Here is a 67,478-nt window from a genome sequence, read left to right on the forward strand (position 1 = left end):
CTGGCTGTTTGTTTTGAATAAATAGCTTTAATTGCGTTTATAAATCTCTGTCCAAATCCCATATGTTCTAACTGTGATAATATAAACTCCCAGTTAACTCTATCAAATGCCTTCTGGGCGTCTATAAAAACTAGTGCAACCTGTTTGCGTGGGTGTTCTTCATAATATTCCAATATATTTAGCATGATTCTCATATTGTCTCGTAATTGTCGTGATGGTAAAAATCCATTTTGGTCCATATGTATAAATTCGTTCAGAAAGCCTTTTAATCTATTTGCTAAAATTGTAGTGAAAATTTTATAATCCGAATTCAGAAGGGATATTTGTCTATAATTTTTTATATCTATCAGGGGGGAGTCTTCTTTAGGGATTAAACTGATGTTGGCCTCCCTCCAAGAATGGGGGATTTCTGCTTTCCCAAGGACTTCATTAAATAGGTCTTTCATATGTTCTCCCATAACCTCAAACATTGTTTTATATAGCTCCACTGGCAGTCCATCTGTACCAGGTGTTTATGTGAAGCCACTGGGTGAGATCATCCATGGTTTTGGGGTGGAGTTCCATCAGTACGCTGATGATACTCAGCTGTACATCTCCACCCCAGGCCATCCCAATGATGCCCTTGAAGTGATGTCCCGGTGCCTGGAGGCCATGTGGGTCTGGATGGGGAGAAATAGACTCCAACTCAACCCTTCCAAGACCGAGTGGCTGTGGCTTCCGGAGTCCCGATATAGCCAGCTGGTGCCATCGCTGGCTATTTGGGGCGAGTTACTGGCCCCCACGGAGAGGGCTTACAACTTGGGCATCCTCCTGGACACACGGCTGTCTTTAGAAGAGCATATGACAGCAGTGGCTAGGGGGGCTTTTTATCAGGTTCGCCTGATTCGCCAGTTGTGTCCCTTTCTGGATCGGGACTCCTTACACACGGTCACTCAGGCACTTGTCACTTCTCGCCTGGACTACTGTAATGCTCTCTACATGGGGCTCCCCTTGAGGCTCCAACTGGTGCAGAATGCGGCCGCGCGGGGGATTATGGGAGCAATGGGGGGCTCCCATGTGACCTCTCCTGTGCGAGCTGCATTGGCTCCCAGTGGTCTTCCAGGTGCGCTTCAAGGTGTTGGTTACCACCTTTAAAGCGCTCCATGGCTTAGGGCCTGGGTACTTACAGGACCGCCTTCTGCCACCGATAGCCTCCCACCGGCCAGTACACTCCCAGAGAGGGACTCCTCAGGGTGCCGTCGGCCAGGCAATGTCGGCTGGCGACCCCCAGGGGGAGAGCCTTCTCTGTGGCAGCACCTGTCCTCTGGAATGACCTGCCCCCGGAGATACGTAGGATCCCAGATCTCCCTGCTTTTCACCATGCCCTTAAAATTTTTTTATTTCATCAAACTGGACTGGCTAGACCCCCCCCCAGATATTTTTAATTATTAATTGATTTTAGTTGGGGTGTTTTAAATTTTATATTGGGCCAAAACTTGTTTAATTCTTTTAAAATTAATCTTAAATTTTGCATGTGATGTTTTTATTCTTGGCTGTTCACCACCCTGAGTCCAGTAGAAGGGCGGTATAAAAATTGAATAAAATAAATAAATAAATAAAATGTGATGTAACCTAACTTTGTAACATGAAAAGGAAAAAATGGGCATAAAGGTGAAGCAGGAATATTGTGGAATCTATAGGCAAGTGGCAGCCCAACAAATTTTTTAACAACTGGTAGGCTGTCTTTGGCAATGCTTTCTGTCAATGCCTTCTTTGCCCAGGAAATCCCCAGCACAGAAAGAGGTAGTTCTGGAAAGCACATTTTCAAAGTCTTTCCTCTGAAATAAATTAAATAACGTAATTGCAATTCTAACACTGTATGGTCCAATGTATGGCCCTTTGCGAGTAAAATGCTTGCCAGTTTACCTGTTGGAATAACCATCATGATTAATGGTGTTCAACCTTCTGCAAGTTTTTAAAATTTACTCTTATTTCTGGATGTTCTGAAAAGTTCTAGCATCCAGGTTTTACATTGGTTGTTCTGAAGCATCACAACAAAATGCTGATTTTTCTGTCTTCCATGCTGTTGATATAATCCATTTGACTATTAATAGCTCAGAATTTCAGAAAGCTATTAATTCAGAAAGAGAGAATTATGGAAAAATCAAGCATGTTTAAAAACTCAAGCTTTTTCACTAGGGCTACTGAGGAGGAATTATAGTACATACATATATTATACATATACACATACCTACACACACACATATATATTAAAGATATCTAAATTATCAAAAGTTGTATTATGATTCTCAAATTAAAATATGAAAAATTGCACCCAACTATGAAAGTAGCAACTTAGCACACACAGTATCATTTTAATCAGTGACTGAAAAAAATCTATCAACGTGAATTCTTTGAATATAAACCACAGGAAGTTTTGAAGCATAAGCAGAGTGTGTGGGCATTCCATAAGCTCATCATATTTCAAAATGCTTAGTAAGTAGAATTGCAATTGAATAAAACCCCCAAAATTTAAATTAGTCCCCCCCCCGATTGCTCAGTTTGATTTAAAATATAATGCAATGCAATGCCACACAATACAATACAAATCCATCTCCTCCCTCAGATGTGGAGTTCAAACACATTTTGGTGAGCATGTGGTTAGTGATCCTGACTTGGAATTAGTATTTTCATGTATTTATCCAACTCACAGTAAAACAGGTAGTTTTATATAGATGTACACAGGAACTAAAGTATTCATACGATTTTGGGGTAGATTACATAGAAATACTATCTAATAATTAGGGAGAATTAGAAGTCAGTTCCAACATGGTGGGTTTTTTTTTTCTTTTTCTTTCTTGGTGCCCTCAAGTCAGCAAGTTGATTCTTGGTAACTTCTTAGAATCTTCCTTGCAGATTTCTTGGCAAAATTTCTAAGAAGTGGTTTGCCATTGTCTCCTTCCTAGGGTTGAGAGAGAAGGACTGGCCCCAGGTTATTTGGCTGGCTTTGTACTTCAGGTTAGACTAGAACTCCGTTTCCCATTTCTAACCTGCTGTCTTAATTCCGCCATCAAACTGGCTCTAATATGGTGTTAGCTAGTTCATAAAGAATAATACTTAATATTGTATGCAAGTTGGTAAACTAATCTATCGGCAATACAAATAAGTTGCATCAAAATTGGTAAACACAGAATCAAAAGTGGCCTCAATAGTGTTTCTTAAGATTTAATTTCGACAGTAGTTAAATAGGTCTGGGTAGGATCATCAATAGCTTGATTACAGCAATGAAAGCTGGTTAGTCCCACAAACCAAGGCTTATTTCAGTAATAAAAGAAAAGAAAATCCTGCTTTGTGAACGTAGCCTGTTTGAGGGTTGATCCAATGGGGAGATGTTAGGAAAATAGAAGGACTTTCCTGCCTCAGTCCATAAGACCAAGCAGACTTGCCTCGGTCTTATGCAAAGTTTAACTCTATGGAAAGGAGGAAAAAAAGGAGTTAAATTGTAGTAATTTAACCAAGTGGAAATCTACTCAAGTGTTTAGGATCTATGCAAAATGGAATCTGTCCAACTGCTACACCTTTAAAAAGAAAGTAGGTGGAGCTGTGACTACTATGGCCTTGGAAGCCGTTTATCTTGAAAATGCTACTTATGCACTGTCTGTTTGGTACCGGGGAAGCAGAGGGCAAGGAAATCTGTTTAGACTGGGAGACACATTGAAACCTGTTGGCACATTGAAACCTGTCTCGAGGCCTCATAGAAAAAGGCTTCAGGTGCCATCCAATGTTAAGATCAAGCTGCCAACTTGAAACCTGTACGGGTGTAGATATTTTTCCTGTATATGAAATTTGTAGAATTTGATATTTTTGTCTGTAAATGTTTTCCCAGGAAACTGTGTTCTAGCAATAGCCCCAAATGGTAATATCATCAGTATCAATACAGTCAAGCAAAGCAAGCTTATAGAGCTGGGTATGAACATTTAGAGCAGTGATTCTCAACCTTCCTAATGCCGTGACCCTTTAATACAGTTCCTCATGTTGTGGTGACCCCCAACCATAAAATTATTCCTAAGACCTTCGAAAATATGTGTTTTCTGATGGTCTTAGGCAACCCCTGTGAAAGGGTCATTCAACTCCCAAAGGGGCTGTGACCCACAGGTTGAGAACCACTGATTTAGAGTGAGACTCTGAAGAGATAGGGAGGAGGGTGATGTAATCCCATAGCACTAGTAAGAGACTCTTCTGTGAAGTGCCTACACATGGTTTCAGATTTCAAAGATGTAAGGATGAGTTTCCAGATTGATAAAGATTCAGAAAACACACACACGTATATACATGCACACACACATACTAGCAATATATTCCTAGAGTGAAGAGACCTGCCAGTTAACAGAAAAGCAAAAAAAAGTCCAGTCGACAAGAGTTCTCCTAACTCCATTCCTTTCTTCTGAATAAACCTTGCTAGTCTCCGAGAATCATGGCTGAAAAAGGCATTACTTTTAATTTTAGCTGGAAGTCAAGCAGCCTTACACAAAATTGCTTGTCCTTTTAATGGTGACTGCTGCATCTTGAGCTTGTTAGGTCTATATATTTTTCAACCCTTAAATAGAATTGTGGCAACTTCTTTAACTTCTAAATGGCTGCCAGATGCTTTATTCTGATGAACCTTTTCCCTAAAAACTATCAAGTGTTTAACTTAATATCAAGTCTTAACAACCACTACATTTCTTTGCACAATTTTATTTTCAATTGCCTTCTTCCCCCACCCCCCAACATTTTAATACTGCAACTATTTGGTACTTGTCAACATTTATCCATCCACACATACACACACATTTATTTATGGAAGATGGGACTACTTCAGCAGATTTTTTTTTTAAACCAAAGAAGAGTCTTTATTTGGAAGAATCTCTACTGTGAGTCATTTGGAAGTGAACATATGATTCCAAAGTTGTGACATTGCATTTCACAATCTCAGAACACTGGTCAAGGTTCTTCTTAATTCTATAGAATTTCTCCACATATTCGGATCGACTCAACAGCTCCACAAAATCTTCATCGTGGGTTATCACAAGCAGCTGAAAGTTACGTTGCTGAGATCTACTTTTGATTATCCTTCAAAGAAAAAACAAATGTTGCATATGTAATGTCAAAGCTGATATAATCCAGAACGCACACTTAATTAATTTTTCTATTCGATTTTATATTTAGGTGAGAGAGAAGCTCCGAGAAAACTGCACCTCAGATCGCGATGAGGCCATTAGTAGATCAAGGAGAACAGAGAGAGTTACTTGGAAGAGGTCAGTATTTGGCTTGTCCGGATCCCACTAGAAGTGATGTCAGACAAGTAAAAATGTACAACAGGATCTATCCAGTTCTGAGGAACAATATTAGCTAAACACTATTTAAATGTGCTTTGTGTTAGATAACTAAAATATTTCTATTTATTAAAAGCTTTACCCATACCCCTTTATTTCTTTAGCCATAAAATTATTTCCCTTGCTTTTATATTACTAATTTTTAGGGCTGAGTTCCAATTCTAAATATAGGAACCTGCTGGTTTTAAGAAACAAGAATATTAAATTCTATATCATGTTGATGTCTTTGGATCAATAAACTCCCTTTTTATGACCCTGTAATCCCTTAATTTGAGGGTAGCGTCAATTTTCTACTAAATAAACAGTGAGTGGCATGCAACCCATGCCTTAGAAAGAATACTTCTGCTTTTCATACTGAGGTAGAGGATAGCATCATAGCTTCCAATTTGGAACAAAAAAGTGATAGATAAATATAGAATAGATTCGCTTGAAACTGAATCTATTGCTGCTAAAATTTTACATGCAGACAATTACCTGAATTACTTAGCTGTTGATTATGCATGGAAAGTTTCCACAGGCTTAAACGTATGCCTGAGGAAAGATGACTGATGAAGACTGTTTATTATGTGTATAAAGATTGTCCTTGACTTACGACTGTAATTGAGCCCAGATATCGTAACTTTGAAATTGGATCATAAATCCCATTTTTAGGGTTCATCATAACTTTGAATGGGTGCTAAGTGACTGGTTGAGTCGAGGACTCCCTGTAATTTCTAGTTCCACATAAGAAAATCTTCTTAAACTTCTTAGTAAAATCTGTGGATACTTACTCCACCAAAGCATGTGCAAGAGATTCAATATTTTCTCGGTCAAGATTGGTGGTAGGCTCATCCAATGCAAGAATACCACAATTGAGACAGAAAGATTCAGCCAGAGCAAGACGAATAATGAGAGAGGCAAGAACCTAAAATTAAAATAAATATCTTTGATATTGATAAATGGACTAGAGTATGCAAATGTATTTAAAACCAATGCATTACTATCATTAATACTCCCTTACTATGTGAAAAAAGGGCCTGTTCAAAATGCTAAGGGTGCTGTTAAAGATCCCCAGTTTTCTTAAATACCATAAATATCATTTCCAAGTTTTATTATGAAAATAATAATAATAATAATAATAATAATAATAATAATAATAATAATAATAATATATCACCCTTCTCCTGAAGGACTCGGGGTGGTGTACAGCCAAGATTAAAACATAAATATACAATATCATAGTTAAAATTAATTAAAATTTAATTAATTAAAATTAATTAAAATCATTAAATAGTTTTGGCCGAATTTTAAAACCCAATATTAAAACCCAATTTAAAATCATTCAGTTAGACAGCCCCGCCTGTCGGAACAGTAGGGTCTTGAGAGCACAGCGAAAAACCCGGAGGTCAGAGATGTTACGAATATCCGGGGGCAATTCATTCCAAAGGGCAGGAGCTCCGACAGAGAAGGCTCTCCTCCTGGGTATCGCCAGCCGACATAACTTGGTCGACAGTACCCTGAGGAGTCCCTCTCTGTGGGAGCGAACTGGTCGGTGGGAGGCTGTTGGTGGCAGAAGGCAGTCCCATAGATATCCTGGTCCTATGCCATGGAGCACTTTAAAGGTGGTGACCAACACCTTGAATTGCACTCGGAAGACCACTGGGAGCCAGTGCAGCTCGCGCGGGAGAGGTGTTACATGGGCGTAACGAGGTGCGCCCATAACCACCCGCGCGGCCGCATTCTGGACCAGTTGGAGCCTCCGAGTGCTCTTCAAGGGGAACCCCATGTAGAGAGCATTACAGTAGTCCAGACGGGAGGTGACGAGGGTGTGAGTGACCATGCGCGAAGTGTCCCGATCCAGAAAGGGACGCATCTGGCGGATCAGGCGAACCTGATAAAAAGCCCCCCTGGCTACGGCCGTCATATGCTCTTCTAAAGACAGCCATGAGTCCAGGAGGACACCCAGATTGCGAGCCCTCTCTGTGGGGGGCAAAGATTCACCCCCAATAGTCAGCGATGGCACCAGCTGACTATACCGGGACGCCTGGAGCCACAGCCACTCAGTCTTGGAAGGGTTGAGCTTGAGCCTATTTCTCCCCATCCAGACCCGCACGGCCTCCAGGCAGCGGGACATCAAGGGCATCATTGGGGTGGTTTGGGGTGGAGATGTACAGCTGGGTGTCAACAGCGTACTGGTGGACTCTCACCCAAAACCATGGATGATCTCACCCAGCGGCTTCACATAAATGTTGAACAGAAGGGGCGAGAGGACCGACCCCTGTGGCAGCCCCCAAGCGAGGCGCCTCGAGGTCGACCTCTGCCCCCCTGCCAACACAAACTGTGAGCGGTCGGAGAGGTAGGAGGAGAACCACCGTAACACGGTGCCTCCAATTCCTAACCCACTCAACCGCTGCAGCATGATACCATGGTCGATGGTATCAAAAGCCGCTGAGAGATCTAATAGGACCAGGACAGAGGAGCAATCCCTGTCCCGAGCCCTCCAGAGATCATCAACCAACGCAACCAATGCCGTTTCTGTGCTGTACCCCCGCCTGAAGCCTGAAACCCGACTGGTACGGGTCCAGCTTCCTCCAGGTACCGGGGTAGCTGTCGTGCAACCACACTCTTGACAACCTTCGTCAAAAAAAGTATTAGCATTTTGTAGCATACATTAATTTGATGCAAGTCATTAGCCATGATTAAACTTCTTAGCCCTCAGATAAAGAAAACCCCAATTAATCTTATTTTTCTAAGGCTGAAAGTATCCCTAATAACTTGTATATCTTTACAGCACAGTAGCACTGAAACAACACCAAGCTTATCTTGACTGATCACAATTTTTCCATGGGCTGATCCTCTGATCTCTTGGGAGGAAAATTTGGATCTACTAGACCACTTGATATATGGGGAAAAAACCATAGTCTGTATATAAAAAGATCCTTTAGAGGTGACTACCATCTGGGGTAATCTGATATTAGTCACCAGCACTTCCTATGCAAGCAGTTTATGTTTTAAATTTATAATATTAAAAGGTCTACACACTTGAATTGGCTGAGTCACTTTCTCCTTCCATGAACAGAAAAAGAGAGTAGGGTATTTTGTAATTATTATCCTTACAATTTTCTTAGTAAATTCCCTTCGGTTTCAAGAATTACTATGAAAATATTCATATACTTCTGGAAGGTATGATTCTGTGTGTGAAAGCTTAAATGAGAGCAACAGCATGTTCTACTTCAAATGAACATGCTGTTGCTACGTTAAACTAGAGAAATCTGATTAATATATTTGATTACAAATGAAAGACAATCATGACTCATTACTATGGTTACTTTCTGAATTCAAGACTGAGTGAAAGTATATGAAAAGTTTCTAAAATTTTAATTTTTATTACAATAGGTAGCAATAGGTCCATGGCTTGGGAACAGGTTATCTGAGGGACCGTCTCTTGCAGGTCACATCTACCCGACCCATCAGAGTGGGGAGTCAGGGAATGTTGCGGGTCCCATCCCTGAGGGAGATACACCTGGTGGGACCCAGAAGAAGGGCCTTCTCCGTGGTGGCTCCCTCTCTCTGGAACATCATTCCCCCAGAGATTGGAAGGGCCCCCACTCTAATACTTCGGAATATTCCAGAAGGTGCTGAAGACCTGGTTCTGCCAGTGGGCCTGGGGAACCTAGAGCGGGATGGGGCCCATTAAATGGCTTGTGTGATGTGCTGTCGCTGGGGTGGGGTGTGGGAGGTGATTTTGTTATATTGTACTATATTAATTTATTTGATTCTTTTTGCTAAATTTTATTATTTTAAATGTGATCTTATAGTATGTAAGCCGCTTTGAGTTGCCATGGGCAAATAGGCGGCAATATAAATTCAATAAATAATAATAATCTACAGTGTATATATCTTATTTTATGCACCAAAAATAATTGAAAATGACTAGGTAAAAAATGCACCCAGAACATCATCAAGTGCTTGCTGGCAACCATATCCTATGGTACACAATGATCACATCTTTTTCACCAGTTAAAAAAAACCTGAGAACTTCCCATCTAACAGTCTTCCTCCCCTGCACTTTTCTCAACACAACTGATGCAACATACGCTTCACTATGCTTTGTCATTGAAAGATGCAATGGGGACGGGTCTCCCCCTCAAGAAAACATTCCCCCCACCAATTAAAATACAAAACAATTTTGCTTAACTGCAGTTGACAGATTCCATGTATAATTAGATATGCAAAGAATGAATTAGAAAGGAACATTTAAAAAGAGAGTGATGAGTTTCTTCCCTACAGCAGGGGTGGCTAATCTGCAGCCTATCCAGCTTGTGTTTATGCATCTTTGCATCTCTGCATGATTTGTGTGTGTGTGTGTGTGTGTGTGTGTGTGTGCGCTTTTTAAACCTTAAGTAAGCCCTATTTAGATGCATTAAGCCTTACCTATTTTGGTTTTTTAAAAAAGCCCATTCTTACAAGGATTGCTACACAATGACGAAGAGTTTCACTGAAATATTTCTGTGACAGAACCACCATCACCTCTCATATTAAGATGGTGATACTAATAATAAGCATTGAATGCAACCTGCTTTCCTTCACAAGTGATTTTCAGTCCCAAACTGGTTGGCCAAATTTGAACAGCCATCTTCCATTTAAATAAGCTAAGAAGAAAGGAAACTGTGTCTCAAAGGTGCTTTTTCAAAAGGCAAGTGGACTATGGGTTTTTTCCCTTGAGGAAAAAAAATGTTTCACTTCTCATCCAAGAAGCTTCATCAGTTCTTGTTGAATCGGGGGGGGGGGAGGGTGGAGGGTGGGAAAGATCTGATCATCCTCCCTTCATCCATCCAGAACTGATGAAGCTTTTTGGATGAGAAGCAAAATGTCTTTTTCTTCAAGGAAAAAAAACATAGTCCACTTGCCTTTTGAAAAAGCACCTTTGAGACAACTATGACCTGGATGTCTGAGAATATCCATAGACAATGCAAACTGTACTGCTCCAAGTAACCACTTTACTCTTTCCAATGCTCATGTGAAAAAACAGGCTAAAAAAATATATTCAGTGTAACTACAGTTTCTCACATTAGAATGTTTTGGAAGCAAACATGATCTGAAGCTGGGAATTAAAGCTATTCTAAAACAAATAATTCTCGGTACCGAAGAATATAAACTGCAGTTTGATGGAGACTTTACACAAAATGACAGTGTGAGTCTTATTTCAATTAAACACAGACAGGATCGTCTGAATGCAGTACCTTGATCTGCTCTGTACAGTTTAACTGGTTTAATATATACTGTATGTTTTCCATAAATCTTTCCCTGGGGGGGAAAATATGAATTTATTCATTCCATTGTGCTTCGCTAATTGTGCGGTCACAATTTCTGAGTTCACTTTTTCAACAATACTCTAGATCAGGAGTGTCAAACTGGTGGCCCGCGGGCCAGATGCATCACGTGCAGGCTACGTCCATCCCACCTCCACGAAGGGAAAAAAACCATCACAATATGTCACGTGATGGCTACGTGATGTGGCAAGTTTAACACCTGTGCTCTAGATCTTATTCCTGGTATAAATGTCTACAAATCAATGAACTGGCATGAAAACAATACTACATACCTTTTGGCCAGCACTGCACCTGCCCCTCATATCTAAAGCAGTGTCTCCTTTTGTCATGACTACCCTGTAATTGTAACTCCTCCTTTTGTCAGAAGCAGAGATATTCTCATCAGCATCAGACCGAATTTCTATATAGTCAATATCTTTAGGGGGAAAAAACAATTTTATGCAGTTAGTTGCCAAAGCAACTTTCTTTTCCTTAAAGCATTCTAATCATTATCTACAGAATAAATCCACTCTATTACCACATAAGCATAAGTCATTTGTCCACAATATAGTCAAATTAGTTCAGATTTTTGTCAAAAGCTTTTCCAGATCTTGTTTGGATACTTATTATGGATTTCGATTTTGCATCCGTTAGCCAAGGAGAATGGATTTTCCTTACAACCCACTCTCCAATGCACTGCTCACAAATTCTTTTTTCAGAAATATAAATGCTAAAGGTATTACTTTTTAAAAGTTAAAAGAAATTTCAAAATGCAGAATTCTGGTAACTCAGCAATTGAATATAGAATATATTCAATATAGAAGTCTGTTAAGAGGAAGATGATGCTATAACAAGGCAAGTAATAGGAAAGAATTCATGTAAATGTATTAATTAAGATGACTCAACTGGAAATGGCATATTGCTTATTATGAAACATTATATAACCTCTCTAGGAATGAATGTATAAATCTATTTTTATCTTAAAGAAAGATGATCTCAGAATTTTATCTCCAATACTCCCCACCCCCAATAAAATCTACTGCAAATATATACTCTATATATACACACACATACATATATATATATTTATACCTTGTCCCCTGTATGTGCTTCGCCACAGGTCACGAATTATCTTGTTAATTTCTTTCATTTTCATGCTATGAAATGTCATTATTGCTCTAAGAGATGGAAAAGAGTAAACAGACTTTAAAAATTTAAGTTCCTTTGCTTTCACTATACTCTGATCATGCACTGCTGTGCTTTGAAATTCAAGGAAGATGCCAGAGCTATGTAAAAAGTTCTACTACAAGCATGATAAAAAGACTATTGCATGGAAACTACACTACTAAAAAACCATATATTGAACCTTGTATGATACCTTCAGGTGTTCTCAAAAGATGCTATAATAAATGTCACAGCAATTTTCAAATAATTGACACCACAATCTAACAGAAAACGGATCCATGATTTTCATGGATCCAAGTACATTATACAAAGTCTGGGATTATGGTAGGCATTCATTGTTTAATAATGATCAGAAATAAGGCCATTAGTAGAAACAAATTAAAAGCATACTGCGTCCGCTTAAAATAATCTTTAAAAGAACTTCTTGATTTTAAAGTAACAAATTTAATCAGGAAGTATTTAAAGGATAGTATTTATTACAGTAATAGTAATGTGAGCTTCAAAATATTTTTCCGCCTTACAGAAGCAGAAACATATATAGTTATTACGGCATATTTGGAATATAAAAATATTGACCAGTTATGCCAAATAAACATGTAATTAATACAGCACAATTCATATATAGCAAGACCTCCAAATCTCTCTGATTTATGCCCATGCAGCATTAACTTGGTGTCATTCCTCCTTTGAGTGGTCACCAAATGAACTGATGTAAGTTGTGGACTACTTGCACTCATTAAGATGTTCAACATTATTTCCTAAAATAATTTTTTTTACTGCCTCGAAAAAAGAGACCTTAATCAACATGGCAGGGGAATAAATTCTCTTTTGACATATTATAAAGTAATACTAATTTTCAGAACTTTTGAACAGATGGAGAAAAAAAGATTTCTTTTTTTCAGAAAAAAAATTGTCCCAAATGTTGTTTTATTAAATATATAATTTTGACTTTTAAAAGTTTTAAAATAAAACAATACAAGTTTTGAAAGAGAAAAAAAAGAAAGGAAAGAAAAATAATAGAACAGAAAAATGAAAAGAAAAAATAATAAACAAGCAGTTTCCAACCTAATAGCAGTTATAAATGCATTTATATTTTATTCTTTCTCTCTGTAAGGTTAGACCATAATTTCCCTCATTCCATAATCTACCCTTTCTAATAATCAAAGTTATAAATTACATAAAGGATGTTATTCCTTTTTTTTTTAAAGCAAAAAGTCCATAAAGGGTTTCCAGTCACTAATAGTTATTGTCCTTTCTTCAATCAAACAAATCAATTTTGTCTTCTCTGCTTACTCTGTCATCTTCACCAGCCATTTCTCAATTGTGGGAATTTCAGGGTCTTTCCATTTTTTCTTTGCATATAATAATCTCGCAGCAGTTATATATAAAACCAATATTCCATAACTCTTTTTACATTTTCTATTTAATAGCTCCAGCAAGAATAATTCTAGTTTTGATTGGATATTAATGTTTCTTTGTATCCCCTGTATGTATTTGAAGCAAAATTTTCTGGGTTTTTTTGCAGTTCACCAGGTATGATAAAAAGACACTTCATGCGTTCCATATTTTCCACAGAAATCTGAACTATTTTATACTAAATAAAATAAATCATTTTTCTGGAGTCATATACAAATGTACATCATTGTATAAAAGTTCTCTTTTAAATCAAATGTAAATTTCAATCCTTTCAGCCAAATATTTCCCTCTTGTTCTATCAATATATTAGGTCCAAAGTTCTTAGCTCATTTGATCATACACTCTCATTTGTTTTTCTGTTTCAAGTTTTAACAAGCTTGTTTTAGCAATTACATGTTAATCATTTGTACATAGCTCAATTTCAAATTCTGTCCCGTACTGTTTAATTCAAAATGCCCTGTTATCTACTTTAAATCTTCCTCTTAAATGTGCATATGAAAACCATTGAAACTAAATGCCTCTGAAGTCAACTGATCTCTTGATTTCATCTTATATTCTTCATGCTCTTGTAACAACTCTCAACAGCATAACCATCTCTCTTGCTGTTTCTTATCTATAAAATGCTGAGACCCTTAAAGTATTTTGGGCATTCTGAATTTATATCTATTCTGTAGTCTCAATGTGGCATTTCTAATATAGTGATCTTTAAAAACTACATAAACCTTAATTTTATTGTACCACAGAATGTCATGCCATCCAAATCTCAGGTTGTGCTCTTCTAGTGCTAGAATTCTCTTATTTCTCAAAAGCACCCATTCCTTCATCCAAACCAGCGGTGAAATCCACTTACCTTTGCTACCAGTGCTGCAATGGGAGCGCCCGGGAGTGCACGCTGAGGCGCCTCTTCTGAGCATGCGCAAAACCTTCTGCGCATCTGCAGATGGTAAAAAAACAGGACGTAATGACATCCTGGCAGGTGGGCAGAGCCTCCCGCCGCCAGCGCTACCGGTTCAGTGAGCCGGATAGAACCAGGCGGATTTCACCGCTGATCCAAACCAAGCAGCAGAATGTAAAATACAGGCAGCCCTCCTCCTCCTCATTCCTTTGCATCTTGGAGGTCTTTATATTTATATTTAACCCTTGACTTTTTGCCTTGCCATAAAAATCTACGTCTTTCTTCCATTGCTTAAAAGGCATATTACTTGTCAAAATACATATTGTTTGAAACAAAAACTATATTTTAGGCAGTACATTCATTTTTATCACTGAAATATTCCCCAACAATGACAACTGTAATTTCTCCCATCTTAGAATATCTTTAATATCATTCCATGTCAACATAATTGTTCTGAAATAATATATAATTCATATTAGTCATAGTAATACTCAGCACTTCACTTTTTTCTCAACCTTAAAAACACTTTTTCAATCAATTGTTTTGGCTCTTCCATCCCCATATTTTTTGTTAACTTCACAAAAAAAAAAAAAAAAAGCTAAACAAATCCCAATTCTGGAAAAACTAAAATACATGTATCTGACATAATCTTCATTTCAAGCCAATTACTAATTTAGATTCAGATTTAGATATACTGTAGTACAAATAAGTTGTTTTACTCATAGTATTATGTTTGAAAACTAAACATAATTATTTTTTTCAATTTAAAAGTATAATTCAAAAAAGAATTTACTACTTGGATTTACTTTGAAATAGTTTAAAAACTTTTTTTGGGACGCCTGTCCATGTGTACATATGTATGTGTACGCATACATTTTTATGCCTTGTGAGGCCTACAGAAAAGAAGATCCACAGACATTTGAGATTTAAAAAAATCAGAAACATAGAAGGCCACATTCAAATCTGGCATAGAATTCTTTAATGAAAGCAGCACTGCCATGATAGAGTTTTGCACTTGAGGATTAAACTGTCCTGCTGGTGCTCTCTCTCCATTTTTAAACTATAAGAAAATATTTCATTTGTGAACAGTGTTTTAAAAATATTACAATGTTAGAAGGAAAAAAATAGTGGGGACATTTCCCACCTTGAATTTTTAAGTTTACTTTCCTGAGCCTTCATATCTTGGTTACTCTACAACTGACTTCCTACCATTAATTATTGTAATTACCTTTGTACTTATACTGTATATATATCTTATTTTTCTTAATTGTTTATACTTTTCCTGTCAAATCTTATATTTATGGTCACTTCATGCATCTGATTATATGGAATTACACTGCTATGTTACACTAACAATAAGCCAAAATGTTAATAATGCAAATCTTATTCCTATATAGCTACTAATCCTTCTCAGTAAGAAAACCTTTTGTATCATTCCATTATACTTATGATTGCGTGCTTAGGTTATATAGTTACCTCTATGCTATACTTTTGTAATTATAATAATAGCAAAGGCACAAATAGAAAATAGATAATGGAAAATATAATTTGGTAGATGGTGTAATGAAGCCCAAAAGTGTTCCAAGAACTCTTGGTTTCATTGTTCTCATTACTTATATTTAGTCATGCTTCCGTTGTAACACAGGATTTTATAGCAGCTTTTTGCCTGATAATATCAAATTGACTCATGGTTATTTTTTACTAGTGAACGAAGTGGCATATTTTGGATGTATCAGATAAACATACAGAAAGAGAAGCATATTTACTTATCATGTTTAATCTTATCATGTTTTTAAAAATATAACAATAAAAAAGCTTTCCTTTTTTAGAGAATGAAAAAGAGAAGTTATTAGTTTACTTTTTGATTTCATAAATTGCTTCTTTTTATTTAGGCCAGCTTCCCCAATGTAGGTAAATTATTCCAATTGGGTAAAAGTGTTTTTATAAATCCATTACTCATCATAAGAGTGACGTCTAAATTAACTTAAAGATTGCCATGTGTATTAAAATATATTTGAAAATAACTAACAGTATTCCTGTTAAGATGAAAAACGATGAAATTACCAATGGTAATTTGGTGAAATGACATAAAAATCGTTCATTTAAAAAAAAAAAAAATACCCACAGTCTCTGAGTTACCACCATCTGTTTAGCAACCAAAGTTATGACAGTGCTTAAGGAAGGAACTTACAATTAGTCCTTGAAGTTTGAGAAGACTTTCTGATAAGCAGTTTTGGATAACAGAGGAAAAGGTTGGGAACCATTGACTTAGGCTGACAAAAGCCACAATGCAGGGAACCCTCAATTTATGACCACAGCTAAGCCCAAAATTTCTGTTGTGAAGCAACATAGTTATTAAGTGAGTTTTGCCCCATTTTATGACCTTTCTTGCTACAGTTGTTAAGTGAATCACCACAGATGTTAAATTAGTAACACAGTTGTTAAGTGAATTTGGCTTCCCCACTGACTTTCCTTGTCAGAAGATCCCAAAAGATGATCTCATGACCCCGGGATACTGCAACCATCATAAAGACATGCCAGTTGCCAAGTGCCCAAATTTTGATCATGTGACCATGGGGGTGCTGTAATGGTCATAAATACAAAAAACAGTCACGAGTCACTCTTTTCCATGCCATTGTAACTTTGAATGGTCACTAAACAAATGATTGTAAGTTGAGGACTACCTGTATTAGATTTTAAAGTAGCTTTAATTTAAAGGTAGACTTCAAACTAGTCATATCTCACAAGGCAACTATAGAACATCTCCACCAATTCTTCTGACCAAGACCAATTTATTTTTCAATTGGAGTTCATGTCCTTTCATATTATTCAGAAAAGTTTGTACTCCTTGTAAAGGGATAGAAAAATAAGGATAGGATATTTCTCTGGGGTAACCTCAGAAATTCCCAGGTTGGAACCTCTTGTTTTAAGGAAATATGTGGTATGGAATTTCTGACACATTACTGTTTTAATGCCACAATAATCCAAAACCACCTTAATGAAAGGCTGCAGAAGGACCAGGATATTGATCTGCCAGGTCTTCTCCGAACCTAGTTATAGACATAGCAGTTCCTTATTTTTTAGGGTTCCAAACTGAAGGACAAAAGAACTACAACACTTTGATGTCATGATCCCACACTCCAAAGTCTATTACTGCACGATCAACAGAATTACAATATAGAATGTGTAAATTGGAAGGGATGTTATAGGCCACTTAGTTAAACCCTCCATTCTGTGCAGAAATCTAAAAGTAAGTCATATAAATGTAAGAAATGTAACTCATCTAGTCCTGATTGAAAGCCTACAACAAGGGGCATTCTTCCACTGGGCAACAGTTGAACAACTCTTACTACCCTGGAATTCCTTCTAGTATTCTAGTATTTCTTTTAACTTCAATCCAAGGGTTCTTGTCCTGTTCTTAGTTTTAAAAGAAAACAGATCTATCTGTAACAGTCTTTTCAATATTTGTTTGCTATCCTGTCCTCTTACTCCTTTTTAAGTGAAACATATAAAGTTTCTTTAACTTTTGTACTAGGTCTTGATTTCATCAGCTCTTCTCTGAACCCATTCAGCTTCTCTACATCCTTTTTAAAAGAGGGTTATTCAAAATTGTTCTCCAAAAGCAGTCTAATAGCTGGGTGACTTTGGGCCAGTTGCTCTTTCTCAGTCCATCCCACATTGCAAGGAGTTGTTATGGGGAAAATAGGTGGTGTGAGTAATTCATATAGGAAGTCTTCAATTTGTGACAGCAGTTGGGATCAGAATTTCTGTTGCTAAGCAAGGCAGTTATTTGTTAAGTGAGTCACACCCATTTTATGACCTTTTTTGCCAGTTGTTAAGTGAATCACACAGACAGCAAATACGGTTTTGACCATTGACTTTGCTTGTTGAACCCATCTAGGAAGGTTACAAATGGCAATCACATGATTTTGGGCACTGTAACTATTGTAGCAATAGCACTTAGACTTATATACTGTTTCACAGTGCTTTAAAATCCTCTCAAAGCGGTTTACAGAGTCAGCATATTGCCCCCAGCAATCAGGGTCTTCATTTTACTGACCTCGGAAGATGGAAAGCTGAGTCAACCTTGAGTTGGTGAGACTTGAATTGCCGAACTTCTGGCAGTTGTCAGTCAGGAAAATTAGCCTGAAATACTGCATTCTAACCACTGCACCATCACAGCTCCTAAATTCTATTGTAAATACTAAATCCTATTGTAAATACTGGTTTAAGTGCCCAAAGTTTGATCATGTGAGCATGAGGATGGTGTGACAGTCCTAAGTGTGAGGACTGACTATAACAGTTTTCAGTACTGTTGTAATTCTGAATATTGCTAAACATATAGTTGTAAGCTGAGGACTACTTCTATGCGACCTTGAGTGGTACAAAATAAAGGAGGAATATAAATCTAATAATTGCATAAATAAACACATTTATTCAGAAATAAAACCTAGAACCTCATTTTGTTATTGTGAGCTAGTATATACCGTATTTTTTGGAGTATAAAACACCTTTTTCCCCCCTAAAAGGGGGTGAAAATTTAGGTGCGTCTTATACACTGAATGTAGCCCCGCCCACCCACTGGCCCCCACTTTTTGGCCTCTGCCTCCCAGCAGTTACCTCCTTGCAAGCAAACAGCAAGAAATAACAGCTCCTTTCAGCTTCAGCACAGCCTAATTAGCACAAGTTGATTGGATCGGCCTCCCGACTCTCAGCTGATTTGCTCTCAGCTGTTTTGCGCAGGGCTCTGCTGCTTGCTGCAAAGAGGTAAATTGCTGGAGCAGATTTTTTTTTCCTTGTGCTAATTAAGCTATGCTGAAAACGAAAATGAAAGTAAAGCAGGCTGTTTGCTGCAATGAGGCAAAATTGCTCAGAGGCAGAGGGAGATTTCTTTTTCTTCTTTTCCTCACCAAAAAAGGTAGGTGCGTCTTATACTCCGGTGCATCTTATACTCCGAAAAATACAGTAGTATAGTATATAGTATAGAAGAGGTATAGCTGACCTACAGCAGCCAGAAGTTTAGAAAGTGGTAGCAATAGGCCCCTAGTGGAGAAGAGAGAGTGAATTGCTCATGCTTCCTCCTTTTCTTATCCTTTTGACACTTGTGCTCAATCAGTTCTTAGTACGTAGGGATACATCCTCCAGTATTAAGAATCTTGATATTGATGTGGTAAGTCAACATCACAGGACACTTAGCATGAAAAAATACTGATTTGCGTACTGTCCTCAATATGGCGGAAATATGGAATCAGAAGAGATGTTGGCAAAATATCCTGGGCCGAAATAACCACAAAACTGTCTGTGGTGGGTGCTTCTTCCCACAAACTCTACCAATCTGCTTAATAAGCTCCTGGTAATGAGGATGAGTCACTACCATATGTTGTTTTTCTGACTGTGAGTTTGCTTTTGAATGGATCTCTTGGGGCCACACAGGCCAACAAAGACCTATCACATCCCAATACATGAATTAGGAAGAGTCACAGAAGGAAGGCCTGGAAAAACAGTGGGCTGAACCTCAATGCATCAGCATTTGGAGTGGAACTGAGGAAAAAGTTGATATGTTGCTGTCTGGTGGGACTTCTGGAAAAAACTTTAGCCTTCCATTATTACTGATACTTTATTGCACAAGCACAGAACAAATTAATTGAGTGATAAATATTTTGTTATTCATTTTGTTTGTAGGTCTGCTTTTATTCTAAATGTGGATGAGCAGTAGCAGATTAAAAAGACAAAATAAAATAAAACCAAATATATGTAAATTCTTGTCTTCCAATAATGAATAGATCATATTTGAGTTTAAATATATTCACTCTAACCTAAGGAATACAGATCTTATTCAGTTTTAGCAATCCAAGTATGCATGTCTAATTGCCACCTAGAACATACTTGCAAGTTGGGTTTTAACAGGTATCCAAAAATCAGATATCCAAAAATCAGATCCTAGGTTTCCAAAATTTAAATAGAGGTATTTTTTGCAGACAATACCTTCATATTCATCCCATCCACTCAAACATATATTAATGATTTATTAAAGAACGGCTAAATGTTATTTGGGTTAGTTTGAAATAGAAATATTTTGGGTATATGACATTACTCACTGATCCAGTGCTCTATAGTAAATGTCAAGATCCTTGTTTGCCAGTTCTGTGGTCCGCATAACTATCATCATTTCTCTATATTTCTCTTCAGCATCTTTAAACTGTTGTTCTTTCAGCTCTCTCTTATATCTCAGGATCTCCTCCTCAAATCCATGCTGCCGACCAAGTGCCAAACTATGGCTTCTTTTCAAATCCTCTATTTTTTCTTCTAAATGTTTTTGATTTCTAAGTAAAAAAAAAAAAAGAGATCAACATACAGTTTTATTATTAGTTTTACATGGCACAAAAAATTATGAGCAAAAAGTATTGCCTACTTGATTACAAAAGAAGTGTACATGAGGAATTAGGGCACTATGGAAATGGAGAGGACATCTTCAACAGAAAGAAACAAGAATCCTCATTTTAAAGGAAGTATAATACAATGAAAAACAAACTGTGAAAGTATAAAATGGGATGAAGAAATGGCATTTTTTCAGACATGTGTATTAGTAATGTAAAGGCATTACGATAACTTGCCTGAAACATGAAATCATCTAAATAATACTTACAGTTGTAAAGTGCATTCAAATCTCTGAAATAAAATATTTTGGTTTATAGGAGGAGAATAAATTAAAAAAAGATACAAAGAAAGTCACTAGTTTCATGATAGCTGAGCTGATATCCAACCATGATTCAACTATGGATGATAATACATTTTCTTACATCTTTGACACTTTTTCATATCATAAGGGAAATATGGTTTCCCATAATATCTAAAAGCCATAGTTATCATTAATCCTGATCTGTAGTTTTGAACATTGTTTCATTCCCCAGTTTAAAGACAAAATAGTCTGTAGTCCTCAATTTATGACTGTAATGGAGCCTGCTCATTATGGTTGCAATTTGTGATGGCCATTAAGGGAGATGGCCTTGCTTAATGACCCACCCCAATCCTGCTGTCTCTGAGGCAGTCATTAAATAGTGTCTCAGGGGTAGGGGAGGCTCTGGGAAGTCCACCACCTAGCTAGATCTAAAAAGGAGGCAGCAAGCAGCAAACGGCTTTGCAAAGCCAAAAACAGCCCAGCAAGGGGGAAGAATCCAGTTACATTAAGGCCTGAGCACCACCTTCCAATGCTGAAAAGGCTTCCAAACAAGTCTACATGCATGGCTGTGAGAAGCCTGGTGCTCTGAAACACCAGGGTGGAAGCTTAGTGATCTATCCACAGGTGGCCACACTTGTGGGCTAGGCCTCTGATCCGATCAGCTGGCAGTCAAGAGACCTAGGCTCTCCTAGGCTTTGAGGAAGCAAGCCTGCTTGTTATAGCAACATTGATACAGTATGTCACAGAAGTGAGTACACCCCCTCACATTTTGTAAGTATTAAAGTATATCTTTTCATGTGACAACACTGAAGAAATGACACTTGGCTATAATGTAAAGTAGTGAGTATACAGCTTGTATAACAGTGTAAATGTGCTGTCTCCTCAAAATAATGCAACACACAGCCATTAATATCTAAACTTCTGGCAACAAAAGTGAGTACTAAATATTTACAAAATGTGAGGGGATGTGCTCACTTTTGTGACATACTGTATATGGCCATTCAACCTCCGCTGAAACATTACTTCTGAGGCAGTGTTTCACAGTTATAGCAATTTATATATCAGGATGTTCTCAGCATTAGTTTCAAATCCCTTATTTGTAACCTGAACCTGCTCGCTTGAGCCGTGACCTGTCAAGCAACAGAAAATAATTTTGCTACATTATATTTCAAGGATTACAATAGCTGTCCTCCATGAGTTTAGCCATGCCATGCATCTGATGAAATGACTACAGCTCATGAAAACTTATGCCTTTTCATAAAAATAGTCAGAAAAGGTGCCACCAGACTCTTTCTAATTAACAGTTGCCTTATAACTGTAAACTTGCAACTATAGGAATGATGTGGAAATTACAGCTGATCTATGCCTAGTCATGGTAACGAATCAATAGAGGTATCAACATTAGAGGCAGTGAGCCTTGTGATACCACATGTTGAGCATAAACAATAGAAGAAACACTGAAGCACTATTTAGTTATCAGAAACAAATGGTCTGAAATCAGTCAAGTTGATTGCTCATGCTACAGTTGTTGAGAGGAGAGAATCATCTAATCAAAACAGTAAGTTTACAAGACAGTCCTCTATCACTAGGCAGACACTACAAAAATACTTGTGACCACATAAGAAAAAATACTTAAAATGCAAATACTTGAGGTCTAATGCCTTTGATTTAAGAAATGATTTTTCTTTATAAAGCAAGATATACCTTTTCAGTTGTGGTACTTGCATTTCCCCCATTTCCTTCAAAAGCTGTTTTATGTTATCTTCAACTTCTTTTAGATCTTCATTTCTTTTTCTTAAAGTAAGATTATCTTCTAACCATCGTTCCTGAATCTAAATGCAAATAAAATGAAAAGTGAATTATTCTATACGATTTTATCCCATTACAATCAGAAGAACATAAGCAATGGGTTTTGTTAACAAGGAGCTGTTATCAGATATTTTCCAAGACTACAACATCACGATCCCTTAAAACGATAAATGAATTTTAATTTTATGACTTGTAGGGAAAGTGGGAAAGTGGGAAAGAGCTTTGACAAAGCTCCCATTTTGCATGGATAAACCAAATTAGCTTTAAAAAAAGGTGTATCCGCTCACAGTTTAAGAATCTGTTCAAAAATACTCTTTAAGCTTTACTTTAATCTTTTAGATGCATGTGTTATTTTAGACAGCTACTTAGGTGAACAGCTAATCTACACTTAATGATCGGTTGCTTAACACCAGTTTGAAATTATGATGGCTTTGGAAATGGTGGTTTATGCCCCATAAAGGACTTCTACCACAAAATGTTGCACACAGACACACACCCCATGGTCACATGATTGCGATCTGGCGGTTCACACTATGTCCAGTTGCCAAGTGCCCATAGTCATGTGATCACAGCATGCAATGTTCTCTGCCAACCTCCCCAAAAAGTTAATGGGGAAGCTAGTAGGGAAGGCTGCAAACTACTATCGTCTGCCAACAGGATTCCCTTTCACCTCTGGATGAAAGACTGGATGAAAGAGGTCCTTGTCACAGCTGAAATTCAAGCATGCATGGAGCCCCAAATCCCTCTCTCCCAATCCCTGCAGAGAGCCCCAAAGAGGCAGGGAGAGAAGGACATCCAGCTCTGGGTCTGCCTGAACCTTGGCATCTGAAATTCAAGAATGCTTGGAGCCCCCAAAACCCTTTATTCTTGTCTCTGCAGACAACTCTTCAGAAGCGGGGAAAGACTCCCAGCTCTATGCCTCACAAGCCAAAATCCAATCATTCACAGAGGCCAAATTCCACCACAGTCACATGGGCTCAACTACTGCTTTGCTTAATGATCAAGACTCCAGTCTCAATTGTAGTTATTAAGTGAATTATTGCAATAGATAAGGCATCTAGTCCCACTTCAGGCTCAAAACCAACTTGGACCAGTCACTGTAACCTTGGACCAGTCATTGTTTCTCAGCTCCAGGGAAGCCAGCAATGGCAAACCACTTGCTGAAATCAACAAGGCTCTAATCAAAAGCCAACACTGACTTGAAGGCAGTAAGTTATTTTAACTGACACCAGAACTTAACTTTTTTTTCCAGATGATATCTCATTGTGCAAGAAGAATCATGTCCAGAATAGAAAGTTATATGTAGAATCAAATTGTGCATTAAATCAGCAAAAATTATTTCCACCGCAGAATAAGTCTTTCCTATTCTTGACTTTCCATAGAGACTTTGAGGCATATAAGGCAGCACATAGATAAGCAAGTCCCTCTGTACAAGTAGATGTCAGCCAAATGCTTCATTGAAGTATATTTATTCAAGCAGCATAAATCATTAAAATTTCATACTATTGTATTTAGGTTTACAGAAGCAATAGATTTCATTAGTGGAGAATAAAGCAAGTTCCAAAGGAGAGAACTACTGTAGTAATGATTGCCATTCAATAAATGGAATATAGTTTATTTTCTGAAATAACATTCAGTAATGGCATAAATCGCTACAACTTTAGGAAACATTTGAATTTATAACCAGTTTTCTATCTTCACTCACTGTTTCCTGAAGTTGCTTTGTGTTGAAGCAGCATTTATTGTTCATGTTTCAATCAAAACTTGTAGTGAGATTCTAATACTTATCTAATATTTTTGTTATCTATCACATTTATTTCTATTGCCCACTCCTTCTAATCACCAGAACATTTTGGTAGCCAATTTATATCAGGATAACATACATGGAAATGTAAGCACAGAATATCAGCCAACAATTTTTGGCAGAGAAGAATTACAAATGGTATTATTCATTCTTTTTCTGCTTTGTATTATTGTATTTGGGTACTTGAGATTACTAGTAAATTGCACCTCCATGATAAAAGCATAGGAGGCATTTCTGCTTCATTTCAGTTACTTCTTAAGTACCAGAGGATTTTATTGCAACCACTGCACAAGTTAAATCACTTAATAAAATCATTGTTTTATTAAGATCAATAATAATTATCAGCAAATATGATGCAATTCATAAAGTAGAATCTAAGATATCACAGTAGTTCTTGTCTATTAACATTTCAGATTAAAGTATTACTAAAATGTGGAGGATACTATATACAATCTATATTGTTATATTAGATTAATGGAGGAGATAAAGGTACCTTTTGTGTATCAATATCTTGCCTAATTGTTCCCGTTTCTTTATTTATCTTCTCTTTCTGTTTCTCACAATCTACTAGCTCAACTGTGACTTCCTCCAGTTCAGATTCCTTTTGCTGCAAATGAAAAATAAACAAACATTTTAGTGTTCAAAGTTTCATGTAAAATCTGATGAGACTTTCTGAAAATTATTATTATTTATTAGTTTTTTGCTAATTACCTGTTTGTATTCTTCTTTCCCTTCTTGGATATAATTCTCAATCTCTTTCATATGGTTATGGATATTTTTAACTTTTTCTTTAATGTCATTTATCTGTTCAAATGCATAAGAAATATGCTTGATTCTATGAAATATAAATATATTAATCAATAGCCAATATTGTTCAAGTAATATATATTTCAAAACACTGTACGTTCTAACGGCACCTTACCTTAATTAGACCAGAATGTTTTGAAGAGAAGCAATATGAAATTTGTAACATGTTGCTCAGATCAAAGGAAATAAAATGTTTATTTTTCCTTATAGATCAATTGTGATTTCTGCAGAGATTACTGTGAAGATCCACAGGTGTCTGGTTATTATTTTCCTCCTGGCCCTTTGGTAATGTTTGATAAGTGGAGGGGGAAGAGTTTTATAACATCCTTTGGGGAAGTACCATTTCAAGTGTAGATGCCCGACAGCTTTATAACCGTAGAACTGGCAACTTATTCTTAACTCCTTTTCTAATAATCTTTAGCACAGATAAATGTTTCCTGTTCCATAGCTATTATGCAATAGACTAATATTAAAGCTAAGCATATCTTTTGAAACAGAAATTTTGCGTTAAGTAATGAAGAAACACCTTTCTTCAAATGGTTAAGGTAGGTGCTTCTTTTCTTCAATTCTAATACAAATTTGAAGGATTTCATTTCTCACCACTCTTCATTGTAGGAACTATCTAATGATTCTTGTAGTCTACTTTCATTTCCTTCAGAGGTTGAGGGTCTAGGGTACTTCTGCTTGGCAGTTGTAGCATGTTGGACCCCAAATCCCTTGCAATTTCTGAACACCTTCACTTGATAGGTTCAAGCTGCTAAGTACAGAACCAAATAATTCTGTACAGATGCAAAAAGTTATAATGGGGGCAGTCTTCCTCTTTTGAAGGTAACATGCATTCTAAGCCTCTTATTATTTGTGATGCGCGAAGAACAAGACAGCATTTTTGCAACCATGAATTTTCAAAATAGCTCTAACCAAGATTGTAGTTATCAGTAAAGAGTCTTTCATGTTTGTGAAGAATGGAGAAAATGTAATAGCTCACTTTGGACCAGAGGCTGTGTTTGGAGTAGATTGCTTCTATAGGGGAAACTTAAAGGAAGCATTTAAAAAATGGTGAAAATGATGAGAAAGAGATCTGAGTTTTAGTTTAACTGTAGGATATAATGTTGGGGCTGATCTGAGTGGTTGTCATGCTTAAAAACAAGAAGACGACAAAAAATAACCAAAATACCGAAACATAACCAATAACCAAAAAATTAATTTCCTACAAGAATATATAAACCAATTCAGGACCAGCAGCCAACCTTCTCTTGTGTTATTTTGTAACTTGTATTCTTTTTGTTCGACAACTCTTCTTTTTCTTGTTGTAGTTTTCCCAAAGTTGTTTCCAAAGGAAATAACTGTTCTTTTGCTTCCTGAAAAGAAAAGAAAAAGCACACAACTATGTTTTTTTGTTTTAGAAATCTGCTTTTTACCTTTACAAATACATGTAGCAGTCTTCTGATTATTTGACCGAATGTATAAAGCTGAATAAAATTGAAACCAAGGGAGGAATAGCAATGATAGTCCCGATATTCATTAGTTATTTTACCTTGATCTCTCTATTTAATGATTGCACCTCGGTTGTTAATTCTACAGTCTGTTCTTCAAGTTGCTGTCGACGCTGCATGCTGCTGGATATCTGAAGTTTCTCAGCTTTGAGTTCATTTACTGTGCACTTTAAATGCTGGACTTGATTTTGTTGGTCTTGCTTGAGTGTCTGCTTCAGTTCGATTTTGCTAGTAACTGCAAGCAGAATGAAAGGGAGTCACTTCTGAATAAACTAGGAAAGAATGCAATTAATTGGATGAAATTCGGTCTGAAATCACAATAGCAAAAATGTGCAGTAGAGTATAGTGGGCACCTGGTCTCCAACTCCTTAAAATACCAACTTCTTTTCCAGGATTACATGGCTGCCTTTAGCAGCAGAATCCTAAGTAAGAGTGTTAAGATTCACTCTTAACACTTTAAGAGGTTACAGGCAAGGTGAGCCCACACGTTTGCAAGCACCTTTTTGAATCTGAACTTGAATTATCAAGTACAGTGCTTCAAATGTCGACCAAATATATCTAGATACTTAAAGAGGAAAATATGTGTTTGATATTAGGAATTACAAACACATGCAATGCTTTACTCTGCCACTCCCCAAGTCATGTTTTGGATATTAAATACAAAGTCTATGGAGAGTCTCAGTCATCCAGATCATGGCTGTCTCAAAGAAGCTTTTTCAAGAGGCAAGTGGACTTTCTGGTTTTTCTTTGAAGACATTTCCCTTTTCATCCCAGAAGCTTCTTCAGCTCTGAATGGATGGTGGGGAATGGAAGGTTTGAAAGAGAGGTCAAAGAAGGGGAGAGATACAAAATCAACTATCTCCAGTCTACAACACAGTCTGTTCAGCAGTTCCAATAAGGCTCTACACCCATTTGCATTACTCAGGTGACCCTGAGGACAGAGATAAACTTCCAGGTGGCCTTAACGACTCACTAAAAGAATGCCAGCTGTCTGCAAGGAGTATAAATCCTTCCATTCTCCACCATATAGTCAGAGCTGAAGAAGCTTCTTGGATGAGAAGTGAAACGTCTTCCAAGAAAAACCAGAAAGTCCATTTGCCTCTTGAAAAAAACACAATTGAGTTAAATCCAAGTGTTGCACAGTCATCCTTATATTTTTAATTTAATAAGCAACTCTTTAAATAAATAGTGGATTATTTACTGGTATTTCAAACCATGAGATTTGTTTATTTAATTTAATAAACAAATAAATAAATAACTTCTTTGGGGAGAAATGATTCCATGATTTCGTTAATTTTAAAAAATTGATTTTAAAGATTTTGCATAGGAAACACAGTTAAGGAACACAGTTTTAATTATGAAAACATGTTTACTCCTTGTATGTCATCACCTGTGTCCCACTGATGTTTTTTTTCCTGTTTCTCTTGGCTAACTTGCAAAAGAGTTCGGCCCAAATCCACTCCCTGGAGCCTAGCTGCCTGCTGAGCAATTTTTCTTTCAACATCCTTTAGATCAATCTGAAGAAAAAAAAAAACCAGAAAGAAAATGCTGAGAATCCTGAGGTGCTTAACATAGGTCACCTTCAATGTGCAACCACATTGAAGGTTGCATATTGTTGCAACCTTCAATGTGCAACCAGTTACGATAGTGCTGAATGAATATTAGTTATGATTGGTTGTTAAAAGTTCTGCCACCCCATGGTCACATGATCATAATCTGGGTATTTGGCAACCAGTTTGCACTTAAAACCAGTCACAGCTCCCCTTGATCACTTCCAGGAACTCAGTGGGGAAGCTGGCAGGGAAGGTTGAAAGTCCTGCCCGAAGTCTCTCCCACTTGTGCATCCTACCCCAGTTCCTCCACACTTGCACTGCACCTGCCACTTGCGCACCCTCCCAGAATTTAACCATACCTCCTTTTCACCCTCATACCTCCCCCCATATCCCCAAACCTTGTTGTGCCTTTACTACACATGCCCCCCTCCATTGAACCATTGCCCCCAATTTCTGGAAGTGGCCTACCGGCCTTGCCAAGAAATACCTCAAGGACGGGTCCTGGAATCCCGAGAGGTGGCACGAGGGCGTTGGGGTTTTTAAAAGTTCTTTGTATTCTTTTTTAATTCACTTTTAAGGGGTGGGAGGGAGGATATTATGTGTACGACCAGGGTGGGTTTGGGGGCCAACCCACAGGGGTCGAGGCTGGGTCAGGCAGAGGGTTATGACTTGGGGGGCGGGGGGGGCTAGTTCCTATACTGGGGAGGGTGTTTCCATCGGCACTATGGATGGGAGGGGCAGATATGGCGGGAGCAGGGGGCTATATCGTGTTATGGGAGGACGCACTCGCTATTTGCGAGCGATTGCGCGCTCCGGCCCCAATGCTCTTCTCGTTCCCCGGGTTGTTCGGACCCTCAGGGCCTGGGCCTCCGGTTGATGTTGTGCAACGCCAGGTCTGTGGTAAATAAAGCCCCCCTCATTTGTGACCTGGTTCAGGAGGGGGGTGCGGACCTGGTGGGTATTACAGAGACCTGGTTGGGCCAGGAAGGGGGGGGTTCCCCTCGTTGAGATGTGCCCACCGGGTTTCTACGCATTCCATCAGCTGAGGTCCCAGGGGAGGGATGGGGGGGGGGTGGCGGATCTTGTAAAGGAAGGACTTGCTCCAAGGGAGGCCACTGTACCTCAGATAGCCGGATGAGAGTCCCTCCTTGTGAAGTGGGGACATGGGAGGCAGATGGGCTTGCTGATTATGTACCTGGCTCCCTGCCACTTGGCTCCCTGCCACATGTCGGCGGCCCTGCCCGAGCTGCTCAACGTGATTGCCAAGGTGGCGGTGGAGACCCCCAGGTTTAGGGTCATGGGGGGACTTCAACTTGCTATCTATCGGCCAAACGTCTGAGGCGGCCCGGGAGTTCATGGCTTCCATGACGGCCATGGACCTGACCCAATTAATTCATGGATCCACTCACACGGGAGGACATACTCTGGACTTGATTTTTGTCTCTGGTCAGTGGACGAATGATCTTGAGATAGGGGAGATAACGACTGAGCCCTTGTCATGGTCAGATCATTCCCTTCTTAGGCTTGACTTTCTAACCGCCACATCCCGCCGCAGGGAGGCGGAACAGATGAGGTGGTTCCGCCCCAGGCACCTGATGGATCCTGATAGGTTCCAGACGGAGCTTGGGCCATTCCCTGAGGCTCTGACTCACAGCTCGGCTAAAGAGCTGGTGGCTGCCTGGGATAGGGTGGCCACTGACGCTTTGGACCGAGTGGTGCCTTTGCGGCCTCTGACCCGTCGCTGAGTTTCCCTGGCCCCTTGGTTCTCCGAGGAGCTGAGGGAGATGAAGCACCAGAAAAGACGCCTGGAGAGCGGTTGGAGGACCAGCTGTTCCGAATCTGACCGAACACTAGTGAGGTCTTACATTAAGACCTACCTAGTGGCGATAAAAGCAGCAAAATGTAATTATTTTTCCGCTCTTATCGCATCTGCAGATAATCGCCCAGCCGCCCTGTTTAGGGTGACCCGCTCACTTCTCCATCTGGGAGCGCGGGAGGATCCCTTGCAGGGTCGGTCTGAGGATTTTGTGCAATATCTGCACGATAAAATCACTCAGATTCGGGAAGGCTTGGTCTCTGACTGGGTGGGTAGAGGCGGGATGATGGAGGCAGGTCTTGAGAATGTCATTTGGGAGGAGTTCGACCCTGTCACTTCCGAGGACGTGGACAGGATTCTGGGACGGCTGAACGTGACCACATGTTTATTGGACCTGTGTCCCTCCTGGTTGGTGCTGGCCTCCCGGGAGGTTATGTGAGGCTGGCTCCAGGGGATTATTAACGCTTCTTTGAGTGAGGGTGTCTTGCCTTCTGCCTTGAAAGAGGCGGTGGTGAGGCCCCTCCTCAAGAAGCCCTCTCTGGATCCGGCTGTTTTGGCTAACTACCATCCAGTCTCCAACCTTCGCTTTGTGGCGAAGGTTGTTGAGAGTGTGGTGGTGCGACAGCTCCCGCAGTACCTGGATGAAGCTGTCTATCTAAATCTGCTTCAGTCTGGCTTCAGGCCTGGGCACAGCACGGAAACGGCATTGGTCGCATTGGTGGATGATCTCTGGAGGGCTCGGGATAGGGGTTGTTCCTCTATCCTAGTCCTCTTTTTTTTTTTTTTTTTAATTTTTTATTATAGTCCAACATACACAGACAAACACAAACATTTAAACAAACTATACATAAACTAACTATACAATGAAATCAAGTCCTGAGACTTGAGCTTTGAAGTGGAGATACTTCGGTAATTGTATATCAATATATCTGTACATATTATACTTCATCATATATCAATATTTATATAACGGTATTTCATTTTGTTTCTGTATTTGGATATAGTTGGATGATATTTCCTTAATTCGTGTCCTTTTTTTCTAACCAGTTATACCATTTTTGCCAAATTAGATAATAGTCTGAGTCTTCTTTTCCCTGAATTTCTTTGGTCAGTTTATCCATTTCCGCACATTCCATTGTTTTTTGTATTACTTTTTCCTGTGTTGGCGTATTTTCCAATTTCCACATCTGTGCAAAAGCGATTCTGGCAGCGGTTAGGATGTGTATAATTAAGTATTGTATCTCTTTTTTATAATCTTTTGTAAGTATTCCTAATAAGTATGTTTCCGGTCTAAGGGGTACTTTTTGGGTGGTGATTTCTTCTAATTGACTTTGAATTGTTTTCCAAAATTTTTTAACTTTTGGACATGACCACCACATGTGGTAGTAAGTCCCCTTCTGTGTTTTACATTTCCAGCAATTTTGATTGGTGTTGGGGAACATCTTTGCCAGCCGTGCAGGGGGGAGATGCCATCTGTAAAACATCTTGTATGTATTTTCCTTGTAGGGCACGGACATTGTCAGTTTAGTATTGACTTTCCACATTTTTTCCCATTTTTCTAGATTAATATTATATCCAAAATTTTTAGCCCAAATAATCATATTTTCCTTCACCACTTCTTCTTCCAGTTTGTATTTAAGCAAATAATTGTATATTTTAGTTATTAATTTGTCATCTGATTGCATTATAATTTTGTCTAATTCATTTCTTTCTTTTTGGATTCCAAATTTTTTCATATCACTTTTATATCTTGATTTTATCTGTAAATACGTCCACCAATCAATGTCCGTGCCCTGTTGTCTCAGTTCCTCTGTTGTTTTTATATCTCCCTCTGTATTCAGCAATTCGTCGTAGGTCTTCATTTTATTCATATCCATTGTATTCGGGTAGATTTGTGCTTCCATGGTTGATATCCATCTTGGAATTTTATCGTAATGTTTCCTTCTTATTTCAATCCAAATTTTTGCCAGTGCTCCTCTAATGTAGTGTCTCCTAAAGTGTTCATGCTGTCTGGGCTTTTCCTCCCATAGGAATGCGTGCCAACCTTTGAACAGATCGAATCCTTCTAGAGCTAATATTCGTTTATCTTTGAGTGTCATCCAATCCTTAATCCAGGTTAGGGCTGTTGCAATGTAATAGGTTTGCCAATCTGGTAATCCCAGGCCGCCTCTTTCTTTGGTATCTTGCAAGTGTTTCAATTTAATCCTGGCTCTCTTCCCCTGCCATATATATTTGGATATCATTTTGTCGAGGTCTTTAAAATATGTTTTCCCCGGATTTATCGGTATTGTTCTGAATAAATATAACATTTTTGGTAAAATAGTCATTTTAATTGACGCAATTTTGCCTAATAATGATAGTTTTAATTTACTCCATGCCTCTAAGTCCTTCTGTATCTGTTTAACCAATTTGATGTAGTTATCTTCTTTTAATGATGATACTTTATTGGTGAGCCAAATTCCTAAGTATTTTATTTTAGTTGTTGTTTGTATTCCTAGTGCCTCTTCCAGCTCTTCCTCCTGGGGTTTTGTCAAATTTTTGGTTAGTAATTTAGTTTTTTGTCTATTAATTTTCAAACCTGCCACTTCGCCATATTGTTCTAGCTTCCTTAATAAATTCAGTCCTGATTGTTTCGGTTGCTCTAATATAAATACTACGTCATCCGCGAATGCTTGAAGTTTATATTCCTGGTTTTTTGTTCTTAATCCTTTTATTTCATTGTCATTCCTAATTTCGTTCAATAGGGGCTCCAGTGCTAGTATATATAGTATGGGAGAGAGGGGACATCCTTGTCTCACTCCTTTGGATATTTTAAATTGGTCTGTTGTCTCTCCATTTATCCATATTCTTGCAATTTGATCTGAGTATATTGTTTTAATCATATTAAGGAATTTCTCGCCAGCTCCCATTTTTTCTAGTTGCAATGTTAAAAACCCCCAGTTAAGATTGTCGAAGGCTTTCTGTGCGTCGAGGAAGAGTAAGGCCATCTTTTCATCTGATTTTTGTTCATAGTATTCCAGTATATTAATTATTGTTCTTGTGTTTTTGTTGATTTGCCTATTTGGAATAAAACCATTTTGGTCTGGATGGATATAATTCACAATAATTCTCTTCATTCTCTGAGCCATGATCGATGTAAATAATTTATAGTCTGCGTTTAGAAGTGATATGGGTCTGTAGTTTTTGGTTTGAGTTAGGTCTGAGTCTTCTTTAGGTATCAGTGTAATGATTGTCTCTACCCATGATTTGGGAATTTTAGCTTCTAAAATCGCTTCGTTCAGGACTTGTAATAGAATGTCATCCATTGGCTGATTCTCGATTTTGTAGAATTCTGCCGGGATGCCATCTGGGCCTGGTGTTTTATTGTTGTTCTGCTTCTTCTTCGCTTCAATTAATTCTAACATCGATATTGGTTTGTTCAAGAGTTCTCTTTGAGTTTCTTTTATTTCTTGGATATTGGCTTTGTTTATATATTCTTTTACTTTCTCCAATTGGATTTCTTCCTGCGTATATAATTCCTGATAGAAATTTCTTACAATTCGCTTTTTTGCCTCATTCATATGCTGTAGTTGCCCTTGTTCGTCTTGTAGTTGGTGTATTAGTCTTTTCTCCTTTTCTTTCTTTAGTTTATATGCCAACCAACGTCCTGTTTTATTAGCGAATTCAAATTGGTTTTGCTTTGCCATTCTAATCTTTCTAGCTATTTCTGTTGTTGTTATTAAGTTTATTTCATGTTTGATATGGTTTATTTTTTCCTTAATCTCTTTCCCATCTGGTCTGTTCTGTAATTCTACTTCTTGTTTTCCGAGCTCAGTCATTAGGTTATTCCTTCTTTGCTGTTTCTCTCTGTTTTTCTTCACCTTGAATGAAATTGTTAATCCTCTTATATATGCTTTTGTGGCATCCCATAGAATTTGTAATGATGTATGTTCCTTTTTGTTTATTTGAAAAAATATCTCCATCTCTTTCTTTATCATCTCTATGTATTCTTTATCTTTGGTAATTTCTCTATCCATCATCCATCTTCCTCTTTTTGACCGGCCTTTCCAGACTATTGTTATAGGACTGTGGTCTGCCCATATGTTCGGTGTGATTTCAATTTCTTTTATGCTTTCTCTTAGTTCTGCCGTCATCCAGGCCATGTCTAGTCTGGACCAAGACTGATGGGGATTTGAATAATATGTATACTGTTTTTTGGTTTTATTCAATTCTCTCCAGGCATCTTTCAGTTGTAACTCTTGAGTCATGTCCTTGAAAGTATCCGGTAGTGTCTTTTTCTTAGATTTGTTTTTTTTGTTACTTTGGTAGTCATAGTCCATATCTACAATTGCATTATAGTCCCCTATTATACATATGTGTTCGTAGTCTAATTCTTTAATTTTGTCGTGTAGCTTTTTGAAGTATTCTTTTTGGTTCCCGTTTGGAGCATATATTGATACTAGTAGCATGTTTCGGGCCTCCGTCTTAATATTGACCATTAATATCCTACCATCTCCGTCTGTGTAAATTTGTTTTGCCTGAATATGATTTTTAATGTATATTGCAATGCCTCTTTTTTTTTGTTCTGATAGTGAGGTAAATAGTGATCCAAGTTTTCTGTTTTCTAATAATTGTTTGTGTTGTTTTTTAATATGTACTTCTTGTAAAATGATAATGTCTGTATCTAATTTTTGAAGTTTTTTAAAGGTGTGTGTTCTTTTGGTTGGTAGATTAAGGCCATTTATGTTAATTGAAATTAATTTCAACTCTTGTCCCATTTCCTTTAGTTTTTCTTTGTTAGTTTGGGTTTACTTGTGTTTCTTGTTACCATTTGTGTTTTCCCCCTAGCCCCTTCTCTTTCACTCCTCTCCTTTTCCCTAGACTCCTTTTCTTCCTTTCCTTTTTTTGTTTCCCCCGTAAGGTGTTCCTGGTTTGTATTATCTGGGTCACACCTAGATTCCTGTTCTTCTTCTATTATGAAATGTGTGTCAAAAAATTCTTGTGCCTTCTCTATCGTGTCTATTTTATATTTTTTGTCATCCCAGGATATTAGAATTCCCTCTGGAACCAGCCAGCGAAACATTATTTTATGTTGGTTCAGTAGGGTTGTCAAGAAATTGTAGTTTTTCCTATATTCTCTTATTCTTCTTGGAACTTGTTTTAAAGTTATTATTTCTTTCCCTTTGTAGCATGGTTTCTCCTCTCTCATTAGTGTATAAATCTCTTCTCTTACAGTTTTACGTGCGAATCTGACATGTATTTCTCCAGGTAGTTTGTGCCTACGAGCATAATTCGTATGCACTCTATAAATTTCGTCAATTTCCCTACTAATATCGTTTTTTTCCTTTTGGGTAGCCTCAACTAATATATCTGTCATCAGGTCTCTTAGATCTTCTCCCTTTATTTCTGCAATATTTTGAAACCGTAAAAAGAAAGATGCCTTTTCTAATTCTAAATGGGTAATTGATTCTTCAAGTTCTCTGTTTACCTCCATTTGATTTTGTTCGATGTTATCCATCTTCTTCTCCGATTGGACCATTTTGGCTTCCATATTTTGAATTCGCTCTTCGTTTTTAACTATGTTTTGTTGTATTCTTTCAATCTTATCGTCCATTTTTTTTATATTGTCGTTTATTTGTCCTACTTCTAATTTCAATTCCTCATGATTCTTTTTTGTTTCTTCGTGGTTATTCGCTATTGTTTCTTGGATCTTGTTCATCCCCTCCTGTATCATAGCCAATATAGACTGTATATTCTGTATGTTGTGTGTGGTAGCAGCTTTATCTTTGTCTGTAGTTAGCATCGTGTCTATGGTTTTTTGTTGTGCAGGTGAAGATTGTATGGGTGCTGGTTTTTTCCCTTGTTTAGTTATTGTTATTGAGGATGTTGCCATCGTTTTTTGTATTATTTTTTCCCAAATTTTCATACACTGATTGGGGGTATTTGAAATATCGTTATATAGAAGTCAAATTGATTAATTCAGTGGGGTTAAGGGGAAATACAGTGTTTTAGCAATTCATTTTCCTGTTCTTATTCCTAAACAGTATAATATAATCAATATTTAAATGCCAAGTTATATTAATACTAAATCACATTAATGATCATACTTATTCCAATACTTAAATTCACTTTAAGCCTAAACAATTCATATATACCTTTATGTAATAAACTTATATAGTCTAAGATTCCCTATGAGTCATATAAGATATTCTATTAGGTTCTATATGTATTTAGGTTATATCACAGTTACCAATATGTAATACTTATATTAATTATCACAATTATTGTTCCTTATTATTCCTTAATATTATCTATAACAGTCTCTTTACAATGTCTATGTTAAAATCTAAATTTCCAATCAATACACAATATAATTCCCTTAATCAATATATTACTATAGAATCTATTATCTTATTTCATTGGGGTGGGAAACCATAGGACAATAAAGAAGGGAAAAAGGAAATGAAAAGAAAGAAAAAAAAATTAATCTTAAGTCAATTTGATATATATTATAATAACTTCAAAATTGGTATTAATATTATTTAGGCAAAGTTAATTAAACTGTAGTTGGATTTTGTAATATAAATAGAATAACTATATTTGATAATTGGATGTTAAAAGTTCTCCATTAAATCACTTTCAGACCAATTGGAATTACTTCCTTCTCCTTCTTCCTTCGTTCTTCAATTCGCCTTCAGTTCGCCCAGCTTTCACAGTTCTGTTGCAGCAACTTCCGTTGAAACAGTAAAATAATTGTTCCGATTTGTAGCAAGTTATATCTCCTCCGCCGACAGCATCAATGTGTCCAATGTCTTATTACAAGTCCTTTATCTGTGGTTTGGATTTATTATTACTGCTGGATACAAAGTAAAAACTCCTTCTCCAAGTCCTCGATCCTCAGTCCACCTTTCACTCCGTTCAGCTGATTCCCTTTTGCCCGCAACAGTCTTAAAGAGTCTTAATTCTTAAGCTTCACTTTCTACTGTCACTTTCTCAAATAGTCTTTATTCTTTGTGAAATCAAAACACGTTATTTATAAAATTATAATCCACCGCTTGCTTGTAATCCTTTCCTTCCGTCTCTCGTCCTTTCGCCAGTCAAATCTGCGCTGTCACTGTGAGTGTTAGTTTCCGCTCCGATCACTGTCTCTCGCCGCTTGCCTGGCGATCTTACCGCCGCTTTTAGGAGTCCTCTTTTCGCCGATGTTTTAAGTCCTTAAATCTTTATAAATATACCTTCACTTTTCAGATGGTTTAGTCCAATTACCGATGTTTCTCTCTGCAATCTTCGCTTCCACACTTATCGGTTGACAGCGCTCCGGCCAGCCAAAATGGCTGGTTTTTTCCCGGTTGGAATTAGGGGGTTTTTCTCTGAACCTTCGGGGTGATTGCTGTCACTCCGAGGTCCTAGGGAATCCTCCTTTTTCTATCGACCTCTCCGTGGTCGATAGTCCTCTTAAATCTCTCAGTGGCTTTTGATACCATCAACCATGGTATCATGCTGTGCTGGTTGGAGGGGTTGGGGGTGGGGGGCACCGTTTTATGGTGGTTCTCTTCCTATCTCTCTGGCCAGTCGCAGTCGGTGTTGGCAGGGGGACAGAGGTCGACCCCGAGGCAGCTTGCTTGTGGGGTGCCGCAAGGGTCGGTCCTCTCACCCCTTCTGTTCAACATTTATGTGAAGCCGCTGGGCGAGATCATCCGTGGTTTTGGAGTGGAGTTCCATCAGTACGCTGATGATACTCAGCTGTACATCTCCACCCCAGGCCATCCCAATGATGCCCTTGAAGTGATGTCCCGGTGCCTGGAGGCTGTGCGGGTCTGGATGGGGAGAAACAGGCTCCGACTCAACCTTTCCAAGACCGAGTGGCTGTGGCTTCCGGGGTCCCGATATAGCCAGCTGGTGCCATCGCTGGCTATTGGGTGCGAGTTACTGGCCCTCATGGAGGGCTCGCAACTTGGGCGTCCTCCTGGACGCATGGCTGTCTTTAGAAGAGCATATGAGGGGTTTTTTTTATCAGGTTCGCCTGATTTGCCAGTTGTGTCCCTTTCTGGATCAGGACTCCTTACGCACGGTCACTCAGGCACTTGTCACCTCCTGCCTGGACTACTGTAATGCTCTCTACATGGGGCTCCCCTTGAGGAGCACCCGGAGGCTCCAACTGGTGCAGAATGCGCCCGCACGAGTGATTATGGGAGCGATGGCCGCTCCCATGTGACACCCCTCCTGCACAAGTTGCATTCGCTTCCAGTGGTCTTCCGGGTGCGCTTCAAGGTGTTGGTCACCACCTTTAAAGCGCTCCATGGCTTTGGGCCTGGGTACTTATGGGACCGCCTTCTGCCACTGATAGCCTCCCACCGGCCTGTACGCTCCCACAGAGAGGGATTCTTCAGGGTGCCGTCGGCCAGACAATGTCGGCTAGTGACCCCCAGGGGGAGGGCCTTCTCTGTGGCAGCACCTGCCCTCTGGAACAACCTGCCCCCAGAGATACGTAAGATACCAGATCTCCATGCTTTTCGCCGTGCCCTTAAAACTTTTTTATTTCATCAAGCTGGGCTGGCGTAACCCCCCCCTTTAGATATTTTTAGATATTTTTAATTGTAAATTGATTTTAGTTGAGGTGTTTTAAATTTAATTGGGCCAAAATTTGTCTAATTCTTTTTTTTTTTAATTACATTTTGTATGTGATGTTTTTATTCTTGGCTGTTCACCACCCTGAGTCCAGTAGGAGAAGGGCGGTATAAAAATTTAATAAAACAAAATAAATAAATAACTTACCACACTTCTCATACTCTCACTGTGCTTCTCTCACACCTCATGCACCCTCCCAGAGTTTTGCCACACCTCCTCCTACACCCACACACCCCATGCACTCATGGAAAACCCAACATGTCGTCTCCCACCAGGCAGCAGTCACTGAACTGTCTGTGGGCCTGCTTGGGAGCTGCTTGGGATTTGCACAATCCTGTTGACTTCTCTACTAACTTAGTTGTGGGAAGTTGACAGGCAATTGCCTGATCTAATGACCATGGGATTCAGTTAATGACAGCAACCAAGACTGCAGTCACTAAGCGAAGAGATTGCACTTTATGACTGCATCACTTAACAATCATGTAAAACGAGTGTGATCACTCCCTGCTTTTGTCCACACATTTGCTAATCGAATGTGCAGGTCATTAAATGTACATGAGGCATCTCAGGGTGGGGAAGGCCATGTGGGGGGGACGGACTAGCAATGCAACAGGCCACCTGCTTCAGACCACCCAAAGCCTCCCCCAACCCACTGAGATATTACATGCTCCCTTCTCTGGGGTCCCCACAATTGTCCCCCCCACCCCCATCCTGCTGCTCCAGGTCACTCATCTTGTAAAGAGCTAGCGAGCTGTCTCCTTTCCACCATCTCTGCCACAGTTTCTTTGCCTGCTTGCAGTCTCAGCGTGAAAAGTGTTTGCAAGCCTATGGGAGGCTTGAAGCAATGCAATTTTGTTGCCCCAAAGTCTCATCGTCTTGCAAATGCTCTTTGACCGGATCTGGTGCAGGCCTTGGTTTGCTGAGGCCTAAAGTACTGTAGTGCAAGATCTCGCAATACTGATCTTGTGTGAGCTCACACTACTTTAGGCCTCTGTTCTCTGTGAATGTACCAAAGCAGGCAAAGGGACCGACGGCTCACTAGATTGTCGCAAGGTAAGTGAATCTCCACAGGCCCAGTATGTGTGGAGACCCTGTGAGGGAGGGAAGAGAATTAGGCAGGGCGAATATTGCAGTGCCTCTGCTGTCATTCATAAGTGTGAAAGACTGCCATGGTACTGCAACATTTGTAACTTCGGGACTGTGTTGTAAGCACGGGGGGAAAGGGAGGGGTTATGTCATAATTTCAAATGGTTGCTAAGTGAACTACTGTAACTCGAGAATTACCTGTAAATTCTGCATCTTAAGTTTAAGACTCCTTTTAATATATTTGGGGTTCCAGAATATCTATTGCAGATAAGCATGACATATTTATACAGATGTTCCCTGCAACCTCAATTCAAGGATTCCTTCCTATTATGTGACCATTTGGGGAAAAAAGCTAAATGAAGAGACATTCTTTTCCAACAGACTTTGCCCGTAAATTGTGATAAAGGAAGTATGCAATCTAGTAAGAAATATCCTTACCTGATCCCTTTCCATAAGTGTAATATCCTGCAGACAAGCTTTTGCACTTTCTTCCTCTGTTATGATAGTACTCAAGAGAGTTTCCTGTTCTTCTATATCAGTTTTAAGGATTTGAATCTCTCTATTAAGGACCTGTAGCTTGTTTCTCAATTCAGGTATATCCTTTTCTTGGAGTTCAGATACCGTTTGTCTTTGTAAGAAACAGAAAATAAAAATGCATGACATTTTCTTATCTGTTAACAGTCATAAAGTCAACTTAGTACAACTATACTTGGGATTCTAATCTGAATGCTAAAAATTATTTTTGTTTTGATTGCGATGTCCTAAATCAGGGGTGTCAAGCTCACAGCCTGCAAGCCGGATGCGTCATATGCTGGCCATGCCCACCCAGTTTAGTAAAGGGGAAAAAAGTCCTGATACATCACGTGACAACGAGAGTTTGACATCCCTGTCCTAAATCTTTCTTTCTCCTAAGTGGAATTCTCCTCATGGCATATTCGTCTGGAGAAAAAGAAGTGGGGGATGGGGGAGGAGGAATCTGTCTACTGTTTCTTCCTGAGCCAACTCTGCCCCTCAAATATTTGGGGATCCTTCACAACCACATGGCCGCTGAGGCTGTTGAGAAGGACAACTCATTATCTAAGCCATTGTGTTATTTTATGATGGAAGCAATGGAGAATGCTACTGCCTGATAAGACAAGAAACCCCTTTGACTTGCACATATCAAAACACTGCCTTTCCTGAAAACTTCATTCACTTTTCACAGCATAGAACGTTGTGATTCCTGCCTCACCTGATAGGTTTCAGAGAAATCATATCATCACGTTTTTTCTCCCTTTTCTTAAGTTCGGATTCCGTTGTCTTCAGTTTGTCTGGAGCAAGGCGCAATTTAGCTTGAAGATCATTTATGACATCTTGCAGTTCTGCCTCTGTTTGAAAGACCCTCTGACACACTGGGCAACATGACTGGCTTTCGTCTGTTAGTTGTGTGATGAACTGTGAATAAACTGCTGTGGCTCCTGCAAGCATAGCTGTATTGAAAAACAAATGCTTTTATAAGACAGTGGGAAGATTGAATTTTATGAAGTATCATTTCTCACATTCATTTTGGTAAAGAGGATTAACCAGTCTTATTAATAGATGATTGAGGTCAAGAATTTGTACCTACTTACAAAAAAAACCCTTCAAAGTAATTTATTATCAAAGCAAAGATGAACAGCAAAGTTAAATCTGTAAAAACAAAGGCTGAAAGCCGGAATATTTTTTAAATCCAAGATTTACATCAGGAGTTGTAATTCCTTTCCAATTGAACATTTCAGGTAGCCTTTGGTTAACGAGATAACTGGAATCAGAATGTCCATCTTTAACAAATGTAGTTGTAAAATGCAACGTCAAATGACTGCATTACTTAGCGATGGCAATCCAGGCACTTTGAGGATTGCGGGTTATTAAGCACCTCCTTGCAATTTCTCTTGACTTCCCACAAACAAAGATGGTAGAAAAGTAAGTAAAGTTAGTAATAACTAACTTTCTACTGGTATCACATCAGTTCTCCTTATTTCTCATAACGCAGAAGATTTAAGCTCAATTTTACAATTAAAACTGAAAAAAGTTAAATCCCCTCCCCCCTTTTATGAGAGCTTATAACTTAATTGCCTGTCCACCTGACAAAAATTAGTTACACTAGAACCTCTAGTCATGAATGCTTCTGACCACGACCAAATCGGGTTCCGACCAAAAAATTCACAATTTTTTTTTCATGGCCGATTTCCCCTTCCGCGCCATTTTTTTTGTAAGCGCCAAATTTCCAAAATTAGGTTCGGGTCACGACCAAATCGGTTTGCAAACAAAGTTATGGAATGAATTATGGTCGTGACTAGAGGTTCTACTGTATTAGTAAATATATTTAAAATATCGGGCAATAATTAATGCTTCCTTTTAAAATAATACTGGACTCGCCATGCTAAGTTTCTGTCAAAATTTCAGTACCTTAATTTAACAAGACTGTTGAATGACTTGCACATGTTGTTGGATCTTTACTCATCTTCAGTGTTACTGTTCAGTATAAATATCCTAAACTAAGGAGGGAAACATCATGCTTTTGCCTGTTTTTCTATTCTGACATCCATCTCTACTATGAATGCAGGTCCTAATATTGTTTTAAAGCTTACAAGTTACTGGGTATAAACAAGTATATAAGAAAACATTGATTTTTTTTGTAGCCTATGGGAATGGGAGTTATATAGACTTGCCTCGCTGCTTGGATGTTTTATCAATATCATGCTGCAGTTTATTAAGATCACTTTCAAAGTCTTGACTTCCACAGACATCAAAAAGTCTTTCTTCATATGTGGACAGCTGTTCTTCCTTTTTCCTTAGTTCAGTGGTAATATGACTTTTGTTTTGTTCTGCTGAAACAAGTTCTTTGCTGAAACATAAGTATTATAATCAGAACTGAGGTTTTGTTTTGTTTTTTAAAGGTTGAAGTGATTTTTTTTTTTAATTTGATTTATATGCCGCCCTTCTCCGGAGACTCAGGGCGGTTTACAATGTGCTAAGCAATAGCCTTCATCCTTTTGTATATTTATACAAAGTCAGCTTATTGCCCCCACAAACTGGGTCCTCAATTCACCTACCTTAGAAAGGATGGAAGGCTGAGTCAACCTTGAGCCTGGCGAGATTCGAACCTGCAGTAATTGCAGGCAGCTGGTCTTAATAACAGGGTGCTTTAGACCACTGTACTACCAAGGCTCTGGTAGTACAGTGGTCTCTGATTTGATTTTCTGGTTCTTTTCAAAAGGAAAACATTAAAAAAACGTTCTCTGGGTGGGCATCCAACTACCAAATTATGCCCATCAATTCAAAGCAGCTCTATCTATCTCTTTGTTACTTAGATTGCTGTGGCATGTATGCATGGCTTAGTTCAGACAATATTAGAATCCACCATCTGTAGGACTGTATTATGGCTTCATGTGTTTGTTTCTCTACTTCAGCATATCAGTAACTTCCTTAATTTCCTGGATACCTCACCCATAATTTTCCATTTTGTATGAATCAAGAAATACAGTTAGTTTGTAAATCGAGTTCTTATCTTAGTTTGGGGTTTAACCGTAATTGTAATTTGCCCAATATGGATATTATCAAAAACTAACGAAAAGAATCATACTTTAAAAAACCAAGCTTTTTATGCTTTCATCTTCAAATGAGTTTATAATCTGAAAGAAATAGATGCTTTTGTTTAAAAGAGAATAATACTCAGAAGAAATGATTCAAATTATAGGCAGGTCAAATAGCATAAGCAAACATTTTTAACTCTAGCACGAAGAATAATCCTCCCAATCATATATGTACTTGTAAAATTTTACTTGATAAACCCAGTGGAGACAATCCTTCTCCCTCCTATTTCACTCAGTAACCCAAACAGTGAATCATATGGTTTGCCACATTCTACAGATCTACCACAGCTGCCATACTGCCACACCTTCAAGTCTGATTCTCTATTTCCCTCTACCCTGAATCTGTCTCATCTACTTCCTCCATCAAAGTTCTGTTATGATTTAAGGATTAAACAACCACATGCTGGGGTCACTTAGGAACGGCCTTCACTCAAACAAATTTCCTTAACTCTCAGATCTACCGAAGACCACTTACCCGTTTTCCCCACCCCATCCCCAACTCTCTATTGGATTTTGTGACAAGGCACTAGACTGTAGAGCTTTTGTTAAATTTTTCTAATGTTAACCAAACACTGGCCATTTCCACTTTAATTTAATTAAATGCATTCTCTCTGATGGTACCATGATATAATGACTCCTCTAACTCGAGCCATTTAGCTTGGTCTCAATTCTGCTTAGCTTTTTATTAATAATTTATTAAAGATTTACAAAAAAACTAATGCAAACTAAAAGAAAAAAGAAAGAAAAATTGGAAAGTGCAGAAAAGAAAAAAAAAGAAAAATAGAGAAGAAAGAAAAAAATAAAAATACAGGTAGTCCTCAACTCATAACCACAATTGGGTTTGGAATTTCGGTCGCTAAGCAATGCTGTAATAATGCAATGTAATGTCACATGACTGCATAACTTTACAGCAGCAATACAGGCAGGCATGGTTGTTTTCATAACTCCAGATGCACAGATAAGATCATTAAATGGGAAGTAGAGGGAGTCTCAGTGCAAAGTAGCTGCTCCAGGAAGTCCTAGCCAACCCAGGAAACCCCACTAGCACAGATTCTTCTTCTCCATCTTTCCCAGGTCTCTTAAGAACAGGCAAGCTATTTAGGTAACAGCATGCCTGATTTGGACAACAGAGAGAGTGGCCTTTGGAGGAAGGTCTATCACTGCCAGCAGCTGCATCTCATAGGGATTGTCAGCAGTGAGAGAAAGACGGTGAAGGTCCCTAGAGGCAACAGGACCTGTGGAGCACAGGGCGGTGGTGGTAACTGGGGCTTGTGCTGTGGTGGCTGGCCATGCTGTGAGGCTTGAGGCAACATGACTCAGCAGAAGCGGCAGTGCTGGGGCTGAAGAAGATACCTGAGGGCAGTAGCAGCTGACTGAGCCTGCCAAAGGTCCTGGGCTCTACTTCAATTCTAGCCCCAGCCCTGCCAAGAAGTGCTGCTGTATGGAGCAGCCAAAAGGACATAGATGTGGAGGAGATAAATGAGGGGGGAAATGAAGCACCCCTGCAGTTGTAAGTGTGGGCAGGCTCCATTATAGCTGTGAGTCAAGGATTACCTGTATTCAGATAATTTGGGGACTGGGAGAATACTGTTTGTGGTCTTAGGTCCTTGTTTGAAAAGAACTGACAAAAATATTGAAAATAATCCCTCTTTTAAGGCAATCCATTATACACAACTCTTAATTTATAAAGTAATTCAAAGTACATTTCTAAATGTTTATTAGGTCTGTCAAACTCATGGCCTACAAGCCGGATGCATCGCACGCTGGCCAAGCCCATGCCCAGATTAGCAAAGGGGGGAAAAAAATTCCGATATGTCACGTGATGCTGCCCTGACAACGCGAGTTTGACACCCCCGATTTAGGGGTGTACTAATGATCAAAAAGTGAAAAACAAATATAATTAATGTTAATCCCTACATTTCACTACAGCAACAAATAAAATTAATATTTACTTGAGCTTGGCAAGCTTGTCTCTTGTCTGATTAATTTCTTTAACTCTTGAATGAAGCCAATCTTCAAGTTGATTTTTGCTTGGGAAAAATCCCAACAAGCAGATTAATTCTTCATTGTGTCTAAATTTAATTTTTCTGATTTGGTCTTCTTTGTCAGCCTGAAAAAAAAGAAGCAACAATTTGATCACTTATAAGCAAGAAAGTATTTCTTGTTCTGTAAATATTGAACTAGCTTAGACTTAATAATAAATTACATAAAGAAAGCTTTAAAAATTTTCTGTATTTGTTTGTCAATACTATTAAATAAACATTGTTTAATACTTCATGGATATGGGAAATTATGTTAATCTGAATACTCCAAATGATGGGTCGAGTATTACATTGGAACTAGCTGTTGCTTTCATGCAAACTTGACATCATCTGTGCTAAATATTTCAAGCATATATAGAATGTCTGATAAAATACACTACTTTATCTTTTTTAAGCATATCCATTTGGGTTATAATTGTAGTATTCAGGTTCAGTTGTTCCATCTCTTTATCCAGTTTCCGAAGAGTACTGTCCAAATTTGTTTTTTCACTTTGCAGTTCCTTAATTTCGATTTCTAGGGTTTCAACGTTGCAGTTTTTCTCAGCTTCAGCTAATTCATGTTTCTAAAAGGAAATAAAAGAAAGCAGATTTTTTATCTCCATTTAGGTATGCATAAAACTGTATTCACTGAATTAATACTAATCATAGCGATAGATACAGGATATTCTTTGCAGCCGCTGAAGAAAACATCTCTCAGTCATTATCACAATAGCACTCTCCTATGGAAGAAGCATCTGAATACAGAAATACAGAAATAGGGCTACATTAAGTGTGCCCTTCTCAAACTGATGGGTTTCTTCCACATATGCTGGTAAAAGGGTGATATGCTCAGACTTCTGGCTATACGAAGACACTCCTATTCCAGCAGGCCGGCCTGGCCTAATTTTTTCCCCTTCTTTTAAATTTTTAAACTCAAATTTTAATTCGTTTTAAATTATTGGGAGTTTTAAATTGTCTCGGGCAAAAATTATTTAATTGGGTTTTAATCATGTTTTAACTTTTGTATTTATGTGCTTTATTTCGTGCCTGTTCACCGCCCTGAGTCCTTCGGGAGTAGGGCGGTATACAAATTTAATAAAATGAAAATGAAATGAAAAATATACCAAAAGAGACTCTTGTGTTCTGTTCTGATATCTGACATTTATTAAGGTGATAACTAAGAAGATATTTTGGTGGTAGCTTCTTCACATTTCATCATCAAAGGGGAATGTGTGGCCTGCTTTGAATTGGGCTGCATGGGGGAACTATGAGTGTAATACCTTCCTATTTGGAAAGAATAAACGAGGGAGAACTACAGTAGTTTCAGAATATGTATTTAGAGAGTATTTAGAACAAACTATGGATGTGAACAGCTGCGTTTATCCTTTAGTTTTATTGCATATATACCGTATATACTCGAGTATAAGCCAACCCAAATATAAGCCGAGGCACCTAATTTTACCACAAAAAACTGGGAAAACTTATTGATTGGAGTATAAGCCTAGGGTGGGAAATGCAGCAGCTACTGGTAAATTTCAAAATAAAAATAGATACCAATTAATTACATTAATTGAGGCATCAGTAGGTTAAATGTTTTTGAATATTGATTTCAAAGAAAAACAGTAAACTAGCTCTGTAAGTGGAAAAGAGGATCAACAAAAACAATATGGTATCAACAATAACTTTAAAAGTACTGTATATGAGTTGGGTAGCTATATAAATTTGTTTAATAAATACAATGGGAAAGATCTTTGGGGATTCCAGAATTTACATGGCACTAATTGGATTTTTGATCTCCCTTTTATTTTGAGACATAATAGACTAGTTTTACACTATAAAAAAATTACACAAGAGAATTTTGCTTCCAGGGGACTGCAGGGAGTCTTGCTAGGCACCTCCCTCATGCCCCTGGCAAGCCTCCCTGCAGCCCCTGGGAGCCAAAAAAGGGGCGCGGGGGAGGGGCACCGCACCCCCCCCCACGCCCCATTTTACCTTTAGCAAGCCTCCCTGCAGCCCCTAGGAGCCAAAAAGGGGCACAGGGGAGGGGCGCCGCACCCCCCCATGCCCCATTTTACCTTTAGCAAGCCTCCCTGCAGCCCCTGGGAACCAAAACGGTTGCAGGAAAAAAGGCATTTTTTCCTCACTCGAGTATAAGCCGAGCGGGGCTTTTTTCAGCATAGAAAATGTGCTCAAAAACTCGGCTTATACTCGAGTATATACGGTAGTTTGTTAACCAAGACTTACTGCTTTTGTAAGTTCTTGATCCAGTTCTAGAAGTCGATTTGAGGATCCTTCCAGCTGATGTAATTCCTGTTTTAAATTCTTTACTTCAAGTTGTTTCTTATTTTGAATATCTGACTTTAGGACAATAGTTTTTTCAAGTCCAGTTTTTTTATCCCTTATTTCATCAATTTGTTTCTGCTTCATTGTTTCCTTCACGCCAAATTCTTTCTGAAAAAAAAGATAAAAATCAGAGTTTATTTAAACAAAGGTTGCATGTGTAGTCCTCAACCTACGACCAAAATTGACCCTGAAATTTATGTTGCTAAGTGAGATATTTGTTAAGTGAGTTTTGCCCCATTTTACAATCTTTCTTGCAACATCTATTAAGTGAATCACTGCAGTTAGTAGCATGGCTATTAAGTGAATCTGGCTTCCCCATTGACTTTGCTTTGTCAGAAGGTCGCAAAAAGTGATCAGATGACTCCAGAACACTGCAAAGGTCATAAATATAAGTCAGCTGCAAAGTGTCTGAATTTTGATCACATGACCACAAGGATGCTGCAAATATGAAAAATGGTCATAAGTCACTTTTTTCAGTGATGTTGTAGGTTTGAATGGTCACTAAATGAACTGTTGTAAATCGAGGACTACCTGTACTCTAAAACATAATTACAAAATTAGTCCCATGCAAATGGATTCCTCTGCAAATAAATGGGTTAGGATGGCATCAAATTAAGTAATTAATGCTTAATTTGGCAATAATGCTTGTAAATAGTATGTACAAATGCTCACACAATTCCCATTTCCCATGTTCTGTGAAGAATTCTGTCACTACTGGCTCTGTACACAATTATTTAAGGCTAAATTTTTTTAAAAAAACTAATCCAAATAGACTAAAATTAAGAAGTGTTCCACAATTAATGCTTTTCAATGAAATATTTTACTATATGAATGTAATTAAACTTGTGATAACTTACTTATATGGCCCCAGTTAATCTCCTATTTATTTATTAATCTAATTTAATGTATGCGAATTTACTGTTTAAAATAATGTTATATATTTAGAAGTCAATAAAAATCACTGATAAAGACTGCGCAACAATCCCTCTCATAACCTGCCTTTTGTCTGAAATTAGCTCTTTGCTTTTGGAGCATGGCATGTCACAAATTAAGCCTAGGAATTTCTTTCTTTTTTCTAAAAATAATTTTTATTGAGTATTTTACATTTTAAAACCAAACACACAATAGCAAAAGAAATCAAGAGACAAAAACAAAAAACAAAAACACACGCATATCAGACATTAAAATACAATACTAACAGATATATACAATTTTACAACTTTCTGCATCGACTTTTGTCTGTACTCTTAGCTTTTATCCTCCCGCTCCTTCTCTTTATTTTTAAATATTCATAATTAACTATTTTGTTAGCAGGATCATTATTTACACTTATATCCAGTATGTTAATATCAAATTTCACTTTATATTATAAGAATATAAGGCCAGGAATTTCTAATCTAATTTGCTGCACTGGCAGACTTAACGTATCAGAAAAGGGAACTGTAAGAAGTTGTAAGTAGTGTGTACACTACTTTTAAATACATTTTAAAAGTACATTTATACATTTATTTTTATTTATATTTAAAATTATTCAAAAATAGTTCCTGGGATATTTTAGTATAACTGAAATATACTGGGGTGAAGCAAAAAAAAAAAAAAAAAAAAAAAAAACCCCAGGAAAAGAAAAAAATCAAGATTTTGTTCTTACTGGCTATTTTTTCTTATCTCTGGCAAATATAATGCTTCCTGCCCTCAAGTTCACTTTTCTCGAGTTATAACCAAAAAGAAAAGAACATACACTATCAAGGACTGATGTGAATTTCCCTATAACGTACTATTTCAGTGTATTTTAAAGAAATATGCTTTTATTTATATCCTAATCTCATTACAATTTAGAATACAGAGATTATTTTCCTATTTTAGACCAACTGAGCCTTTAAAAGTGTACAAACTCAAATATTTACCATTAAATTATTAGCAGTTTCCATATCTTTGTCCTGTCTTTCTTTTACCAGCCTCTGAAAACGATTGATTTGTCTTTCATTTAAGGGTGCTCTTTCAAATCCTTCCAATTCCAACTGAGCTGCCAAAGTTTGAATTAATGAATCTCGGGTTCTGATATGCTGCTGGTAACGATCTGCTTGTAACTGAAGACGACCTTCATAGAAAAAAAAACAGAATTTAAGCATATACAATATATTCAAGATGTTATAGGATTGTTGATAAGATTAAAAAAACTGTAAAAGTCATCTACATGTAAATAGGAAAAAAACCCACTACCAGTAGTTGTCTAATCATTGAGTAAGATTAATCCTGTAGTGAAAAACATCAACAACTGGCTGATTCTGATTTTTTTTTTCTGCAATTAATTAACAAATAGTAAATTAATTCCAAAGCTACGGTAGCCACACTGAGATGAATTACTGATTTCTTGTACCTCAATGGAGGAGTAAGAGACATAGACCAAGAGCGATCTTATATGATGTATTGATGAAACACAGTTCACATATGTGTATATAAAAGCATAAGATCCCAAATAAAGGAAACATGGCTTTATAACTGATAAGGAAATAGGAAAACCAAGAAGAAAGATACAAACATCCTTCATAATGTAACCACACACACATTCCTTGAAATGCAACGTAACAGCTTTAATGTACGTGTTGTGGCAAGGCTATGATTGTTATTCTTAACGACTGACACTGTGTTTATAACTAGAAAGGATAAAGAGTTACTGTAGCATATTTCCTCATGCCCTCTCAAGGTGTGAACTCTGCAATCAATTCATCATTACAAAGCACAGATTGCCACAATAATAATAAACATTTCATTCTTAAAGATATTACATAAGGAATAAGGCAATGGATATCTAGGAGTACAAAGAGGCATATGTCTCTCTCCCTCTCTCTTTCACATACACACAAATAAATATTATATAAGCATAAGTAGATAAATAATTTAGTACGTAATTGATTCAACCTGAGTTCTTATTCCAATCCTCAGGTAACTGAGGAGGAGGCTGATTATGAATTTTTTTGTTGCAATTCCCCCATATTGCTTCCGAGAGCTTCTTGCATTCAGGGAAAGGGCTAGGATCTCAGTTACATGGCCACAGTGAAAATGATGCAATATTTGATGCTATCTATTTTCTAATTCATGTATGTATAACTTTAACTGAGTTGAGAAGCACTGACTGCTGAGGTCACACTCATAATCTATTTAAGTGTGAGTGACAATTTAGGTGGATATCCTCCTTTAAATTAGCAAATCACTTAAATTGGTGTTAGGATGGACTGTATCCAAAAGATGTAACTGAAGAAATGACAGAGGTCTGACAAGATAGAGATGGTATTGAAAGTGGATTTATAAATGACAGGCTAGGATAATGACTTAGGAATTGGATTTACAAAAGAAATTGGCTGTTTTAAAATTTCAAAGGCAAACACAAATGACAAACCATAGAAGTAATCTGGACATAAGAACTATGTGAGATGGGAAGGAAAAAAATTGAAAGAAATAAAATCCTATGACAATATTTGAATGAACTAAGTAGGGGTGTCAAACTGGCGGTCCGCAAGCCAGATGCATCACACGCAGGCCATGCCCACCCCAGCTCCGCGAAGGGAAAGCTGTTGCAATATGTCATGTGACATCAACGTGATTCAGCGAGTTTAACATCCATGAACTAAAGATTAAGACATTTAAAAGTAAAAGGAAGGATTTAAAGTTGGTTTATTTGATCAAGGTTAAAACAAGATAGATTGTTACATCTGTCACCCCTTTATGAACTTTCTGATGACACCAGGATTGAAAAGATGATGTTTCATGGATGCGTTCATAGATAAGAGATGGGTCGAAGACATAAATATTTGTAACCTTAGAGAAGGTGAAGCATCACTAAATTTATGCTTCTTGTGATCAAGTTGGAAGTCACTTCTTTATATATTACTTTTTATTTATTATACCTTTTTCTTTCTTCTCTTTTTTCTTGCATTTTTACTCCTTCCTTCTATTCTTTTGAAGTTTAGTTTGTATTAGATTTTACTACCATGGTCAAATTTTATTTATTAAACAAATTTATATAGTCACCCAACTCACACATGGTGACTCTATGTGCGTTATAAAATATCCAAAGCATAAAATTGATATAATCCCACCTCTCACCCACTCCAAAAAGTATAATTTGATTTTCTCTATATCAGCCTCCATCTTAAAGTTCTTCTGGAAAAGTAACAAGTTGAAGGGGCAATCTTATCTCTGGGGGGATTATATTCATTCCAAAGAGAGGGATCTACCAATTTTTCTTTTTCAGACCCTTTATCTTGGTCCCACCTGATTTCCCTAATAGACAGGACCCACAGTATGCTCTGCCCTTCCGCACTGGTGGGTCAAATAAATTTAACTGGGAGAGGCAGTCCTCCAAATAACCTGGTGCCAAGCCATGCAGGGCTTTAAAGATGACAAGCAGCACTTTCAATACCACCTGGAAGCAGATCAGTAACCAATGCAGCTTCTGCAAAAATCTTAATAGAAATTATATATAAAGAAAAAAAATCCTGATATCAATTTTCATTTATTAACATGCATTAAAATGTTAATAAAAATATACCTTGTTCAACTAATAATTCTGATTTTTCTTTATTAAATCTTAAGAATTCTTTGTTTACTGCCTCCAGTTCTCGTTGACACTCTGTTAACCGCTTCTCCTTTTCTCTCACAGTTTTCTGATGGTTTTGATACATTCTTCTAAGTTGTTCATCACTTCCTTGAAAAACCTAACATTGCAATGTAGGAGAAAAAAACACTTTTAGAAATATCTTTTTTTCCCCTTCAGAGTGGGAGTCTTGCAAAGGCCAAAGAATATGTGATATAAAAAGCTAGATGATTATGACTGCCTTTGCTAACCTTAAACCTAGTCCACCAGTCCACTTTGTTGCCATGAAGATTGAGAAATACTGTAGTGGACTGGGAAAATGTTAACCTTTTTCTTAATCTAGCTCTCATCTGTTCTTAATGTTGCTATACCGCCTACTTGTGGATTTGCTCAGCAAACACATTGCAATAGTAATAACAACTGCAAGAGGGGTGACTGATTATAAACACAAAAGTTGCTGAGAACAAAATCTAACCTTTACCATTGGATCAGCATAACATTTACATTCAGTAGCCATGATGTTATCTAGTTTGGGTAATGAGACGTCTGCAAGGAAAAAACCAAGCTCAGAGAGCACCAAAGGCCCGCTCATTTCAATCTTGAGCTACAAATATTCTACTTTAAAAATGCAGTTTGTATATTCTATTTCATGCAAACATAAACAACATAAGCAAACCTTCTCCATTTTTTGTTGCAGGTCTTGATTATCCTTTTCCATCTGTTTTCTCCGACTTTCCAGAGCTTTGCTTTCATTATCTAGTCCCATTACTTTTACAAGATTCTGCTCTATTTTCATCAAAGAGTTCTGAAAAAGGAATAAATATTTAATGTAAAGAAGCTGCGTAACAATTAGGAGGGATGATAAAACAACCTTGTAAATAAACACCTTAAAGGAATTAGTCATTTGGGCTCTATGCAAGCAAAGCTCTCTCCCATCTTCAACAACCTCATTTTTAAGGTGGGCATGGAGTTCAGGCTGCCATTTAGCATTAAGACCCAACTTTCAAATATTCAATTTTGTTTTTTTAAAAATATTCAACTTAATGCTCTCTTCATGCTTTTTCATGGTTCATTAATTAAGCACACCTTTAAACTAGGGTGACAGTTTGGAGCCAGCAACCAAGCTGCAATAAACAGATTTAAGTTGCCAGCTTTGAGGACACATCCATTTAATCAACATATTACAGATAATATATCACCTTTAGAGGCTCTAGTTGGTTTTCAATATGTCTGACATTTTCTTTGGAGGCAGCTAACTGAGTTTCCCTGCTAGTTAGCTGATTCTGGATCTCTTGTGCTTTTTCTTTATTCTGCTTCAAGTACTTCAGCTCCACCTGACAGTCTTTAACTCGCTGCCCTTGTTTTAGACGCACCTGGCGAAGTGTTTCCAAAGCCTTAATATATCTTTTGGAAAGAAAAATGCATGTGATTTTTAAACTACATGTAACCTGTAGACAACCTTTTATTAATCAACATTAAAGGTTATTTGTCTCATTTTAATCCTCTACTCATTCAAGAAACCACAAATAAAGATTACCTTGTTGCTGAAAATATTTCATCAAATTTCTGTTTCAGAGCCTTTCCTTCACTTAGAGGCCAGTTGGAATCTTCTTGATGGCAGAAAATGACATTATTAATTACAGACTTAGAAACTCCAAGGGCAGCAATCATCTCTCGGTCGATTTCTGCACACTTGGAACTCAGACTGACTTTCTCCCCATGCCTGCATGAACATAGACACAAAAACACAGCAAGTGAATGATAAACATTATACAGACAATTTACTTGTCTTTTTCTGTAACTTCAAATCAGTGTTGACTGCTGCTACTGCCTGGAAAAATCCTTGCAATTTTCTTGGCAAATTTTTTGGCAGTGGCTTAGCATTGCTGTTTTTCCTACAGCTGAGAGAAAACAACTGGCCCAAAGTCACCCCATTGGCTTCATGCCTAAGGCATGACTAGACTAGAACTCATTATCTTTTGTGTTTTTCCATATATTTCATGACTATTTGACTTTTTATATTATTCTTACATTTACATTCGCCATGGGCGAATAGGCGGCAATATAAATCCAATCAATCAATCAATACATATGTACATACTGTTTTCCAACGTATCATATAAGGACACTACAGCTCTTTTCAATATCACAGAAGAAAAATATGCTCTATTAGTTATATTATTTGTTCAATTACATTAATGTAACAGAAAAGAAAAGGAGACAACAACTGAAGTACAAATAAAATAAACATATTTTGAAAGGATTCCAGTTGCAACTTGGTACAAGCTTACAATTCTTTTGGTGGTATGTAAAAATAGAATGCACATCTACACTTTGTTTTCAGACATACTGCCCTGATATAATCCCAAAATCATATTCAATTAAAAATATGGTTATTCACTCACTTTATTCTTGTAATTACTCCTTCAAGAGTTTTAAATTCTGTCTTCTTTCCTTTCTGAGAACATACCATGGACCGCTGGACAGCAACAAGCTCCCCATTAACATCATGAAATTGAAGTCTTATTTGAGCTCTGACATCTGTTTCATTGGCAACCTTCCCCGAGGGAAAATAAATTTATTTTTATATACAGGTCCAGGAAGATCAACAGTTTCTTCCCCTAAATCACCTCTTTAATCATGTTTATTTATAATAAAAGTAGAGGCAGAGATTTAAAAGTTGTTTTCTGTATCATGGACATTGATGATAGATTGATTTTCCTCCAGAGTTGAGGGGCTCTTTTCGAATGGATTTGAGAGATATAAGGGGAAGCATAAGGCCAAAAAACCATAGCAGGTATTTCTATTGCATGATAAGAAAATCATTAATGTCAGTTGCATGCAAATGCATGGGGAAAAAATATCCCAAGAAAGGCCAATAAGTTAAGATAAATAGTAAGGAAGTTGTCATGAGAACAGAATAATAAAGGTAAAACTATGTGCACTAACAAACTTTCCATCAATCAATTACAAAAGGACACATTGCTTGGATCTGCACATATACTACACCAAACACTAATTAAAGAACTGGCAGCTATGACTTCACATTTCTGTGTCTATAGTAATATTTTTACGTTTTTCCAATGGATTTATAATGCAGTTATTTTCTCATAATATATTCCCATTGCTTATATTTATGTTTCAGCATATTCTTTAGAAACACATCTCAAGGCACAACATAGAAAATAATAATTGTCATTTCCCTTGAAACAGGGAACTACAAATTCCTCATCAACTTAATCTACACACTGCAATTTACTAGCCAAACAAACTAGCAACTACAATACTTACTTTTGGATCATGGACAAATGAATTTCCTTTGCTGCCAGGTGGGAAGTCCCCAGTACAAATATATTTGAGGCATTCTATGATAGTCTAATGAAATGGAAACAAGCATCAGATATATATTTAATAGCCACTAAATGACTAGGTCTAGATGAGCAGATTAAAAAAGTAGACCCTCTCATGTATTATTTTTTCCAACTTCCCCATATATCTAAGAAATCATATACAGTAAATGATTTACTCATATAATGATGTTGATGCTATCAGAAGAACTACAAACAGGGAGCTTTTCTGATCACTTCTATTAGCAGGAATTCCCACAGACATTGGTTTGGTACAGAATTGCAAAATCCTATGCATTCTAACACAGGGGTCTCCAAACTTGGCAGCTTTAAGACTTGTGGACTTCAACTCCCAGAATTCTCCAGCCAGCTAAGTCCACAAGTCTTAAAGCTGCCAAGTTTGAAGACCCCTGTTCTAACACAAGCTGACTTCTCGTGTATATTGTTAAACAAATGAGAGAGATAACAAAGAAGTATCTCATTGTTTTCCATAGTCATGTTCTTTAATGTAAAACACACTATTAATGTACAAAAAGATATAAATAAGAAACAAACACAAACACCATGGAACTGTTAGAAATCCATAGACCCATTCAAAATTTCTGCTAAAGGTGGTGCAAATAGATGAATTTGAATGAACGTGCAACTTAAGAAATGCATATGTGCTGTGCAGTCATGTTTAAAAAAAACTTCTTCAGTGTTGTAATTAACCTGCTCACAAACGCTATGTGTGTGATGAAAGTTTATCTGCTGCACCAGTAAAATATAATTAAAAAGTTAATTGGTGTTATTTTAAAAAGAAAGCACTCACAGATTTAAGAGAATGAAGGGAGAACAAGAGAGCTGCTCAAGAGACAAGACAGGATAGGGAAGTTGGATAAAAAATAAACAAGAAGTAACTGTAGTGGGATGAGGAAGAAAAGAAAGGACAGGGTTTTGGTACTTCTTGGGCAAATTAAACAATCTGTAAATGAGCACATAGAAGTTTTGGTGAACTATCTCTTTAAAGAAAATATATATTCTGTACAATTTGTTCTTTCAGTGTCATTGTTAAAAAGTTATATTTATTTGTAAGGAGCTAATCTTTAAGGTATATGAAAAACAGAATGCAATACTTTCTCTAAGAGATCATCCACAAATTTTGTTATTTATTTATTTATTATTCTTTTGGGATATTTGTTTTAATATGAGGTTTTAAAATATATTCCCAGAATTAAGCCACTTCTGAACATTGGGATGGGTGATAAGAAAGTATAGTTTATTTAAAAAATTAAAGTCACTTGAATCTTACCGTTTTTCCAGCACCATTTGGACCCACCAAAATAGTTAGAGGATTAAAGAAAGTGATAACTTGTTTATCTTTATCCTCCACACCAAAGCTCCTCACTCCAAGAATGCTCATTTTATCAATCTTAGACATGTTTGAAAAATATTCTTCTTTCCACTAGCAGTAAACTGTATTCAAACTACCCTGCAGAGTAACAGTTAAATAGAATAAAAAGGGTCAGTTTCAGTAATCTTTCTTCTAGATAAGGCAAAAAATATTCCATATGTAATTTGCTTAGGATATTTGCACATAAACATATATCTAAATATAGAAGTAAAATTTTCAAAGATTTCATCCACAATTTAAAAGGCAGCCTAGCACCATCTATTCCAGACTATTTGATCCATAAACTAGATGACACTCGTTCTCCCACCACAGAAAACTGTAGGGACTTTGGGTATAGATAAGATCTTTTAATTTTAATAAAAAAAGCTTGATTAAAAATAAACACAAACTTTGGATTTTCAAAAAGCCAATTTGAATAAACTAAGAAAAATAATACGGAAGTTGCATGAGAATAGACTCATAAAGGTAAAGGTGTTGCAAACCAGCTGGAATTTCTTAAAAAGAAAATTAAGGATAGTATAATCTCATGTAATAACAATAAGAAAGAAAACAAACCAATACCTAAAGGAGCTAACATGGTTGAATAAACGGTTTGTAAAAAAAATTCACTCATGAAAGATACTTATTGGAAATGGATGGAAAAATTAACACCAAGGAAGTTACAGAACGTGCATAATAACTGTAATACCATCTTCCTGGCATGGCTTGTTAATTTTTGCTGCTGTTGTTTTAATTGGTAACTATAATTGCTTTGTATGACCTAAAGTTGTTTCAGTAACTGAAGCTGTCTATCCAAATACCTCCAAATGCTTATGCAGCAACACAGTTTTTTAATTCTGTTCCAAACAGCTTTCGCATCCTTTCTTACATCCACTTTCATTCATTCTGTTGAGAGATTATTTAAGGTCCAATTTTTCTTCATATTGCATTTTTCCTTTCTTTTTCTCTATTCAATCTGCTTTCATTCTAGTTTTTTTCACTTCTTCCCTTTTCCTCCATATCCATCTTTTCCAACATCCATTAGCACAGTATTTGAAAAACAGATTTAGATATTTAGAATATCTCAGCGCCGTTGTATTCTTCGCAAATTCTCTCAATTATTTCTTAAAAATGATTGTAATACCATACACTTTTAAATAAATTTGTGCATACGGATACACTAAAACATGCTCAAACCACGTATTAGGATTTCTGGTAGGTTTTTTTTCAAAGAGATAGTTACTGAATAATCTTCATATTTGTTTGTTTTTTGACCTCTGCCCTAAAATTTAATTTGAAAAAATCTTCAGAAGTGAAAGGGAATAAGAAGGCATCCAAAAATACATGATCTTGTTAAACCCCAACGTTGTTAAAAATGGAATTATAGAGGAAATATATGTTTAACTGAACGGTCTTTGGATTTTCCTTATTTCATGATCTACAATTCTGGAATATACTTGAAACTGCTGTTAAAACAATTGAAAACCGCCGCCGCCTCTCTAGCAATTGGTTTCACTGAGATCTGAGAGTTGCCTGCAGTGCTGTTTCTGCTTAAAAACAAAACAAAAAACAAAATGCCCGGGAGGCGAGGGGGGGTTGGGGAAGGAAACACAGGCCGGCGGAAAAGGCAGGAAAGCAAGGAAGCCCATTCTGGCACGAAACCCCCAAGCCCCCACCAGAGCGGCTTCTCGTTCTTAGCTCAGCAATTCCTTTACGGCAAGATGCCGCCCCCGGCAGCCCACATTCCCCCAGTGTGGTTCAGAAGCCGGGGGGGGGGAAGGGGGGAGGGCAGAGGACGGGGCTTCGAGGAAGGGGGCGAGCCCTCCCGAGAACCCGGCGGACGCAATTCTGGAGGACGAGGCGCGCGGGGGGGGGGAGAGCACGCGCGGGGGGGGGCGGGGGACGGGGACTCCCGCTTTCTGAGACCGGGAATTTCCCAGACCCGCAGCGAGACGGCGCGAGAAGAAGCACGAGGGCGGGGGGGTAGGGGGGGGAGAGAAACCCTACCTTTCTTAGGGGCGGGGAAGGGGGCGCAGCTCTGCCGGAGGGGGGGAGGAGGAGGAGACTCGGATTTGTGGGGGGGGGGAAGGAAGGCACGGCGGTCTCCGGGGCCGCAGAAGGGAAGGTTTGACATGCAGTCTCGCGCAGTGGAATCTTGCAAGAGAGAATTTACCGCCTTGATTGACACGCCTGGCCCACCAACGGCGTGTGTCTGGGGGGGGGTGAGGGCGTGTCTGACGGAGCGCGAGGAGTTTCATCTACTGCTCGGGCCGCAAACCCGGCATTACTTTCCCGCCACCGCCGAAGAAACGTCACCTGTCTGACGTCAGCATCTTGGGAACAGAGAGATAGTCAAAGTTCGAGTGTCCTCAGCGAACGCGGAATAGGAGAAGAAAAGGCCGCGGTAAAATGTGACTGGGAGCGTTGTTTCCCAAGTGATTCGACCGAGAGGCATCTCTACATCATTTTATCTCTAGGTGCCTCGTCCCTGCATTAGACAGCCTGCCGTTTAGGAACGAGGAAATCGCTCCAGGCTTATTCAGTCCTCAACCTTACGACCACAACTGAGCCCAAAGTTTATGTTGCTAACTGAGAAATTTGTTAAGTGACATTGGCCCCATTTTATGACCTTTCTTGCCACATTTAAGTGAATCACTGTAGCTTTTAAATCAGTAACCCAGGTTGTTTATTTATTTATTTATTTATTTATTAAATTTATATACCGCCCTATTCCTAAGGGACTCAGGGCGGTGAACAGCGAACGATAAAAATACATGTAATACAAACGTTAATTAAAAAAAAAACCAATTAAAATATACTAAACACTGTGGTCCTAGATAATTCAAGACATCCCAGTTTAAAATAAAATCAAAAAGCAATATAAAGGGAAAGTTAGGCCAGGCCGGCCTGCTGAAACAGGAATGTTTTGAGGGCACGGCGGAAAGTGCGCAGATCCGGAATCTTCTGTATCTCTGGGGGGAGCTCATTCCAGATGGTGGGTGCCCTCACAGAAAAGGCTCTCCCCCTGGGGGCCGCCAGTCGACACTGTTTGGCTGACGGCACCCTGAGAAGCCCCTCTCTATGGGAGCGTACTGGGCGGTGAGAGGCTATTGGTGGCAGAAGGCGGTCTCGTAAGTACCCCAGTCCTAAGCCATGGAGCGCTCTAAAGGTGGTAACTAAGACCTTGAAGCGCACCCGGAAGACCACAGGGAGCCAGTGCAGCTCGCACAGGAGGGGAGCCACATGGGAGCGCCATGCTGCTCCCATAACTACCCGCGCGGCCGCATTCTGGACCAGCTGGAGCCTCCAGGTGCTCCTCAAGGGGAGCCCCATGTAGAGAGCATTACAGTAGTCCAGGCGTGAAGTGACGAGGGCATGAGTGACCGTATTTAACGAGTCCCGATCCAGAAAGGGACGCAACTGGCGAATCAGGCGAACCCGATAAAAAGACCTCCCGGCCACAGCCGTCAAGTGTTCTTCTAAAGACAGCCGTGAGTCCAAGAGGACGCCTAAGTTGCGAACCCTCTCCGTGGGGGGCAATGACTCATCCCCAATAGTCAGTGATGGCACCAATTGACTATATCGGGACGTCGGAAACCACAGCCACTCGGTCTTGGATGGGTTGAGCCTGAGTCTGTTCCTCCCCATGTTAAATGAATCTGGTTTCCCCATTGACTTTGCTTAGTCAGAAAGTAGCAAAAGGGGATCACGTGACCCTGAGACATTGCAACCGTCATAAACATGAGTCAATTGTCAAGCATTTAAATGTAAATCACGTGACCGTGGGGATGCTGCAACGGTCATAGGTGTGAAAAATGGTCATAAGTGCATTTTCAGTGCTGTTGTAACTTTGAATGGTCACTAAATGAACTGTAAGTTGAGGACTACCTGTACTTAGAGAATTTTAGCCAGTGTTGTCATAGCGGCAGGGTAGGATATTAGCCTCTAATTGGCCTTGAAGGCCTCAGAAGCTAAACAGGCAGAATTTGGTTAGTCCATGGATGAGGGAAATCGTAGGCTAGGCTGGGAAGTTAAAAAGCATCTTGGGGGAAAAAGTTGTGGTAAACCAATGGACTACATGGGACCAATAAATTCCAAATATGTCAATCCCAGAGCAAACCTTGAGATGAGGGATCATTTTGCTGTATTTTGTTTTTTTTAAACAAAACTTAACTGCGGAGCATAAGATTTCTACATATAACCTTGGGTTTAGGTCAGAGAAATTTGAGGAGATAAGTTTCTTGTGTGGGTCATTGGAATTCCAAGCCATTTTCTCCAATTTGCCTCAGGTGTTCCTTCCCCAGACTGAAATATGAGAGATGGCCATTCATCTCATGCAGCTGGCTGGAACTGAGGGTTGCAGTCTGAGGCTCCTGCTCCTAAATATATATATATATTTATATATCCAGCTCAGGGATTGGATACTTTCAGAGAATTGGATTTGATCATCTGCAAGGCATCTTCCACATCAATCACAAAATTTGCATTGGCAATGGCAGGGCAATTTTTAATAGCAACATTTTAATTTTTTGAAAAAAATCTACAATTATTAAATATTAATTGTGGAATCTTTGCTATTTGGGGGAGCAAATAACAAGTTATGTTACATAACTTGTAACATAGATACACAATTCCAAATCCATCACACTGACCATGACGAATGCCCTCCTCAGTTGTTCAAAATTCTATTTTGGGGCACGAGGCAGCCTTTTCAGCCTGAATGGCTCTCAACTTTTTAGGTTCAAAAGAAAAACCTGCAGGGACACTATAACTAGAGTTGCTTTTGGTTAGAAAGATGAGCAGCATATAAATTTAATAAATAAATAGAATTAAAAGAATATACTGTATGGGAGTAAATAAAAAGAATATACTGGGGCGTGGAACCCTATGTAATGGAGTTATGATTTTTTTTCCAGACCATTTCCACAACCAGAAGGATGAAGGCAGAAGAAACACAGTGCTGTTCCTATTTTCTGTCCATGCATACAGTTCCTGAATAGCTTAAAGAGGCTAAGAACAAACTTGGCAATTCTGATAAACTTCCCTGTATACATGGAAATGGTATAGCTTTTGTCTGCTTAATTTTATATCTCTTCTGATAAACTAGACATAAATATTTAATCTAAGTACTATGATGTTTCTTTGGGTGTACCAGCTAATGTTAATCAGCAGGAAGTTTTAGCATCATTGCTTTTTAGATTATTTGCCACTAGAAATATTTCAATGGCTAGATTAAAAACAACAAAAGCAATCAAAATATGTCAGCCAGCAAAATTGTTCAGCTTTTCTTCGGTGTATTGGTTTTATTCTCTCAACAATTAGGAGATTGCAGTTTGCATTCCAACTTCTGAACATCAGAATTGACAATATCAGTTAAATAATATCAGACAACAGCAGAGGACAGTAATTTAGAAATGCTGATGGTATGTTGGAACCAGCAGATGGCAGTCCACTGTTAAAAATCAAAATTGCCAACTGTTGCAACCCAGAAAAGAGCACTAGATTTCCATCTAATCATTTCCTCATTCACCCAGTGGTGGGATTCAGGTAATTTAACAACCGGTTCTCTGCCCTAATGATTTCTTCCAACAACCAGTGTGCCAAACTGCTCAGAACGTTAACAACCAGTTCTCCCGAAGTGGTGCGAACTGGCTGAAGTGGTGCGAACTGGCTGAGTTTCTTCTCACATGCATAACACAAGAATAGCTACAGGGCAGCTAAGGATTATGTATTTAATGCAATTTTGCCTGATTTGGAGAGTTTTAATAACAACAAGAAAAAGGCTGATTCCCCCAGCACATGGGCTGTTCTGAGACATAAACAATGTAGGTAGTGTTGGAAGAAATATCCACCAGGTTCAGTTCCAAGCTGGGAGAAAGGCACTGGAGACAAAATGAAGGCTGGAGGCTGATTGGAAAGATGGTTTAATGATGAAGCAGAACCACCAAGCACATGGGTGGTTCTGAGCAGCTGATCACATGGAGTTGAGAGTGGGTGGCTTTTATACCTTCTCTTAGGCTTTGCACTTGAACTTCCTGTTCCTGTGCAAGAATATGTATTCTATTGGCTGTTGTAGGGTCATAGCTGGCTCTGTAGGTTGTCTGACCTCCCAGGTTTGGTTGAAGTTTGGATTGCTGATGCAATGAAGGGGTGTTGGACAATTCCTATTGTGGCTGAGGGCTAATCCTACCTTTGTATTGATCTTGCTGCAGGGAATTTTTGCCTATGAATAGAGCTACACAGACACTTGGCTTCTTTCAGTAAGCTCTTTATCTCTTAAGTGCTGACATCTGCTGAGAGCTATTAAGAAAGGTGGGGTCTGCTTTAAAAACATGTTTCTCCATTTCTCATCCAGGGAAATATAATATTCTGCCTTTTTTAATATTTCTCAAAATATTTCATTCTTCTAGGAGAGGGGTGGTTGCTAACTTTCTAAAGTGGTTTAGGAATGAACACAAAATCTACACATCCATTCTTGAGCAGGATTACTAGGAAGAAAAAAATATTTCATTGCTTCATTTATGGTGGCATCCAGTTATAAGATGGTGTTAGGAACGTATTATAATTCAAACAGGCACTGAATATGTTTCAGGCATTCTCTAATTTTAATGTTATTCTCTATTTTATTTATGCTATTGTACTCTTTCATTTGCACCTGTGAGTTTGTGATGTATAAATACATATATATTGATGTATGTCTTCTGATTGATTTATTGATGTGATTTGTAAGTGATCCAGAGTGGCCATCACACCTTGGAGAAACAGCTTTGAATAAGCAAATCTAATTCAATCTGATCTGTACTTTATAAATAGAATGGGAAATGACAGTTTACACAACTGAATCCTACTCAATGTGGGTTTCACTGGCATGGATTATATATATGCTCAGTAGGTGGCAGCACCTGGCCAATCTTGTCTGAATTCAGAGGCTACACATAAAGCTGAATCAGATCAATGTTCAGATGGTAGACCTAGAGAAAATATTCTGTGCAAACAGTGGCCAAGCTACAGCTAAAAGAAAACAATATTTCACTTCACCCTATGAAACGGGCTAAGGGCCTGCTTGAACAATGGCTCTCTGTGGCATTTGGACTCTGAACCCCACAATACCAGACAAATTTCAACAAAACTGCCTTTCTTCACTTGAACCTTGCCGAAGATTCCGAGCCAAATTTCACAAATTTAGCAAACTCAGGATAAAAGACCAGGAGAGTAAAGTGATCTTTAAAGTTGAACTTGCATCATAATCACTACGTAATCATGTAAGCCATATCCATGATTTGCAGGACACAGGCCAGTGTAGTTTGGCTCTGCGGACTTGCCATTTCTGTGGGCTGGTTACAAACAACTCATGGCCTACTAGTGGGCCATGGCCCAGAAGTTGGGTACCCCTGCTTTAGAGATCTCCCATCTAAAGTGACTCTGCTTAGCTTCTCATCTCAGACAAGGCCACCCAGATGCTACTACTGGTTGAGATATTATGCATCAGTAGGTCAGCAGCAGGAACAAAAAAAAAAGCCAATTTGGTATACAGATAATTCTCAACAGTGACAGTAATGATACCTGCCTGTGTAGTAGTCATATGTTGTCAGTCTCATATGCAATATCTCTGAAAATGGCAAACTTCACCACAGAAATCATGCAATTATAATGCAGAGTTGGATATGCTCTATATTAGAAACTCTGTTCTGGAACTACAGTATACAAGAGCTGTCATAGTCTATTGTGTGGTAGCATCCAAAAGAGTCTGACAGCAACTTTTCTGACTAAAACAGTTTATTAAAAGATCTACGCTTTTTTGAGCTTCAGCTACATGAAATGCATAGGATTGATATAGGATTTAATTGGGGTGAGATGGGGGAGAAAAGAGGAGGGGAGGTTCCACAGTACAGTAATAGTTTTTTTTTTTTTTAATCGTTCAGTTGTGTCCAATTCTCGGAGTCTGCCAGCACAAGTTCCTGAAGCTTTCTTGGCAAGGTTTTTGAGAAGTGATTTGCCATTGCATCCTTCCTAGGGCTGAGAGAAAGTGACTGGCCCAAATTCACCTAACTGGCTTTGTGCCTAAGGCAGCACTCAAACTCAGTATCTGTTTCTAGCCTGCTGCCTTAACCACAACATCAAATTTGAAACAGAATACAAATACCTTAATAATTAACCACTGATGTATTACACCAATTAACTTTAATTTACTCATTAACAATTGCAATGTGTTAAACACAATGTATTTAGAATGCATTACATAATCTCTGTCTACATAACTGTCTTCCCCTGTCTTCCCTCCTATCTTATCTCAATTAAATCCTACATCTACCTGCCCACTTTACCTAGGTTGATGTACGATTTAATTTACTTTTACCTAGCTATTTTAACTGATGAAATGAATTTCAGTTCACACACGCATGCGCACATGCACACATGCATAATTGGGAGAGAAATTTTTAAGTAGCAACACACAATCTAGTCTTGAAATTGACTGTCCTATTATCGTTCCAATTAAAAAAGTACACTGTACAAATACTACCTACAGGATCATATCTCCCTACAGAAAGTCAGCCTGGCTTCAACAGCTGTGATGGGGAAAGCAGCTGATTGTTCTCACTTCAGGAAGGTTAGGAGGCTGATGCTCAGAAGTATTGTTTTTCAGTGGTGGCACTGACCCTGTGGAACAGCCTCCCATTTGAGCTTAGATCTGCTTCTTTTGTGGCCATTTTAATGAAGTAGTCAAAATAGTTAAAGACTGAGCTCTTACAGAGGGCAGTTGGATCATAACCTCTTGGTTTGGCATGGCACTGAATATTTCATCATTTTTCATTCTTTTATGTATTTCTTCTTTATAATATTGAAATCTGCAGAATTTCAACTGAGTAAGAAAAGAGCAGGCAGTTATCAGAAAATAATCCTCACCTAAAAATAAGATTAAAAAGTAAAGTCCCTTGGAGTCCTGCTGGAGCTCTGGTTACTTCATGGGAATGTCCACACAATGCAGCTCTATAGTCATGGCTTGGTACTTTTGCTTTCAAAAATGTTTTTAAATTTATGGCATCTACCTGCGACAAGAATAGCCAGAATGTTCAAGAACAAATCCGAGAAGTGTTGGAAATGTCATCAGACACCGGTCTCGTATTACCATATGTGGTGGACATGTGTAGAAGCTAAAATACTGGATTAAAATCCACACATGGTTGGAAAAAATGACAAAAAAACACATAGACTTTAAATCAGATATTTTTTTATCAGGAATTGTGCCAGAAATATACAATAGAGAATTGAGATATTTGATTGTGAATGTTTAACAGCGGCTAGAATTGTGTTTGCTAAAAACTGGAAAAATGAGAAAATACCAACGCAAGATGAAGTTATTAAGAAAATCGTGGAATGTGCTGAAATGAGTAATTTGACATTTGAAATTAGAGAACAAGATAAACAATATTATAAGATATGGGATTTATTTTATCAATGGCTAGATAATAAAACATGGAAATGAAATATGAAACATGAAATGGATGCTATAAATATAATATTTGAAAATAATTTTTATGAAGCGATAAAGCCATAGTTAAATAAATGATAAATGAGGATGTTTATTTGTTTGACAATATGAGAAATTAGATAATTAGTAAATTTTGAATATGGGGATGAAGCACAAAAGATTTGTAACCAACTGACACTGTTTGCAATTTAATGGATGATGGATTTATGTTTTATGTTTTGTCTAAAAAATTTTTTAAAAATTCAAAAAAAAATGTTTTTCAACTTCAAAGAGTTGCTGAACTAGCTCTGGAGCCTCTGTTTCAGAAATTGCTGGGTCAGGTTGATCTTTGTGGCTATTATTTTCAACAATGACCAGGAAAAATAGCATAATACTTATGTAAGAGTGGTGTTTCCTGCCCTTGTTTTGCAACCTCTGGGGCTTTCCCAAGAATTCATCTTCATCTCAAAAGCCTAGAAGAATGAAATGCAGACAACACAGCCCGGGGTGATAATAACTGCAGCATCATAATGTTAATAGTAACGGTAAGTAGTAAAAAGTGACTGATTCTGATTAACTCGTGAAACTAAAAAGATACATAATTTACTATAAGAATCAAAATCAACTTTATCAACTGAAAAGATTCACGTCCCATAGCTGCCTCTAGATGGCACTCGGCTTCAATTCAACTCATTTTGAGAACACTGAAGTAGATTGACTGCACACTATAGCAAAGGCTATGCCAGATCTTTTTCTTTTATTACATTCCTTTTTAACTCAGCATGCTGAGTTTTTCATTCCATTTTTGTTGATCTTTTAGCCAAGATAGAAACATGAACAAACAATATGGGATAGTAGGTGTTTTTCAGAAAGGATTTGTCCCAAGCCAATGGATTTTCCCCTCGACTTTGGAACTTCCAGCT

At 38.1% G+C, this 67,478-nt stretch overlaps 1 protein-coding gene across 3 annotated transcripts; it reads right to left on the reverse strand.

The window, feature by feature from the left end:
- Positions 1-4,844: 4,844 nt before the first annotated feature.
- Positions 4,845-59,777, reverse strand: RAD50 (RAD50 double strand break repair protein). Of its 3 annotated transcripts, none has more exons than XM_034404566.3 (26): positions 59,260-59,777; positions 57,006-57,185; positions 55,659-55,742; positions 54,773-54,924; positions 53,905-54,090; positions 53,567-53,771; positions 53,044-53,172; positions 52,323-52,488; positions 49,678-49,871; positions 47,675-47,881; positions 45,832-46,014; positions 45,362-45,519; positions 42,486-42,661; positions 41,027-41,264; positions 40,234-40,423; positions 28,124-28,250; positions 26,775-26,968; positions 26,488-26,598; positions 25,145-25,237; positions 24,927-25,040; positions 22,525-22,652; positions 20,240-20,464; positions 11,738-11,823; positions 10,939-11,081; positions 6,125-6,258; positions 4,845-5,091 (listed from the first exon to the last, which is right to left on the reverse strand). In XM_034404566.3, the coding sequence occupies exons 2-26, from the start codon at positions 57,132-57,134 to the stop codon at positions 4,872-4,874; spliced, it is 3,972 nt and encodes a 1,323-aa protein (XP_034260457.1). In that variant the 5' UTR covers positions 57,135-57,185; positions 59,260-59,777; the 3' UTR covers positions 4,845-4,871. The 3 variants fall into 3 exon arrangements, with proteins under 3 accessions (XP_034260457.1, XP_034260443.1, XP_034260452.1); XM_034404552.3 differs by having other exon boundaries at positions 59,094-59,281; XM_034404561.3 differs by lacking the exon at positions 59,260-59,777 and adding an exon at positions 57,908-59,100.
- Between the last annotated feature and the right edge of the window lie 7,701 nt (positions 59,778-67,478).

The sequence above is a fragment of the Pantherophis guttatus genome, chromosome 2 (assembly GCF_059756535.1).
Source record: "Pantherophis guttatus breed Tessera chromosome 2, ASM5975653v1, whole genome shotgun sequence".
Classification (NCBI taxonomy): Eukaryota; Metazoa; Chordata; class Lepidosauria; order Squamata; family Colubridae; genus Pantherophis; species Pantherophis guttatus.

Coding starts and splice junctions, on each gene's coding strand:
- RAD50 (XM_034404566.3), bottom strand. CDS start 57,134: ATGTCTAAGATTGATAAAATGAGCATTCTTGGAGTGAGGAGCTTTGGT. Junction 25,238..26,487: donor ACAAAATAACACAAGAGAAG/GTTGGCTGCTGG, acceptor GCATTTGAACAG/ATAAATGACATTAAAGAAAA. Junction 6,259..10,938: donor GGTGCAGTGCTGGCCAAAAG/GTATGTAGTATT, acceptor TTTTAATTTTAG/GTTCTTGCCTCTCTCATTAT.